Raw genomic sequence first — 72,089 nt, 5'->3', positions numbered from 1 at the left:
CAGTTACAGCCTCTTTGAGTTGGATTTGAGGAGCGAGACTCATCATGAGCAATGTGTCCCCTGTGCCACTGGTTTGTGGAGCAAAACCAAACATAGGCAGTTGGGGAATCTTCAGGTGGCTTTCTCTTTGGAGAGTTGTAAGCCTTTACCAGCAGCCAGGTTTAAAAGACTGAAGTTTTCTCTCCATCACCAACATTTTCCAAGGGGGTAAAAGGAAGGATCAACACTGCAATGGACGTGGCTGCCCTTCTCTAACTAAGACTTCGCCTCCTCTCCTGCCAGAATGGCTGGAGGAGGACCCCTGCTTGGTGAGCAGTCACCCCCCGTGCTGGCAAGTTGCTTCTTCCTGGCTGGGGAATGAGAGCTTGATGATTAACTGGAGGAGGACGTTCAGAGCCTTCTGATCTGGTTAGCCATGTAGAAATGAGCCTTGGCGTTCCCTCCCACTCCCACTGCAGGAGAAAGGTGGGATCATTTCCACAGTTCTTTTTCCTTCATCAGGAAGAAACTGAGAATCCAGCTTCCCAGATACTGACTCCATTTCCCCACAAAGCAATATGGTCCAGACTTAAGAACTCTAGAGTCAGACAGACCTGGGTTTGTTTCCTGGTGTTGCCACTTATTTGCTCTGTGATACCGGACAAGTGCCTTAAACTTTCTTGGCTACAATTTAGTGACTGATGCACGCAAATGATTTGAATAAAACCTACCCATTTGGAAAAACCACTTCAAAACTGGTTTCATCCTGGGAACAACTTGTGGGGTGTTTCTTGTATTGATCAAAAGGAAGCCACCCTAGTGTCATCTCAGGGAGCTGGGTCGCATCACCTGGACCAGACCACCCAAGACCTTTCCATGACATTGAGACAAGACTCTATCCTGTCTTGGAGGGAATGGAGATGGTGAGAGCATCATCAATGGCACAGGAGTTTGAGAAGACTCCTCTTCGTTCCTTTGGAAAAGACTTCTCTGCCTACCTGGTTTTTATGCTGCCCCTACACTTTGGGAGAAAATCATATTTTTTGCTGACCTCATCTGGTCACCTCTGTAGATAGGCCCCCATTATTTTGTGTCTGCTATGAACCAGATCCTCTGCTAGACCACCTACATGCATAATATCATTTGGTCCCCATTACCAAACCAACGGGGTGGGTATTGCTATCCCATTTTATAAAAGAGAAAACCAAGATTCAGAGAGATTGAGCCAAACGTCCAAACCAACAAGTTAGAGCGTTGTAATTCAAACCTAACCCTATATAATTTTCTAGCTTGTGTCCCCTCCCACTAGGAAAGTTCCTAGCCTTATGAAACAGAATTCTCCTGGGCTGGGTGGCTCATGCAATGAAACCACTCTTCTTCCCCCCCACTCAGCTTTTTTTTTCCCCCTAGGAAAAGCACGAACACAGTTTCCCACTACCACAAATTATGCAGCTGAGTTTCCCACATTTGAGGAAATCGCAAGGGTAAGCACACCTGGAGTGCAATGGATGAGCCTCGCCCTGGGAAAAACACCTTCCTGATCCTGGTATCCCCCTCAGCTTTGACTGTAGCAGGAGGGGGCACCATTGACTCTGACACAAATGCTGAAATGGAGAGTTCTGCAGTAATGTGGTCCAGAACAGAACTTTGAGCAGAAATTATCACACCCTCTATAAGGTGAAGCTGTTTCAAATGCTGCCTTTGAGCTATTATTATTATCATTTTGAGTCAGGGTCTCACGGGTCTCACTCTGTCATGCAGGCTGGAGTGCAGTGGCACGATCAGGGCTTACCGCAGTCACCATCTCCTGTGCTCAGACAATCCTTCCACACCAGCCTCCCAAGCAGCTGGGACTACAGGTGCACGCCACGATGCCCAGATTACTTTTTTATTCTTGTAGAGACAAACTCTCCCTACGCTGCCCAAGCTGGTCTCAAACTCCTGGGTTCAAATAAACCTCTTGCCTCAGCCTCCCAAAGTGCTGGGATTGCAAGCATGAGCCACTGCTCCTGGCCCAAACTATTATTTTAAATATCCTAAAGAAAAATGGAAGAGGCCCCTTAAAGAGCATGCTTGGAAAGAGGTTGGAGTTGCTAGGCTGTTCCACACATCAATAGATATTTATTGTGCCATTACTATATACAAAACACTGCACCAAGTAGTCTGTGGGTGGAATGGCGATTAAGGAACAGTCCCTGTTGACAAAATCTCACAATCCTATATGAAATTCTCTTTTATAAAGTAGATAAGAGATGCAAAAATTGAAGTACAAAAATAGAATTATAGAAATACCAGTAATGTGCTATTAACTCTAAGTAGTAGGTTGTTGCCAAAGTAGTTGCGGTTTTGGACTGTAAAATTTTAAATCATTATAACTGGGCTCAAACACATTTTTACTAATCAAAATAGAAACCATTACAATCAAAACTTTTGCCAATGAGAAATAAGTTAGTTTATTCCTGTAGCATAAAAATCTGTGCTTCAGGATTCAACAAACTCTTGGAAAGCATTTTCTATATCCTGCTGGTTGTGGAAGCGTTTTCCCTCGAAAAAGTCGTTGAGATGCTTGGAGAAGTGGTAGTCAGTTGGCGAGAGGTCAAGTGAATATGGTGGATGAGGCAAAACTTCATAGCCCAATTCTCTCAAGTTTTGAAGCATTCATCGTAGGATGTACGGTTTGGTGTTGTAGTGGAGAAGAATTGGGCCCTTTCTGTTGACCCATGCCAGCTGCAGGCGTTGCAGTTTATGGTGCATCTCATTGATTTGCTGAACATACTTCTCAGATGTCATAGTTTCACCTGGATTCAGAAAGCTGTGTTGCTCAGACCAGCAGCAGACCACCAAACAGTGACCATGACCTTTTTTTGATGCAAGTTTGGTTTGGAAGTGCTTTGGAGCTTCTTCTCTGTCCAACCACTGATATAGTTATCGCCAGTTGTCATATACAATCCACTTTTCATCATGTCACAACTCAATGGAGAAATGGTTCATTGTTGGGTAGAATAAGAGAAGACTATGAAACAATAATTTGTTTTAAATTGTCGGTCGGCTCATGAGGTACCCACTTATCGAGCTTTTTCACCTTTCCAATTTGCTTCAAATGTGGAACAACCATAGAATGGTCGACATTGAGTTCTTCAGCAACATCTTGTGTAGTTGTAAAAGGATCAGCTTCGATGACTGCTCTCAGCTGGTCATTGTCAACTTCCAATGGCCGAACATTACATTCCTCATCTTCAAGGTTCTTGACTCCCTTGAAAAATTTCTTGAACCACCACTGCACTCTATGTTCATTAGCAATTACTACGTTGATGTTGTAAGTTGTCTTCACTGTTTTATGACCCATTTTGAACTCAAATAAGAAAATCACTTGAATTTGCTTTTTGTCCAACATCATTTCCATAGTCTAAAATAAATATAAAATAAACAGCAAGTAATGTCATTAGCAAAAAAAATAAAGCGAGAAATGTGCATTAAAATAATGTATAACTTGACCATATTTATTTAAGAATGTATTCCAATATCAAGCAGCAAATATCAACAATGCAAAAACTGAAAATATTTTTGCACAAACCTAATAGAAGCACTTAAGAAGTGGTTGTTGGTCTTCTCGCGAATAAGTGTACACAGGTGGCTAAATGCTTTGGTTGACCTGCGTTAAGGACCTTCTTCTGTGGAGTGACTCAGACAGACTGTAAGTGTTAGACTGAAAATGTGATGTTCAGTAGATGAGGCATTTGAAGTATACCCAGGTATTTGGCTTTAAGGAAATTTTCCTGATTAAAAAAATCGTTTTCACCCGCTAACTGTGTTGACCTTGGGCAATTTACTTAATTACTCTATGCCTTGCTTCCTTTTCTGTGAAATGAGAGTAAGAAGAATGTGTACCTCGTTGGCTTGTTGTGAAATTAAATGAGATAATATGTGGGAAAAAGGTGTTTTTACAAATGATCAGTTCTTATAAGTTGGTCATTGTTATGAGTTACTTCATGAGTGGTTAAATATTTTTAAAAATAATAAAAAGTTATTTTATGCGGAAAAAAGGAGAGACTGAATTGTGAATTGGTTATCTCTGGTTCAGTTATTTCTACTCCTGATTTAAAAAAAAAAAAAAAACCACAGTCCAAGACTGTGTACACTTCTCACATCTTCATGAGCGCATGAATCACCTGGAATCTTGTTCAAGAGGAGATTGGGACTCGGTAGGGCTGGTGGGACCTGAGATCTTGCATTTCTTTTTCTACTGTTATTTTTATTGGATTTTAGATTCAGGTGTATACGTGCAGGCTTGTTACATGGGCGTATTGTGAAGCCATTCCCCTGATAGTGCACATTGCACCCAATAGGCAACTTCTGAACCCTAACCCTCTCCCTAGTGTCCTCAGTGTCTATTATTTCCATCTTTGTGACCATTTATCTCCCACACAAAAGTGAGAACATGTGGCATTAGGGTTTCTGTTTCTTAGTTCACTTAGGATGATGTTCTCCAGCTCCATGTTGCTGCAAAGGACACGAGTTGGTTTTTATGGCTGCATAAGTATTCTGTGGTGTGTGTGTGTGTATATCACATTTTCTTTATCTTGCATTTCTAACAAGCTCCCAGTCTGTTTACCTGGTGGCAGAAACACAAATTATTTTATTGGTATCCAGAAGTAAATAAGATGTTTTTATAGGGCTAGTCTAACAGACTCAAACATATAAAATGAAGGCAAGCATCATAATCTTTTTTGTGATGATTTATTGACCTGGGAGCTCATTCTAGGTTGAATGGCCTCACTCCGGGGCCTGATTCCTAAAAACTTTCTAAAATTTTGAAACTCTGGTTTTCTCTTTGGAGGCAGAACAATAAAGGGGCTAAGAAGAGAATGGGAACAAGGGTTCCTCCCAGGTTTGAATCCCTAGGCATGTATAATAGATTGTCCCAAGTCTCAGTTTTCTTGTAAATAAAATGGGCATATAAATAACATTGCCTTCTACAATTATTCAAGGAGCCAATGAAATTGTACATGAAGCAGTTAGCTTGGTGCTTGGTACATAGCAAGGGTACCATCAGCATTTACTATTTAACCACAAGGTTTCAATTCAATCCACCCATGGAGACCTCTTATCCCCTGCACTCATGTATCTCTGCATCATGATCACAACCCACCTTAATGAAAAGCCAAGGTTTTTACCCTTTGAAGTCTGATCATGGTATTTGCCTGCAATACTATTCAATGATAGAGCTGGGGAATTCGTTTTTGGTTTTGTTTGTTTTTGTTCATTTTTCAGGCAGTCTGAGTCAGAATCTGAAGGCTCAGGGATATTTTTAGTATTTCTCGCCACTAAGGATTCTTGTTGCCAGCAGGGGAATAGAGAAATGCAGAGGAGGGGAAGCCCTAGACATGCCTACTTGCCATCTAAAACCACTTCTCCCCTTCGGAAAGGGTCTGTGCAGCCAAAACAAGCAGCTGTAGACAATAACACTGGGATAAGAACAGGCACAGGCCATCCAGGAAAGAGACAAAGCAGCATCATTTACCAAAGCTGCCGGAACAGCAGACAGCCCACAGAATCAAAGAATGCATTGCAGGAGGGCTTGGTGAGGAGAGACAGTGCTCTCACCTCAGTATCTGCAGCACCGTCATGGGCCAGGAAGTCAAAATCTCACTGAGTACCATGTGGACAAACGTTCGAGACACGGTCCCTGGTCTCAGGGAGCCCACAATTGTGTTAAAGAAGCCAGATTGTCAGGGGGAAGGTCTATAATCAATGTATTAAAAGAAAGGAGAAAGCTTGGGAGGAAGACAAGAAAGAAGAGAAAAATCAAGGAGGCAGAAAAGATGGAAAGGTAGGAAGGGAGGGAGGGAGGAAGAGGAAGGAAGGAAAGAGAGAGGACCAAAGAAAGAAAGGGAAGTAGAGGAGAAAAATGCAGAAAGTAAGGTCTCTATTCCACAAATATGTCAGAAGTGCTGACTGAAAAGAGAGAGAGAAATCCATAAGGATGCTGAAGCAGGCACTGTGGGATGCCAGGAAAAGAAAACGACTCGCGTCAAAAGCCAGGAAGAAGAGATACACGCTCAGAGAGAAATCTGATGGGCTTGGACAGGTTTGTCAGCCTGGGAAGGGCAGAATTAGGTAATACTATGGTTTGAATGTGTCCCCTCCAAAATTCAGTTGCTACCATATGTGATATAGTCTTAAAGGTGGGGTCTTTAAGGGGTGATTAGGCCGGGAGAGCACCTCCCTCATTGAATGGCATTAGGTGCCCTTATAAAGGGGTGCGACAGAAGGAGCTGGCCTGCCCTTGTCCTTCCCCTTTCCACCATCAGGACACTCATTCCTCCTTTCTGGAAGGGGCGGTCTCAAGACACCACCTTGGAGAGAGCCCTCACCAGACGTCAGAACCTGCCAGTGCCGTGATCTTCTCAGTCTCCAGAACTGGGGGAAATTTCTGTTCTTTACAAATTACCCAGTCTCAAGCGGGGTTCGGTGGCTTCAGCCTGTAATCCCAGCACTTTGGGAGGCTGAGGTGAGTGGATGGCCTGAGCCCGCGGGTTCGAGACCTGCCTGGGCAACTTGGTGAGACCTCATCTCTACAATAAATAAAAAAAAAAAAAAATTAGCCAGGTGTGGTAGCGCACATCTGTAGTTTTCAGCTGCTTGGAAGGCTGAGGCGGAAGGATCGCCGGAGCCCAGCAGGTCGAGGTTGCGGTGGCTGGGAGCAGCCACTGCACTCCAGTCTGGGCGACTGAGTGAGACTCCAACTCAAAAAAAAAAACACAAATTACTCAGTCTCGGGTATTCTGTTAGAGCAGAACAAAAGCACTAAGGCAAGTTACCTTTTCTTAAAGAAAAACTTTGATAAATATCTTTTGGCCTCTCTTCCCTTGACCTATCGCCATTGAAGCCAGCAGGGGGAGGCCTGAAATTAAGAGATCAGCCAGCTCCAAAGCCCCAGTCAGAAATCTCCAAAACGGCCAATCAAAACATTGTGTCTCCAGCTCTGGGCCTGACTCAGGCAACCATTACCTGCCTCCCTCTCGCCAATCTCCTCTCCTCAGGTGGAGTGGGCATTGTAACTGTCCAGGTTTAGAGCTAGACAAGATAAAATTAAGATGAGTTCTGACTCACAACCTGATTGGCAGGAATCAGTTCTTCCTGGCCTAGTGCGGTTCACCCATGCAGCCTGTCTTCCTCTTCCTCCCTGGCACCTCCCAGCAGTTGGCATATACATGCTCCTGCCAGCAAGTGCAAGGCCACATGAAGAAAATGCTAAGGATATAGCTATAAAAACTACAACATCTCCTCCAACCTCTGTGAGTTTTCCCCTTATTTACTGAGTAAAATAAAAATCCTGTTTCATCCACAGGTCTGCCACCTCTAAGGGGTCATTCCACTTTCTGAAACCCAGAGGAGGGTCCTGAATTAACTACCTCCCATCCTCTCACCCAACTCTGCATTACGTTCATCTGATTGAGGCTTCAGGGCTGTAGGCTGATTGGCTGGGGGTTTTGGGGGTATTTTTGTTTGTTTTGAATCGGGGTCTCACTCTGTCTCCCAGGCTGGAGTGCAGGTGGCATGATCACTGCTCAGCATAGTCTCCACCTCCTGGGCTCAGGCGATCTTTCTACCTCAGTCTCCTGAGTAGCTGGGATTACTAGTGTGTGCCTCCACGCCCAGCTAGTTTTTGTTGTTGTTGTTGTTGTTGTTGTTTGTAGAAATGAAGTCTGGCTATGTTGTCCAGTCTGGTCACAAACTCCTAGCCTCAAGCGATCTTTTCACCTTGGCCTCCCAAAGTACTGAGATTACAGGCATGAGCCACTGCACCCAGCCTGGTTGGCCAGGTTTTTTTTTTAGAATAAAGTTGATTTCAGACTGAATTGATCAAAATCAAAACCTTGGGCCCTTTAGGCTGTTCTCTAGTGACTACCCATAAAGTCAGACCCACCCACTCAAGAAAGGTCTCCGTAAAAACACCTCAGTCTGTTTCAGATCTTTTTCTCACAATAGCTGTCCAGAGAATTTTTACATCCCCTTGAAACAGTCAATCTACCTCATCTGCTCCATGGCAACAGACCAACAATGCCTCATATAATTAACCAACTTCTAATAAAACATCAGGGTTTTAAACTGAGATTGTTCTCTGAGATACACTATGCAAATACCCAGCTGGTATCACCAGAGAACAGGAATTTAGTTGGGAAAAGCACAGTGATTGGGAAGTCAGAGGAAGGGCTCAAGATATCAGATTGGACAGCTGGTTCAGAGTTCCTTTGTGAGGGTAGGGAGGCAGGGGTGGCACTGAGTAAGGTTTTCAAGTGGGAGTTGATCCTATTAGACACCTTGTTCTTACTTTGGATCTCTTGGACAAGTGATCTTGGATAAGTCACTTAAGCAATCTGAGTTTGTTTGCTCATCATGATAATAATCATCATAATGCCAGTCTCACAAGGATGTCATCTAAGTCCAGAGAAAGAAAAAGTAAAGGAACACAACCCTCCTGTCAAGAGAAAGTGGCTGAGAGAAGTTAAGGACCTCGCCCACGTTCATACAGGTAGAAAGCTGTGGTTCAAATCCAAGTGTGTATGACACATGCTGTGTTTTCTTTCCACTAAGCCTTGGATATGATACACAAGAAACATGTAAGTTCGACAATTAACTTCAGAAGCTCATCCTAGAAAAAGCACTACACACCTCATTGCTGGATATCACTACCGTCACCTTTGAAGTACTCCCCTTAGGAAGCTATGCACCTAGTCTACCTGTCAAAACAATTTTGGAACTCTTTTTCTGGAATGGCCATCAGAGTTGTTGTCATATTAGCCTTGATGTCCTGAATGTCATCAAACGTCTCCTTTCAATGTTTCCTTTATCTTTGGGTAAAGAAAAAAGTCACTGGGAGCCAGATCAGGTGAGTAGGGAGGGTATTCCAATACAGTTATCTGTACAGTGCTGCCAGCGTAAGTGCACATGACAAGTTCGAGAACTTAGTTGTCAGACCTCAACAAATAACAAAGACAGCTCTGATGGCCATTCCAGAAAAAGAGTTCTAAAATTGCTTTGACGGGTGGGCTAGGCACTGGTGTCAGTGCATAGCTTTCCAAGGGGAATACTTCAAAGGTGACCACAGTGATATTCAGCAATGAGGTGTGTAGCACTTTTTCTAGGATGGTTCGCGGTCCTAATTGTTAGACCTCATACTTTTGCACATTGTTTGCTATAGTCTCACATCTGGGATGCAGTTCTCAGCTGGGTAGTACGTGACACAGTCCTTTCTGAGCAATCAGGTAAAGGAGAGTACAGAGTTTCCACAAGCCCACATTCAGCTCAGAATCCCTCTTGCAGCTCAGGATGGGAGGCTGGGGTTCCTCCAACCATAAGCAAATCAGACATCATAGCAGCTTTGTACCACATTCTTGCACTGCCCACCCCTCACTGCCCCTGCCCCCGCTGTCTGTGACCTATTCTAAAGCACAGAATGTCCAATATTCTAGAATCATCTTGGAAAATACCATTGAAAATAGTAATTGATGTTCTGGAGCATCCACTCAGGTAGATCAAGCTCTTTATGATATTAATAGGGTTTTTTTTTTTTTTTTACCATTCCCATTTTAGGGGAAAGGACAATGAGACCTAGCGAGATGAAGTGATCTACCCAAGGTCATACAACTAAGAAAGGTGGGGCAGGATTCAAATCCAGATCCTCTTGCACTAGAACCAGTACTTGTCTCTAGGAGGCCCTCAGTCCCGGTCCTGCTGGAGGGTAGCAGTCTGGGTAGCACGCCATCATGCCAGCCCCCTGTAGCCAGGCCAGACTCTCAAAAATGCAAAACTTGCCGGACAGGCAGCCATGCAAATGCACACATAGCCTGAAGTAGATCTGCCCTGACAGAGGTGACCCAGGTGGCCACTTGGCCATGGAATGTGCCCAGCACGATAAGAAGGCAAATGACTGGCACATGGTGGGGCCAGAGTGCATATTGGGTTTCACTGCTGGGCTGTGGCAGGGTAGAAGCCGTATGTGGTCTTCGCCTGTCAGGACTGGCTGGCGCTGATGCCCATAGACTGCCAGGCATAACAAGCCCAGAGGTCGGCCCCAAGGGGCCTTCCCTTGCCCCAAGCAGCAATCCTAATGTCTTCCCAGTGGGGCATAGCTCCACAGTCACATAAAGCAGCAAACCAATGAACAGAGCTCGCTTTTGACCCTTGTCTTTCCAAACCCTACCCTTCTTTCAGTGTCAACCTAAGACTGCCCTCCATTGCACAGCTTCAAATGCAAACTCCAGCCAGTTCTAGCCTTTTGGCCATGGATGACTTATTTCATGTTTCTGAGCCTTACTGCCATTTTGTGAATAAAGTGGGAGTAAAAACGTCCACCTCCATGGTACAGATTGAAGAGCCCAATCCTGCAAGGCCTGGCACATAGTAAACGCTCAGTTCTCTTCCCTGCCATTTCAAGTCCTCTTCTCAGCTGCCTCATTCAACTTAGCATTTTATTAAACATTGGCTTGCAAATGTTTAGCTCACTATTTTCTATTCATGTGCCAGTCTCGTCTCCCCAGTGCTCTTTAGAGCCAAGAGGCAAGGTTGGTCTTTTTCTTGTCTCCCCACGGATGACCTAGCACAGTTTGGGACCACAGTATGACTGATTACTGGTGGGTGGGAGCTGCTAAGTGTATTGATAATACAGGTTAAATATCTCTAAACTGAAAATCCAAAATCCAAAATGCTCTAAAATATGAAACTTTTTGAGTGCCAACATGATACTCAAAGGAGATGTTCATTGTAGCATTTCAGATTTCAGATTTTTGGATTCAGGATGCCCAAAAGGTAAGTATGCTGCAAATGTTCCAGAATCCAAAAATATCTGAAATCCAGAACACTTCTTGTCCCAAGCATTTTGGAGAAGCGATACTCAACCTGTGCTAAAACATTCTGGAAGAGAGTGTTAAGTGTTACGTACTGTTCTGTGAGATTGACATAATTACGCTCTTAATCCTAGCAAACTGAAGCAGGTGCTGTTTTTATATCCATCCTATAGGCAACCAAAGTTTCAGGATGATTAAATGAAGAGTTCACAGTCACAAGGACAGGAAGTGGAATTGAATCCACATTTGTTCTACTCTAAAGTTCACTCTTTCAACCATTATCTTAATCCCAGTTATTTAGACAGAGTCCATTCCCCTGTTGGAACAGAGTGTCCCACAAAAAAGCACATAAGAAGAGAGAGGGAAAAAGAAAAATAGACAAGGAAACACCAAAACAAGCCCTAGTAGGCCCATGGTTGACTGGCCTCTTCCTCTCTAATCTAAGACTGATGCAACTGTCACCCAAGCAACAGCCCCCAACTCATTCCTGCTAAACATACTGTAAGGTTTGTCTTGACATACACTCTATTCCCTCTAAATCTGGTTTTTTCCTGCCCCTTCCCCAGGGAGCAGCCTCTGACCAAGGCTAGGCTCTGAAGAATATGCATATTCCCAGTAATGAGTCATTGGGTGCAGGTGATCAAGCAACACTGAAAGCAATGTAGGCATCACTCTTAGTCAAAGTAATTGTAAGCACCATACAGCAATTCGAATAATTAACTTGCTTGATTATAAAACTGCGTGCTGTACTGTACTGTTTCTTCACCAACCAGCTGCCATCAGTGCCTCCCATAAGTTATAATCAACCAATGTCTCTCCCTCCTGGACCTCCAGGTAACTTTTCTGGGACAGGTATATATTATGCACATGCCCTCTCGGATTTGGGGTTGCTGAGTTACACATACACACAGAAAACAAAATGTCATATTCAAAAGCAGAAAAATAAAGTTTTTTTTCTTCTTAGAATCTTCTTAAACATTTTCCTCTTCAACACCACAGCCTAAAAGGACCACTGGATGAAAGAGACCCAAATGACATTCCTAGGAAAGCATAATCTTGCTTTTGAGTTACCTGCTTCCTAGCAGGAACTACCAAGAAAGTGCTGCCTTCAGAGTGTCAATTCCACTTGTCTGTTACACCTCAAATTAAAACCATTTGCATATTTGCTAGAGGGCTTTGAAATTCAGAAATCCATGTGCTATAACTTGAAAGCCAAAAAAATCAATCAAAGCAAGCCAGGACTCATTCCCGGGAGATATAACTGAAATTTACAAGACTCTACCCCAGTGGTTCTGGGTGCTTTCCCTGCTGGGACTGTTGCCGCTGTCTGGGTCTCAGCCCAGTCTGGCCCCTCCTCTGGAGGCTGCTTGGAAGGGGACCAGGTTAGACTTTGTTAGCCACTCTGGCTCCAACATGGGGCAGGTACCAGGGTGCTTTATGTCCTCCTTGATGCTTGCAGACTCAAGGAAGACAGAGCACGTGGTCAGACAAGGTGGCCTCAGGAGCAGTGTCTTAAAACAAGAAGTGATTCCAAAGAAAGGAAAACAAAGGAGCTGCCATTCTCTGCCAAGCCCTTACCACTCACAAACTCAGAGATCAGTATCAGTGTCCCCATTTTATAGATGAAGAAGCTGAGGCTTAGAGGGGGGTCAGGATTTGACCAGTGTCATAACATTAGTCAATGGAGTCAGGATTTGAGCCCAAGTCTGTTGACCCCAGAGTTCACTTCATTACATTTGACTTCTTCCCCTCGAAAGCCACCAGAGGCCAGTGATCACCACATTCCAGCGTGAGCAGGAACGTTACCTGCACATCTTCAACCTGGGATCTCAGTTGTTTCCTCCTGGATCTGAGCTCAGACGGGACAATAACTGGGGCAGAGAGTCAGGTCAGAGGGCCTCAGGGATCACCGTCTGACTGGTTCCAGTCCTTGCGATGGTGCTTGGTATCTGGCGGCAGAGACGAGCTGGGTACATGCCAAGGCCAAGGTCCAGAGCCAAGAGCACACTCACGAAGGCTCCTGAAGCCATCTGTCCCCTGGCTCCGTGCCGGCTGCAGGGACCTGAACTTTTCAGGCTAGCCCTGGGTCCTGTTATCTCTCTCCAGGCTCTTGGCCCTGTTTCAGACTTGGCCCCTGCATGGTCTGGAGGCAACACAGAGCAATGAAGGTGACCGACCCAGCTTCCCCACCACCACTGCCACCAGCCAACCATCCCTCATCACAGACACATACAGCACATGCTTCCTTTGCTAAAAATCCATTCCTCTGTGTTGCTAAGGGATCTGAGTTGTAATAGTAACCAGAACTTTCTGTGGCTACATGCCTCAGTTTAAATAATAGAAGGAAGCAGGGAATGGCCGAATATTGGCTGTCTGCTCCCAGGCACCATGCACATAACAAATCTCTGTATCCTTTTCAAGAACTCAGCAACGTGACAGGTATGGTAATAGTTGCCTTGTTTTACAAAGGCCACTTACTACAGTCATTAGGGGCATGGACTCTGAAGGAAAGATTACCTGGGTTCAAACTTTGGGTCCTCTTCTTTCTGCTTTGTGCCCTTGAGCAAGTTGCATCAGCCCCTGGGCCTCAGTTTCCATACTCATCAGTTCTTCCCTGGCCCCTCCTCCTGTCCTTTACCCACACGCCCCTCCCTCCCCCTCTCTTTCTATGACCCCATGCTTAGGCCTGCCTCCCTGGGCAAGTCTCCAAAGCTCTCTACCATTAAAACTTACCTCTTTTGGTATCTCATTCTCTTTCCCCCATTCTCAGAATTCCTATCTGACACCTTGCCAGAAAAGCAGATCTGATGAGCTCCAGGATGCCGAGAGATTTCTGGTCTGCCCCTCCTTGGTAACTTCTGCCTTGAGTTTCAGCAGGGTTTAGAGGTGGCAGAAAAGGGATTGGGCCTTGGGCAAGCCTTTGGCACCGTGGAGTAGGGCATGGGGAAGGATGGAGGAGGGAGATTGTTGTTTTAAGAAGCTGTAGTCATCGTGAAGGTTTCCAAGAAGCAGGTCTGGAAGGCGTATCCTTCCAGGTCTGGCAATCCTCTTAAGCCAAGGATTGCCAGCAATGGCCTCTTCTACCAGGTCCAGGAGAAAGTCACTCCTCGGGAGAGCTGGGCCCAACCCTGGCACTGGGGTCAGTTAATGCTCTCACGATTATATTTACCTAGTTTTCACAAAGTCCTTTGCCCTTCTGGCTTCCAGGTCACCTCAATCCTACATCCAGAATGGCACTTAGTGACAGGCATCTGCATAAGTCTATCTACTAACGGTTGCTTCCCATGATGGCCAAGGGAGGTGTCTCTCATGCTAGGGGCCCAAAGGCTATATAATCTTGTCCTCAACGGCAGACACACTGGGTCACTTGCCTAAAGCCATTGCTGCCAGTGGGTTTGAGCCCAGGTTTGCCTCCAGGAACTACCATGTACTTCTATTTATTGTGAGCATTAAATTAGATAATCACAAAATATCACATATAAAATGATTAATTAGTACAATGTCTGGCACATTTTAAGTGTTCCATAGGCACTAGCTTTTCTTATAGATATTATCCAACTTTTACAAAGAACTGATACTTAAAGAGCTTTCCCAATTTTCTCAAGTTTACTCATACCAAGCAAAGTCAGAGCCAAGATTACCATGCCATGCTGATAGCAGGAAAATAAAATTCACCAAATGGCATTGCCTTAATTGCCTAAAACTTGGATTTGCCACACAGAAAGTTGAAGGAGTCAGGGTTAAAATGTTAGAATATTTTACAAGCAAAAGCATAAAAAGTATTTCTTATGAATTTATAATTTTCATAAAAAGGTAATGGATATACATGCTGTGTGGTCTTCTACCTCTTCTGGGCTGGACTGGAGAGAACTCAAGGTCAAAGTCATGGCTTGTGGCTCACAGCTCCGCTCTGAAATAGTCTGGACATCAATGCCCTGTCGTCCAGCCCTCCCTCCAGGGATAGCACCTGGGTCCAGCCCAGATGTGTGCTTGCTGTCCTTACAGAATACTTAGGAAAGATTTTCACCTGTCCTCATTTACTTCCCACATAATAATGATAGTTGTTATCAAGTGCTTCATATGAACATGGCCATATGCTATGAGCTGTTCATGTATCATCCCAATTAGCCCTCACAACTGCTCTCTGAATTATCAGATTCTGATCTTCATTTTTCAGGTGTGAACACTAAAGCTCAGAAAGGTTGTCAGCTGCCCAACTAGAAGGTTGTAAAGCCACATCTCACGCCACTTGCTACCGGCTGCCCATGTGAGCATCCTCCTGCAATGTCAGCCACTTTCTCTTGTGCTGTCCTCCCTGGGGAGGTGGTGCTTTTCCCCAACATGTGTGTGACAATTATAAAAGAATGAAATCATGTCCTTTGCAGCCACATGGATGAAACTGGAGATCATCATCCTAAGTAAACTAACTCAGGAACAGAAAACCAAACGCTGCATGTTCTCACTCATATGTGGGAGCTAAATGGTCACAAATATGGAGATAACAGACACCAATAAGGGGAGAGGAGGACACCAATAAGGGAGGGGAGGATAAGGTTCAGAAACTACCTACGGGGCGCAATGTTCACTATCTGCGGAATGGGCCATCTTAGACCAAATCCCCACCGCTACACAGTGTGTCCATGTAACAAATACACATGTGCACCCCTGAATCTAAAATAAATATATAAATAATAAAATTTTTAAAAAGTTATTGATTGAGCAGGGCTCGGTGGTTCAGCCTGTAATCCCGCGCTTTGAGAGACTGAGGTGAGTGGATTGCCTGAGCCCACGGGTTTGAGATCCAACTGGGCAACTTGACGAGACCTCATCTCTACAATAAATCAAAAAATTATCCAGACGTGGTAGTGCGCCTGTAGTTCCAGCTACTTGGAAGGCTGAGGCGAAAGGATTGCCGGAGCCCAGCAGGTCGAGGCTGCGGTGGCCAGGAGCGGCCAAGGCACTCCAGTCTGGGTGACAGAGTGAGACTCCAACTTAAAAAAAATAAAAAATAAAAATAAAAAAGTTATTGATTGGCACGGCCACTTTGGAGGATCATTTGTCGGTGTCTATTGACATGTAAAATTGCGTACTCTATCACAATTCCACTTCCTCCACCTTGGAAAAACACTCACAGAAGTGTACAAGGAGCTACGATCTTCACTGAAACATTGTGAGAATGGACATTAGACAACAACTTAAATGTTCACAAATCAGGGAATGACTGGAAACAGGAAACAGAGAACTAGGGTGTATATACCCACCACATGAAGTTCTGGGCAGCAGGAGAAAGAAATTAGTGAATCTGCTTATGTGTATATGAAAAGAGGCATTCTGTGAGATGAACAAGGAAGCTTCAGAATGCTGTTTACAAATATGATTCCAGGGCAACCCCTTCAGTTCCCCTCCCACTGTGGGAATTTCTCTGTCCTCTCAATAAATCCTGCTTTTAAAAAAACCAGAAAACATATATGATTCCACATATTAAAGAGCAGCAAGAGACGCTGGCGAGATACACACACACACTCATATATTTATATATTTTATATATACATTTATACATGTGTGTCATATTACATATTTACATGCATACACATTCATATATTTTATATGTACATATCTACATGTGTATCACATTACACATTTACATACATGCATATATGTAAATATGTAGGGAAATGTCTGAAATAAATAACAATAATGACCCATTGGGTGGGGAACAGTGATAGGAAATAGAGAATGAGAATCGAGAAGATTCCAGCCTTCTCTGAGTAGTTTTATGTTTTCACAAGTACAGTGTATTCCTGTGTTACCCGTGTGATGACGATAAATTCAAAATAAAGTTGTCTTAATTCTTTACATCAGAAAAATGGCAGCATGTAGGGGCCAAGGATGCAGTGTGGACTCAGGTGAGTTTGGCTTCCACTCCAGCTTGACCCTTCGATTGCTAGGTGACCTTACATAAGTTGCCTAGCCTCTCTGTGTCTCTTTAGTCTCATTTATAAAATGAAGTTCATATGACACCTCAGAAGATGTAGTGAAGAATCAAATGAGACAATGGACAAAGCACTTAACCCTGGGCCTACAGCAGAATAAGTAATCAATAATTATTGGCAGCTTTTATTGCTCCCAAATCCCTGTGAGGAACTGTGATTTGGACCACAGCGCTGACAGAGATCTGTCAAGGAGTACTGAATATCCCATCACGACTCCAGGATTTCTATCAGGGGGAATATTGAGAGCTCATACCCACCTACCACCCTACATGCACACACACCCAGGGGAAGAAATGCAAGAGCAAGTGACACCCAGGAGGACAGCTAGGTGGGAAGCAAGGGTTGAGATCAGAAGCACCTGTGGAGCCAAGATTTGACCACAGTTCTGTCCCCAACAGGGCTGAACCCAGAAGCCCCCTCGGCTCTGCAGTAGGAGATCACCCCAGGGAGGCCAAAGACCTAAAAAGAGTCATTTGGAAATAGGGATAAATACACGGACTTTTTTCCTGTAAGCCACCTGCTGGGTTGAGCCTGCTGAGAAGTTAGACAGAGCAGCGGGGGCAAAAAAAAAAGCACCTGGGAAGTTCCAAAACAGGGAGTCTTCTCACAGAGAAGAAGAGCTGAAGGTCTAGGCTCTGTCCCTCCAAGCCCAGCACAGACACAGAGCCCCAGTGGTGCTTGTAAAAATTCAGGATCCCAAGGGTGCTATTCAGCACACCACACTCATCCAAATTCCTGTGACTGACTTTGGGACAAATAACTATGAAATCTCACCCTTAAAGCTCAGGCTGTGGACTAATACTTTCCCTGGCATTCTTCCAGAGTCTGCAAACACAGGCCCTGCGAGCTGCCTTTACAGAGCCGAATCCCGCGTATCTTGATTAAATATTGACCGTAGCTCTACCTGCCTTATCTTGATTCAGTGAAAACGCAGTCCCCCAGGAGCTGCATAGGGCAGAATTCACCTCCCACTGCACAACCACAGACGCTCTCATGAGCCAGCTCCACAAAGTTGCCGCTCTAAGACACAGACAATTCGAATCCATGTAGGTGTGAGCTGAGTTTTCTGCTCCACCTGGCAGAGAAGGGAATCAGATCAGAAGCACAAATGCATGGGACTATTTTCTGTTCAGATGGTATCCTAAGACTCTTCTGGTAGGATCTCTGGTTCAGTGTCATCTCTTACCCTTTCAACACCTCATCAGGCAGCAGATCTCCTGAGGGCATAGGGGTCCCCATGCATAGGGACCCCTAATAACACTCTGATGGAATTCCAGATCAGGAAGAGAGAAACACATCTCTCTAGAACCCGATATACAGTCTTCTGTTTGGGGGAGAACATGTTGGCATCGAATCCCACAGGCTTTAGAGAGAAATACCTAAGAGAGCAGTTTTCTTCTAAATCATTCTTGACATCTTCATCTTCTTCATGACATCCAAGATGTCATGTCCTAGGCTTTGCATACATTCCTCATCTAATCTTCAAGACAATTTTTTGAGAACCCATTTTGTAGGTGGAGAAACCAAGGCAGAGGGACACCAAGCTACTTGCCCTTGATCACATGACTACAAAGTGATAGAACCAGAATTTGAAACTAGATTGAGCTGACCTCATAGGTCACACTTGTAGCCAGTCACCGACTCCAGAGCTGGACTGCTGAGGAGGGACCACGTGAAGAAATGAGCTCATATGTGTTAAGTACTTCAACAGCACCTAGCACACAGTAAGCACTGTACAAGTATCTACTACATCATAAAAGGCCCTGTACATGTAAGCACTGTACAAGTATCCACTACACCATAAAAGGTATGGAACAACAGGAGATGATCTTGCACATTGTGTGACCAGGATGAATTCTATGACAAGGAGTAAAAGGGGGCAAGACTGAGGAGCCCTCAGCCCTCTGTGCCTCTTTTAAACTCGTGACCTTACTCCTCATCCTGTCTGGTGAGACAAAGGTGCAAATCACCTTCCACATAATTCTTACCCCAGACACAGGAAGTTCTATCTGGACTTTGGCTGTCCCTGAAGTCAGAGGAAGGAAGGGTGATCTTCAAGCATTCCTAGGAAGGGCCCAGGTAGCCCTCTTAGCCTCAGAGGTTAACACAGCTGGAGTTCGTTTGCATTGGGGTCACAGGGCACTGCAGCATCCAGGAGATAAGTCTGCATTATGCAAATTACTTGTGCCAGGATTCTCCAGAAATCACCAAGCCACAGGGGAATTGCCTAACTGCTTAACCCTTTCTATTCAGCTGTAGAGGAAAAGGAGACACCGTTAGTCAATGCAAAGAGTTTTCCCAGGGCATAGCAAACTGATGAGCAGAAAGTGACTGCTGAGGGCTGATGAGACAAAGCACCTCATCCAGCAGCTTTGTCCTTGCCTCACAGGATTTAAAGCCCAATTCCTGTCTATGTAGACCTTCCGAAAGGGAGTGTGTTTCCTCCTGAGGTTCCTTAGGGCTCACTAGATTGAGGATTTCTTCAGTGGTCCTTGGGAGCTCAAAGTCATTTACTCTGATCAGTTGGGGAAGGGGAGGAGTTCTCAGAGAAGGTGGTATTTGAACTGGACACTGGGCATGAATCAACAAAGAGAAAGGGCATGTGAAAAAAACAGACACAGGAAAGCCCACAGCTTATTTTAGGAGCAGCAAGTGACCAAAGTGAAGATTATAGAGTTGGGCTGGGTGGCAAATGAAGGCAAAGTGCATTTCTTTTTAGAAAAGTCACTGTAGCAAAGCTAGGAATGTCTAATAAAATTACAAGTTATAAAACTCACCACTCGAACAAAAAACAAACAAAACTACCGTTCAATTCCCTAGGCAGAATCCCTTCTGGTGGGCAATGGAGTTTTAAAAACAAGAGGTGAAGTTGGTACAAATACTATCTTGTAATTGGTATTTGCATAGCCGAGCTCCTGGGTCCAGCTGGAGCAGCCAGACCCGGGGTGACCCATAGACTGCCCACCTGCGACTTAGGCTGCCAGACGAGTAGCAAGGAAGGGCTCCTTCAGGAAAAGTCAGTTTTTCCAATTGGGCGGGAGCTCAAAACATCAGATTTCCTTATGTCTACCATAAGAAGGAGTCATGGAATCCTAGAGTAGGTAGTCAACCAGAGATCATCTTATCGTTCCATCTTTCTCTAGGCCACACTGTACCACATCCAGTATAATGAAGGTAAATCGCTGCTGTTCACCTTGTGTGTGTTGTGACAGTGATGCTCACAGCCCCAGCTCCTCCTCTGATACTCAAAGATCTTTCTGATTTCATTCACTCCAGCAACCCTGACATTGTCTTACTACTTTTATAACCAAAAGGTTTTCTTTACAGCCAACCTTGAGCCCTGGAGTAGAACTGTGAGCATTTTCTGTCTTTAGATGACAGAAAATGTACCACCTTCTCCATGTGCTTCCTACATCTGCCCTCACCTATCCTGTGACATGCCACACAGGATCACTACAATTCTCCTTCCATTTAACCTTTGAAGAATAGCATTGCATGATGGCCAAGAGCCTGGGTGTTGGAGTAAGACAAAAGCCAGTCTTTGGTGCTCACTAACTACTGTGATTTTGGGAAAATCACTTAACTCCTGTGGACTCAGTTTTATCTCTGTAAAGTAGAGATAACAGTATCATTCACCTGTAAGTTTTCTGGGAAGATCAAAGGAGAGCACAAAAGTCAGTCACTTCATAAATATGAACTGTGTAAATATAAAATATTACTCTATTATTTCTACCTACAAAGGTAATGCCAGTGCCACTGAGAAAACAGTATGCTTAAGGAAGCTAAGGTAATTCTAGTAATATAAAATAGACTTCAAAATGAGCAGTATGACCAGAGATAAAGAGGGATATTTTACAACAATAAAAGAATCTTCTCATAAGAAATGCATAACAACCATAAACATGTATATCACTAATAACAAGGATTCAAAATACATGACTCAAAAGTCAACAGAATTGAATAAAGAAATAAATTTACAATTATAGAGATTTTTAACAACCATTTATCAGCAGTTGATAGAGTATCTAGACAAAAATAATCAGTAAATACATAGACCTGAACAAGACTATCAATCAGTTTAACTGAATTAATGTTTATAGAACACCATTACAGAATTTGCCTTTTTTCCACAGAATTTACTTTATTTTTCAAGAGAGCATAGTATGTTCACCAAAGAAATACTAAATGCTGGTTCATAAAATAAGTCTCAATACATTTAAAGAGACTGAATGTTACATAGTATATCATCTCACAATAGAATAAAATTGCAAATAAGTAATATTGTGATACCTTTAAAAATGCCAAAATACTTGGAAATTAAAAAGCATCTATCTAAGTAACTTATGACTAAAGAAGAAAGCATAAAGAAAATTGAAAATATTTCTAATTGAATGACAATGAAAATGCGATATATCAAAAACTGTAAAATGCAGCTAAAGTAGTATTAAAGAAATTTCTAGATTTAAGGAAGTATATTAGAAGGGAAAAAGGGAAGTATATTAGAAGAGAAAAAATTAAATTAATGACCTTAGGAGATTTATTTAAAATATAGATTAGTAATTTTCAACCAGGAGTTATTTTGTTCCTCAAGGAGCATTCGGCAATGTCTAAAGACATTTTTGTTGTCACAGCTGAGAAAGGAAGAGTTATTGGCATCTAATGGGTACAGGCCAGGTTTGGTGATAAACATCCTACAATATATAGGACAGTTCCTCACAACAAAGAATTAGCCAGTTAAAACTGTCAATAGTGCCAAGGTTGGGAACCCTGATCTAGTTAAAGAAGAGTAAAGTGAAACTAAGTTAAGGAAGCAAATAACAAAGATAAGAGTAAAATCAATGAAATACAAAATTGAAAAGCAATAGACAGCACTTACAAAGACAATATTTACAATTCCCAAGTTGGTTCTTTGGAAAGATCAATAAAGATCTAGAAAATTAATAAACCCTAGCTAGATAAGTTGAGAAAGAAAAAAAGAGAAGCAACTCAAGTTACCAATATCAAGAAAGAGCAAAAAAGGAGATATTACTACAGACTTTACAGTCATTAAAAAAATAATAAAGACATATTATGTATAAGTTAATGTCAATAAATTTGACAACTTAGATGAAATGGACAGTCATTGAACAATAAAACTTGCCAAAACTGATACGATATTAAATTAAAATCTGAATATTCATTTATCTATTGAAGAAATTGAATTTGTCATCAAAACATTCCCACAAAGAAAACTCCAGGATCAAATAATTTCACTGGTGAATTATACCAAATATTTTAGGAGAAAAGTAACATCAATCTGACAAGAACTATTATACAAAATATAGAAAGAATAGTTTCCAGTTTATTTTATAAAGCTACCATAACCTGATACCAGATTCTGATAAAGATATTATAAGGAGAGAAAATGACAAATGACTAGCTCTCATGAACATAGATGAAAAATGTTAATCAGAAAAATAATACTTTGTGGCCAACTGAGATTTATCTCAGAAATACAAGGTTAATCTAACTTTCCAAAAAAAAAAATCCCTGTAATTCACCATATTAACAGAATGAGAGAGAAAAGCTGCACAATCATCTCAATGGATCAAAAAAGTCATATGAAAAATTCAACACCATTTATTATTTTTTTAGCAAATTGAAAATAAAAGCATACTTTCTCAAGCTAATGAAGAACAGCTATTAAAAAGCCTACAACAAATATTACATAATGGTGGAATATTGAATGTGTTCTTTCTAAAATTGGGAACAAACCAAGGATGTTGCCTCTCACCATTTCTATTCTACATTGTACTGGAGGTCCTACTCAACGTGATAAAATTTTACAGATAGAAAGATGATAGAAACAGATAGAAAGAAAGAAAGAAAAAAGTAAAACCTCTATTCATAGTTGACGTGTTTACATATAAAATCCTAGGGAATCCAGAAAAAAAAAAAAAAGAAGCTACTGGAACCAATAAGCAATTTTAGCAAAATTACAGCTTACAAAGTCAATCCACAAAAATTAGTTATATTTGTATATACTAGCAGCAATTAGAAAATATTTTTAAATCCCTTACAATAACATCAAAAACATAAAATACTTAAAAATAAATTTTTAAAACACGCAAAACTTATGCACTGGAAACTACAAAACCTTGCTGAGAAAAGTTTAAAAGATCTAAATATATGAAGAGACATACCATGTTTATGGATTGGAAGATACAGTGTTTTAAGATGTCCATTACCTACAAATTAATCTACAGATTTATTTCATTCCCAATCATAATCTCACTAGGTTTTTTTTTTTTTTAGGAATTGACAGACTAATTTTAAAGTTTATATGAAAATTCAAAGTACCTAAAATATTCAAAACAATGTTGAAAAAAGGAACAAAGTTGGGGGACTCACATATTTTATTTCAAAACTTACTATAAAGCTGCATTCATTAAGACAGTATGGTACTGGCATAGAATAAACAAATAGATCAATAGACTAGAGAACAGAGTTCAGAAATAGAATCACACATATAATTTAATTTTCAACAAAAGCATCAGAGCAATCGAACGGAGAGAGGAAAGACTTTTCAACAAAAAATGTGCTAGAAAACTGAATATCCATGGGGTAGGGGATGGAAAAAACCTTGATTCCCTACCTCACACCATACACAAAATATTGGCCCACATTTTAAAAGGTAAAACTACCAATCTTCTAGAAGGAAATCTTTACAACCTGAGAAGCAAAGATTGCTTAGATAAGGAAACAGAAATAAATATCTATTTAAAAATAATAAATTATATTGCATCAAATTTTAAAACTTCACAGAAAACACCGTTAGAAAAGTGAATAGGCAAGTTGTAGCCTGGGGAAAAAAATTCAGATTTTATTCAGAATTTATAAAGAACTCCTATAACTCATTAAGAAGAAGAAAAATTGCCCAGTTTAAAAATAAATAGCCAAAAGATTTAAATAGGCATTTTACAAAGGAAGATAAATAAATAGCAAATACATATACGACAAAATGTCCAACACCATTAATCATCAAAGAAATGCAAATCAAAACCAAAGTGAGATACGCCAAACGTTGTCAAGGGTGTGGAATAACCAGAACTATCATTAGTTATTGGTGGGAATGTGAAAAAATTCTAGCAGTTATCTTAAAAAACTAAACAAAGACCTACTATATGATCCAGTAATTTCATTCTTAAGTGTTTACCCAGTAGAAATAAAACATATGCCCCACCCACCCACCCACATACACAAAACTCAACTTGTACAAGAATGTTCTTAGCAGCTGTATTCATAATAGTCCAAACTGGAAATAGCCCAACGTCAATCAATAGGGATATAAATAAACAAAGTATGATAGACTCTTACAACGGAATACTACTCAGAAGTAAAAAGGAGCAAACTGCCTATACATGCAACAATATGGGTACATGTTTTTTAAATGCTGAGAGAAATAAGAGTTACACAAAAAAGCACACACTGTATGATTCCATTCACGCTAAACAACAGGCAACACTAATCTCTAGTGAAAAATATTGGTAGTTACTTCTAAAGAGGTGGAGGTGGAGACTGATTGATGAGGAGCAGAGGAAGTTTGGGGTTAATAGTATTGTTTTGTATGTTAATAAAGAGTTGGGTTACACAGGTATATACATTATCCCAAGTTCACTGAATGATGCTCTTAAGATTTGTATGTTTTTCTGCATGTAAATTTGACTCCACAATTTTTTTTTAAAAAGTAATGAATCTAAGCTAATATCAGTGTAAGATATGGAGTCCTAAAGTATTTAGGGGTGAGTACACTCATGTATCAACTTACTTTGAAATGCGTTTAAATATAAGATGTATTAACAGTGAAACAGAGAGTGGATGGATGGATAGATTTGTGATAAACCAGAGCTAAATGTTAATTGTAGAAACTAGGTGGTGCGTATATGGGTATTCTCTGTACAATTCTTTAAACTTTTCTGCTCACTGGAAAATTTTTATAATAAAATGATGGGTAGAAAAAAAAGTACCCTGCTGTAAAGTAGTGTCAAAAACTCTCAATGGAGCACCCTGAGAATTTCAGCCTCAGTACTTCTCCTGACTGCTTACCAGTCTGCCTGTGCCTGGAATGGTTTATCTAACACCCGGGCTTCCGATAAACCCTGGCTATTGCATTGAATTTTCCCAGCAGAAGAATACATGGGGTTTTCAGTAAGTCTGTGGGTATATTATAATTTTAATAACTGTAGTTACTAATATGATAAGGTTTATGACAATCATATAATTTAAGTATACAAAAAGTATTTTTATTTCTCTTTATTTAAAAGACAATCTCAAAGGTCAGGCATGGTAGCTCAAGCTTGTAATCCCGGCACTTTGGGAGGCCAAGGTGAGAGAATTGCCTGAGCCCACGGGTTCAAGAGCAACCTGGGCAACTTGGTGAGACCTCATCTCTACAATTAAAAAAGAGAAAAATGTCCAGGCGTGGTAGTGTGCACCTAAAGTTCCAGCTACTTGGAAGGCCGAAGCAGAAGGATCGCCTGAGCCCAGCAGGTCGACTCTGGGGTAGTCATGAGCAGGCCACTGCACTGCAGCCTGGGTGACAGAGTGAGACTCCAATTCAAAAAAAAAAAGGCAATCTCTCTTAGAAAAGAGAAATACCTATTTAGAATTATTTCTGTAAAAGCATCACATTGATCACAGCTTTCTTTCCTCTAAAAAAATCTTTAACCAAATCTATGGATTAGGACAGCGGTTCCCAACCATTTTTGGCATCAGGAACTGATTTCACAGAAGACAATTTTTCCACAGACTAGAGGTGAGGTGGGGGGAGAATGGTTTGGGAATGATTCGAGTGCATTGTATTTATTGTGCACTTCATTTCTATTATTATTACATTGTAGTATATGACGAAACAATTATACATCTCACCATAAAAAGCGGGGCACGGACAGAAGTGGTACATAAAATAATGGGTGGGCCATGCGCAGACTAAAATAAGTGTCAGATTCTCACAACCTGCCGCCAGATGCAGTTGTACAACTGAAATACATCAACTCACTTGCCACTCACTGATAGGGTTTTGATATGAATCTGCAAGCCACTGATTTATTATGGTCTCTGTGCAGTCAAACTTCACTGCTAATGGTAATCTGTATTTTCAGCCGTTCCCCAGTTCTAGCATCACCACCGCAGTTCCAGCTCAGATCATCAGCCACTATATTCTCATAAGGAGTTTGCAATCTAGATCCCTTGCAGTTCACAAAAGGATTCATGCTCCTAGAAGAAGCTAATGCCACCGCTGATCTGACAGAAGATGGAACTCGGACAGTAATGTGAGTGATGGGGTGTGGCTGTAAATACAAATGAAGCTTCACTCACTCACCTGCCACTTACCTCCTGCTGTGCAGCCCAGTTCCTAAAAGTCCATGGGCCCCTGGATTAGAAGACTCTGATGAATAATTTATGTCAGAACTGCAGTTTATGTTGAAATTGACTAAAGTATTTAATACATTTAATTTTAGTCTTTTAAATATTCAGACTTGCGTTAAGTATGTCAGGAAACAAAGAAGTAAGGCAAGAAAGTCTTGATTTGTCAATTGTCCAAGGCACTGGGCTGGACATAGTAGTTACTCACTAAGCAAGCATTTGTTGAATAAGTGAGTAAATAGCCAAAAAAAGGACCCCAAAAAGGAACATAATTAAAATAGAGCTACTACAATCATGCCATTATACTTTGTAAAACACCCAAAATCATGTGTATCAAGTACTTTTGCAGACATACTCTACTAATCCTCAAAATGCCTCACTCTAAGAAATGGGCAAATGATACTCCCTTTGGTTGATGGAGAAAAATAATCTGGGCCCACAGGTGGCGTGGCAGACTCAAAATCTTAATGGCAGCTTTCAGGATCAGAATACCTGAAAAACAGCACAGTCATGCTGTTACCTCTGCTGACCCATACATTGACTAAGTTAATTGGGGGGGGCAAAAATTAATATAGAGACCACAGAAGTACAGAAAGGTAAGAATTTCAGCTACAATCTGTGTACATCTCTTAAATACATTGATTTATGTAGCTCCATATTGTGTATGTATACCGAAAGCCCAAAATAATATGATTTCATTTGGTAGCAAAAACTATGGGAATTGGAAATTAATACATAGATGGTACTGTGAGATGAAATTTTAAGATACCATTAGGCCTCTAGAGTACCTATGTGACTTTTAAGAGAAGCATCACTGTGCATCTTGACTCTAGATCACAGAGTCACAGAACAACCAACATGCTGGCCAAAAAATGTCGCCCTTCTCTCTGCACATCTGCTCTGAAATCAGAGCTGGCTGGATGTCCCAGAGCCCGAGCATGAAATTTTCCCACTCCCTTCTCCCTCTCTGCTCCCTTTGGTATGGATTTTCTCAATGTATAGACCACTGAGTTACTACAATCTGAGGCACTCCAGGCGGAGACATTCCAGTTCCAGCCATTCAGCTTTCTTCATTCATAGCGTCTGCCACAGGGTAGCCATTCAATAAATGCCTGATGAATTGATGTGAGCTAAAGTTAAGCCTTGATAAAAATAAAAACACTAGTGATCCAGATGCTCTCCAGTAACGTTGGAGGTTGAGTGGCTATGGGATGAAAAGAATGGACACCGAATATGCTGGGTTTGAACACCAGCACTGCCATTTACTGACTGTCTGAATTTAAACAAGTGACTTAACCTCTTTAAGTCCATTTCTGCCCCCTATAAGTGAGAATTAAATGGTATGTTCCTTATTTGCTTTCTGTGGGGATCAAATGAGATAGTAGTAACATCTCCATTAGTAAACGTGAGAAATGTAAAGCACCTGTGCTTGCATTAACCACTCTACTTGTTCTGCTATGTTATAACCTTGCATTTGCCCCCACTGACTCTGACTTTATTGTGCTCAGGGCTATCCTGACTTTTATTTGGATTTCTCAGCAGGTTGCACTGTACCCAGCACATAAATTCTATTGCATGGGTAGATGAAACAAGGCTCTCCATTCTCATCTACCAGAAGTTGGTGACAGTCTTCCTCAGGCTCCTGAACCCCAAATCCTCCAGCTCTCTCAGTCGCTGCAGACACCAAAATCTTTCTCCCCTGAAATAGGTAGAATCTAAGACAGCAAATAAGGATATTAGTCGTGGCTTAGTTGAGCCCTATCATTAGGATAAGCACATTTCTTGGTCCTATACGATTCATTCTTTGAAGTTTGATTTGGCTTGAATGTCATAAAGCCCTCTGTCCAGGAAGGACTTGAGTTGACCACAAGCAAAAGCTTAATAAACATGAGATTTGGCTGGGCTCGGTGGCTCAGTCTGTAATCCTGCGCTTTGGGAGGCCGAGGTGAATGGATTGCCTGAGCCCGTGGGTTCGAGACCCGCCTGGGCAACTTGGCAAGCCCTCGTCTCTACAATAAATCAAAAAAATTAGCCAGGCGTGGTAGCGCGCACCTGTAGTTCCAGCTACTTGGAAGGCTGAGGTGGAAGGATCGCCAGAGCCCAGCAGGTCGAGGCTGCGGTGGCCGGGAGCGGCCACTGCACTCCAGTCTGGGCGACGGAGTGAGACTTCAACTCAAAAAATAAAAAAATAAACATGGGATTCTACCATAGCTGCTATCTCCATTCAGCTGGCCCAAGGTACTCCACATTTTAATATGTCAATCTATTGCTGAGGTTTAAAAGCACACAAGTGAGATGGGGGTTGGGCGGTGGCCCCAACATCCTGCTATGTCCTTTACGTTTCATCTTGCCTTGGTTTGTAGGTCTACACACATTAAAAGAAAATCCTCATGCTATCAGATAAAAGCCATTTTAAAGGACTTTAGCCTATATCTCTCAACTGAATCAATCTTCTCTAGAGGCATCCTACAGTGACTGCTAAGACCATTAGGCTTTCCCTCCATGATGAAGAGATTATGCAATGCTGTAACCCTGCCTGGTTTGGTAGGAAGCAACTCTAATTGAACGCAACAGCAACCGTGTTGCATGTCACACACAAGTTGCATCTGAGATCTTGTCTCAGCATTCAGACCCAACAACAGTCCCAACCCTCCTCCCTCTCTCCTCCCCCACTACCTCCCCACCTTCCCACTCCCCACCTCCGGAGGGAGGAGGTAAATGAGTGGCTCTCAGCTTTCGCTGCACATTGGAATCACCAGGAGAGCTTTTAAAACTCCTAATGCCTGCATCCTACTCCCAGCAAGTCCATTTTAATTGATCTAAGGCACCATCTGGACGCTGGGATTTTTTTTTTTTTAACTCCCAAGTGATTCTAATGTGCAATCAAGGTTTAGAATGTTTTAGTTTCCCAGCTAATTGATTTGGGTGGGGAGAAGCCAGCGCCTTGACCTTATGAAAAATGTGTTTGCTTCCTCTTAAGATTTTCCCATATGAGTTGACATTATCATATTAATCAAGGTGTCACTTTAGGACCAGGTCAGATAAAGAAAACTTTTCATGAGAACTGGATTTTAGTTTTAGGAGAGTGTACAATGACTGTGTATTCCATGTTACTGTCACCTCCTGACAAACACCAAGACCAGTCCCTGGTAGACTCACTAATGTTCCTAGATCTAGTGGTGTCTTAGAACACACCATGGCAGGGTTCTTCAGACCAGAGCCAGGTTCTCTCACATGTTACCCAGAGGAGATATTAGTGAGAAAATATTTATTTATATTTAATATGTGGACTGGGATGACCAAACATCTAGGATGCCGCAGACTGAAGGATTTCCTGGAAGGCAGAACTTTCCATGCCAAAGCCAGTGAAGTCCCAGGCAAACCAAGGTGAGTGAGTCACCATAATGCTGGGGCTCTCCTTCACTTGGCTATATGTGGCCCATGGTTCTAGGAGGATCCCTGAGAACAAGAGGAAGTTATGTGTGGAAATGAGGGAATGACGGTGGTAACCTCAGTTAATTCACTTCCAATATATAACAACATACTGAGGCCTAAGGATGATATCAGTGTGACTAATTTTATAGACACAACATCTCTGAATGGTACAATCTTTCTAATGATATGAGACTATACCATAAAAAGGATCACTGATTATCTCATGACTATAGACCACAAAGCACTGTCAAATTAAAAATGAATTGTATATATTTTTTAAAACAGAAGCAATACTAAATTTGCTGATCCTTTTTCGTTGATAAGTTGACTGTCAAAAATATGTTACCTAAAGATACTAGCTAAGTAATAGTTTACATTTAGTCCAGTCCATCAAGGTAAAGATGACATTTTAGTGATGCTTTTTGAAATTTGTGCAATGGTGAGACCATTTGAAAAGTGGAAGTTTAGTAGGTGCCTGGTTATGTCTCCATCATGTGATATTCTCGTTAACAACAATATAGGTGTGTCACCTATAAAAACTCTGGTCTTCAGTCTTTTTTTTACATGGATGTCTAATTTTTAGCTTGTTTACAGTCTTTCCAAATAAAGGTTTTGAGTGTTTTTAACTCAAGGAGCTAAAAATATAAAAAGGCAACACTTTCAAGTTTTGAGTTTGCAAGACCAGTTGATATCAACTAAAAGGGAAACTCACAAACCAAATTTTAAAATAACACCTTTGCATAATTGATGAATGGAAATTTTAAATAATTTTTAGTTTATTTAGCACAGCTAATAATACACTATTTTATGTTGACCTAAATATTTTTGTGTGGTATCTTTTCCAGCTATGGCATCCATTCAAAGTACTGAAATCAATTGAAGTTAAATCCAGATCTTCAAATCAGTCTATCACAAAGATTCTAAATATTACTTATAGTTAATGAGGTCAAATAGATTTTTGTACTGTTAATAAATGAAGTAATTTAAAATGTTATTTATTTTATATTTACCTCATCTTTTCAAATTCCTAATATTGTGAATGTTTTATAATGGATATTGTATTAATAGAATACTTCAAGGATACAATTTATAAGTAACTAAATATACATATATAAGAATAAATATTCACATTGAAAAGAGATCATTGAGCTAGAAAACTATTTCAAAGCAGACATCTGTAATAATCCACAATGCCTGCCGAACTCAGAGTTGGTACTCAATAAATATGTGTTGATGGCCAACAGATCTATTTTTTAAAAATGATAATCATTAGGGAAATGCAAATTCAACACTGATAATCATTAGGGAAATGCAATGAGATATCATCTCACATCTGTCAGAGTGGCTATTATCAAAAAGACAAAAGATAACAAGTATTGGCAAGGATGTGAAAAAAAGGGAACCCTTGCCAGACATGGTAGCTCACATCTATAATCCCAGTTCTTTGGGAGGCAGAGGTGAAAGGATTGCCTCTCACCTAGGGGGTTCGAGACCTACCTTGGCAACTTGACAAGACCTTATCTCTACAATAAATCAAAAACATATAGCCGGGCATAATGGTGCATGCCTGTAGTTCCAGCTACTTGGAGGGCTGAGGCGGAAGGATCATCTGAGCCCAGCAGGCCAAGGCTGTGATAGCCATATGCATACCACTGCACTGCAGCCTGGGCCACAGAGTTAGACTTTGACTCTCACAGAGTGAGACTTTGAAAACGGGGCGGGGGGGACCCTTTTATAAATTAAGTACAACCTTTATGGAAAATGGTCTGGAGTTTCATCAAAAAGCTAAAATAGAATTACCCTACGATCCAGCAATCCCATTTCTAGGTAATTACTCAAAGGATTTGAAATCAGTTTGTCTAAGATATGTCTGCACTCCGCTGTGAGTTGCATCATTGTTCACAATAGTGAAAGTAGACTCCATTATTATAACTAACTTATAAGCATCTATATCAATATTTAGAAGCAATGGATAGAGAATCTCTCAAATTAATTCAATTCAACAAGAAAGTACTGAGTGCCTCATATCTGACACTCAAATGAAGTTGATCAAAAGAAGTTATCGAAAGTTTCTGATTTCCAGAAAGTCATGTTTAGCTTTAGAATATGTCTCCAAACTTTCACTTAAAGATGGGTGCAGCCTGATGTTCAGAAAATTTAAGCCACTTGGTTGTGTGATTTTGTTATTTTCTAAAAGTCTGGCTTCTTCATCTTACCACACACCTGTCTCCTCCTCGTTCCCCCATTTCATGCTGGAAGTGGATTGCCTCATAGATTAGAATCTTCTAGCACAAATCTATACCCAGCTGATTGTTCATACATCTACCTCAAAAGAGAGTAGATAGGGCAAAAAGCATTTTTAACCATTTTTTTTTTTTAGTTGAGATTCACTAAGGTGGGAGAAAAAAACCTTAACTCTCTTTTCATTCATGCCTTTTCTCTAGGTTATGATCTACATGGAAGATGAGAGCCAAAATGATAATAGTGCTGGTACTCTAAAGTGAGCTAAATAACTGGGTGTGCTACTGTCCCCCAAAATCTGGAAATAAGAAACAGAGCTGAGTAATGTGGATAATTTAAAAACAATTACCCAACAAAGATTAACAATGAAGACAGTGAGCTCAGAGGCCTTTAGTAACTCAGAAAATAACCAAGAAGCCAGGCTCGGTGGCTCAGCCTGTAACCCCGTGCCTTTGGGAGGCTGAGGTGAGTGGATTGCCTGAGCCCAGGGGTTCAAGACCTGCCTGGGCAGCGAGACCTCATCTCTACAATAAATCAAAAATCAGCCGGGTGTGGTAGCGCGCGCCTGTAATTCCGGCTACTCAGAAGGCTGAGGTGGAAGGATCGCCAGACCCAGTGGGTCAAGGCTGCGATGGCCGGGAGCAGCCACTGCACTCCAGTCTGGGTGACGGAGTGAAACTCCAACTCAAAAAAAAAAAAAGAAAGAAAATAATCAAGAAAAGGAGACCCTCTCTAAACTGTTGCTCACATCAAGGAGTGGTCTTGGAGAGAACCAACCAGCTTTGTGAATGTTCATGTGATGTTTGACCCTATGAGATGGCTTCCTTTGGGCCTGGTCCCTACATGGTGTCACTTCTGGGTCCTGACTGGTGGATTTTCAGAGCCTGCTGTGGAAATACCAATGATTCAACTTATCCCTGGACACCCAGCATCATGAGAAGTTATTCACATAACATGAATAACAGGACAAGTAAATGAGTTTAAAAAATTTCCTTCCCCTCCTCAAATCACCAGTCTCCTGGAAAGCAAGCCCCACTGGCCATGTGCAGATACAGCTCAGGAGAACTAGACGGCAGCCACAGTGGGCCTGGTTTTATCTTCTCCTGCAACAGATCAGTTTGTAAAATCAACAAGACGCGTGTAAGCGCCTTCCTCCAGGGACAATGTCTAACATGCCTAAGGGATTAATTTTAAAGCTAAGGGGAATTAATTTGATAAGAAATGAAACACTTTGGCACAGAAAAGTCTCTATAGATCTTTGTTGAAAATGTTTCCAGCTTAGAAAAATAACCCAGGAAGAAACCTAGGCGGACTACTACAACCAAGACATGTGACCTCAAGATAAGAGGGGGAAAAAGAGACCATTTAGATCTTAGCAAATATGTAAAGCATTTTATTTCTTGGCTAGTTTTTGCAACTTTAACTTATTTGTGCAGGTTGCCTCTGCATCCTGTCAAATCCTCAAACAGTAAGCTGAAAAATCTTGCCTAAAACATAGTGTGCTTTATGAGAGGCCAGGGCTTTAAACAAGACTAAGAACCCCCCCTTTCCTACTCACTATCATATCAGCAAAGATGTAAATTTATCATCTCAAATGCTATCTTTTAAATCTAAAAAATGAATCTGAATAAAATAATCCAAGGTATGGGTACTAGGATTTTAGGCAAATATAAAAAGAAATATAGGCCAAAAATAAACCCTAAGACCAGCCCGGGCAACTTGGTGAGACCTCGTCTCTATAATAAATCAAAAAATTAGCAGGGCATGACAACATGCGCCTGTAGTTCCGGCTACTCGGAAGGCTGAGGCAGAAGAATCGCTGGAGCCCAGCAGGTCAACGCTGGGGTGGCCATGAGTGTGTCACTGCACTCCAGCCTGGACGATGGAGTAAGACTCCAACTCAAATAAAATAAAATAAAATAATAAACCCTAAGCAGGAAAAAAAATCCAAAGCAGGCAACTTCATCCAGAACTTTTTTTATTTTAAAAGGGGCAAAGAATATGTGTCAAAGAAGCCGTCATTTTCCAGAAAAGTCCGTTAGTCCTACATGGATACTACCAAGGAAAGTGTCTGCTTGATAGTGACGATGGTGTTATTAGCAGATGAATATGGCAGTTCCCAAGGCACACACCCCTTTCAGGAGCTAAGTACCCCTGGTAACAATGGCTCAGTCCTCTACAAATCTGATGTTTCTCCAGCAAAAAATAAAAATTGAAGTGAAACCAATTGGGACTTCTGGCTGAGGCTCTAGAAGTCCCCAGGAGGAATAGTGCTTGGATAGAAGAGACCTTGTCTCCACAGAATGATGGTTTATGGATACTTGAAAGACATTAAAGAAACCCACTAAGCAAAGACTCTGTCACTGTTAGGCTTCAAAGGGTCTTGGCCTCCACACGGTGTCTGCAGTTAGGACAGAATGGCCATACACATTGTTCATCCTTTTTACAACAGCTCCGCTTTCCTTGCAAGTATCCTCAAGGACAGCAGCAAAACTACCTATTAAAGCCATGCTTTTCTTAAGTTTATTGTTCACAATAATCAAGTAATCTGGTTCTTAATCATTCCCCAGTCATCCCCCTCTCCCCCATGAAGCCTGAGCTTTCCCCCATAACCTCCCCCTCCAACCACAGACACACCCTCCTCCATCCTTCTCCCCTGTCACTGACCTGCCCCTACTCACCCCATGTTCCTTTTCCTCCCCCACCCCACCCATCACTATTCTGAGCCCCAGGCCTTGAGATTTTGTTGCACTGACTGTAAATCAGGCCAACGTTGAGAATAGCAAACAAATGAGAATAGCAGCTCAAGGACTCTGGCATCGGGTCTGCTCTCAGCTGCCTTTCTCAGGAGGCGCTGTCAGGGCTGGTCTTCCCCTGGGCCACCCTACGCACCTCAAAATGGCAAAGGGTGTGACCGGCCCTAAGACCATTCAGGAGGCACTGGAGAGAAGGAGACTTCTCTGAAGAATGAAACATGACAGAAAGGAAAGTCCTTGGGCCACAGACTTGGCAACATTTGGCATAAAACTACATCTCTAAAATCCCCAATTCTGTGCCCAAAAGGAAAAGAATTTGGAAGAAGAAATAAGAAAGAGAGAGAGTGTGAGGAAGTGGGGAAGAAAGGGGGAGAAGGAAGGCAGGAGGAAGGAGGGAAGAGAGGGAAGGAAGGGAGGAAGGAAGAGAGCAAGGGGAGGGGAGAGAAGGGGGTCTACAATTCTAGCTTCAAACTGTAGTTATGAAGTGGCTACTCCAAACAGATATGAACCCAGAGCTCCATCCCAGGCCCATTTTTAAATCCCAGTTTTAGGGAATAGGATTCTCAGGTGAGAGCCAGCCCTAGAAGCCTTCCACAGACAGAGCGTGGTTGAGCGTGTAGGCGTCGCTATCCTCTTCCTCCAAAAGCAGCTTGTCGATGGTCAGGGAACTGACAGCTCTCCTGGGGTCTTCCATGTCCTGAAGGACTGGCTCGGGGATAGAGATGGGGAGCTGGACAAACTGGGGCCCAGGCAGGGCTGGAGCCGGAGGCTGGTACTGCAGGGTGGAGGTGGGCAGCGTGGAAAGGGGCTGAGGCCATGGGAAATAGGTGAGCGGTGCCTGGTGCTCCGGGCCCTCCAGCTGGGGCCCCACTGTGGGCGTGGCGGAGCTTCTTGTCTGTGATGGAGAAACATAGGACCAAGGGTTAGCACAGCCAGGATGCCCACCTGCCCGTCCTTGCCCTCAGAGGGGTCTCCATTTCCTCCTTCAACGTTGCCTTCCTGGCTTCTCACTTCAGGGAGCTCTGTCTTCTCTTGCTCAAAGTCTCCCCCAAGGGAGAATCTCCCAGACAAACGTCAACTGTACCCCTCTCTGTGTCACTTACTAGCTATCTGTCTTTGCTCATGTTGCTTCCCTCTTGGAAACCTCATCTTTCTCATCTACAAAATAGAATATGAATAGTAATGAAGTCAAAGGGCTAAGCGAACTAGAGGACTTTCCAGGGTTGTTTTTTTCTTTTTCTTTTTTTTTTTTTTGAGTTGGAGTCTCACTCTGTCAACCAGACTGGAGTGCAGTGGCACGCTCCTGGCCACCGCAGCCTCGCCCTGCTGGGCTCTGGCGATCCTTCCGCCTCAGCCTTCCAAGTAGCTGAAACTACAGACGGGTGCTACCACGCCCGGCTCATTTTTTTATTTATTGTAGAGATGAGGTCTCGCCAAGTTGCCCAGGCGGCTCTCGAACCCACGGGCTCAGGCAATCCACTTACCTCAGCCTCCCAAAGCGTGGGATTACAGGCTGAGCCACTGAGCCCGGCTTTTCCAGGTTTTGTCAAATACAAAATGCATTCCTCAAACTACTTCAACCTCTATGAAAAAGTGTGGCAATTCCTAAAAGAACTAGAAATTGATCTTCCATATGACCCAACCATCTCCCTTCTGGGAATATATCTGGAGGAACTCAAATCATTCTACAAAAAAGATACCTGCACATGCATGTTGATTGCAGCACTATTCACTATAGCAAAAACATGGAACCAACCGTGCTGCCCATCAAAACTGAACTGGATTTTTTAAAATGTGGTACATATACGTGATAGAATATTACACAACCACAAAGAAGGACAAACATAAGGACTTCTCAGCAACTTGGATGGATTTAGAGTCTATAATACTCAGTGATTTATCACAGAACAAAGAACTGAGTACCACATGTTTTTACTCATAAATGGACCCTGAATATTTACCATAATACTATAAGAAGGGGATTGGCAGTAGCTGGATATTGCCAGGGTGGGGTGGGGGGAAGACACAACATCCATAAGGGTACCTGATCTCAAACCAGGCAAAATGGGGGCCAATGGAAGGCCCAAACTTTACCTGTACAATGACCATTTGTATACCTAATCCACCCCACATCTTTAAAATTCTTTTAAAAATTTAAAAAGAAAATTTGGAGGGGGAAAAAAACATTCCTATTTCAGAGGTCTTAAAAAGTGCAAAAGATGTGCATCCTAAAATCTATGAAAATAAATACACAGTAAGTAATGGCTATATCTAGAAGGTTGTTGCCCTGCCCAGATACAAAGACAGTCCTGGCTTCACACAGCAGCTTCGTCTTCCTAAGGTCCCTGGGGGCCAACACAGCGCCACCCTCTCACCCCTCTGGTGGTGATGGTGACAGGGAGGCCGCACCATACTCAGACAGGGAAATCACTGCCTTCTTCCCTGCTGCTGCCTGGTGCCTTCCACATCCTCATCCTCCTCTGGCTCTGAGCTGTCCTTCCTCCATGGCTGCCCCACCCCATAGACCCCCCATGACCCTCCAAAGGTCAGGGCCATTCGCTCTCGTGCTCTACAAAGCACACCTCTCACTTGCTTAGCAACCACTCTCTCAAACCTCAGGTCACGCCTGCAAGTGAAGCAGGGGCTGCATGCTTACCATTCTTTCACAGTTGAGGAAAGCAGGTAGAAGAGGAATTCTCTGCAGGGTTGTTGTGAGAGAGGCCAGAATCTTCCCCTATCATCCCCACTCCTCTGTCTTATCTCTCTCTGTTGTCACTGTGTCCTGAGAGCAAACTGTTCGAGTCATTTGGGGCAGAGCTCTTTCTAACCTTCTAGGGATCTTGTTACAAAACAGATTCTGGTACAGCAGGTCTGAATTGGGGCCTGGGATTCTACGTGTCTAATCAGGTCTCAGGGGATACCAATGTGGCCACATTTGAGTGGCAAGGCATGAGGATGTTTCTCCACAGAATAATGGAGATGGAAGGAGTCTCAGAGGCCTTCCAGTCTTCAAACATCCCACCACAACACAACTACTTCCTCTCCTCTTCCTCTCCTTTGGCTTAAGCCAGTGGTCCCCAACCCAGTGTCCTGTAAGCCAGTGGTCCCCAACCCAGTATCCTGTAAGCCGGTGGTCCCCAACCCAGTGTCCTGTAAGTCAGTGGTCCCCAACCCAATGTCCTATAAGCCAGTGGTCCCCAACCCAGTGTCCTGTAAGCCGGTGGTCCCCAACCCAGTGTCCTGTAAGCCAGTGGTCCCCAATTCATTGTTCTGTAAGCCAGTGGTCCCCAACCCAGTGTCCTGTAAGCCAGTGGTCCCTAACCCAGTGTCCTGTAAGCCAGTGGTCCCCAACCCAGTGTCCTGTAAGCCAGTGGTCCCCAACCCAATGTCCTGTAAGCCAGTGGTCCCCAACCCAGTGTCCTGTAAGCCAGTGGTCCCCAACCCAGTGTCCTGTAAGCCGGTGGTCCCCAACCCAGTGTCCTGTAAGCCGGTGGTCCCCAACCCAGTATCCTATAAGTCAGTGGTCCCCAACCCAATGTCCTGTAAGCCAGTGGTCCCCAACCCTATGTCTTGAAGCTAGAAAGAATCTGGGAAAGCTTTTTTATTTCCAGTTGTTCAAAACTCGAAATGGAACTCCTACCTTTTCGAGTCATAAACCCACACAGGTCAACTGCAAACTGCAGATTTCTTTGCTCAGGTATAGAATTACATCAACCCAGCCCCACAACAGGTCTTATCTCTGCTGATCAGGAGTGCTGACTTATAGCTCTAGCCAGCTTTGATGAGTTAATTTACAAAATGGCAAAACAAATAAATTATTCCTTAATAAATACAGTTTGTTTGATACACAGAACCTTTCAAAGTAGAAGATGGGGATGATGAAAGGGGATAAATAACAAAAGAAATCCTTAGCAAGGAAATGGCTGGGAACCATGTTGTCCTCCACCTCCAAGCCCACTGGGCCCCTTGATACGGAAATGAGTTGCCTGGGAGAGGTGTTGAATTAACTCCTTTCTATCCACGCCATCCAGGCCCCACAGTTGGTTTGCTGGGTAACCAGGTGGGCCTGGGGTTCCTGCAAGCCTTGCCTAGAGGTTCCTGGAGGCAGGGGGCAGGTGCGTCACAAGGACCGTGGGCCCTGGAGGGAAACAGAAGAGACAAGGGGAGCCAAAGAAAGCTCCAACATGGAGGGTGGGCTCTGGGACTCCTGGAGGCCCAGCTCTACTTCCCATGATTTCTCTGGGTCTGAGTTGTATAAAACTGTAACCACAGGCCTTTTCACCCCTAGACAACCTGAGAGATTCCCATTCCTTTGGTCCATGGGCACCATTAACATAAAGCTATCTCTCTTCCTCCATTCCTGGGGGAAGAGTCCCTTCCTTTCCCATCTGGCCCTTGGTTCATGTTGTTGACTGACTTTGATATACTGATAATAACTAACACTTATGGAATGCTTTTGTATGCCAGAAACTGGACTAAGCCCTCCACAAGCATTATCTCATTTGATCCTGACAACAGTCCTTTTACTAGTATTCCCATTTTACAGTGAGGACACAGAGGCTCAGAGAGATTAAGTCACTAAGCCCAGGGTCACATAGCTAGTAAGTGAAAGGTTGGGGATTTGAACACAGGCATTCTTAACAGTGGAGATAGAATTTTTTTTTAAATCACCCTATAGACTCCACCAGAGATACAGTTCTCTGAAAAGTTGTTATCACCTGTTGCTCAGTCTAGAAATTGTGTTAAATTTCCATTATTAAGTGAACGATCGTCTTAAGTTATCGGAATAGAAAGGAAAGACTGGCTCGGGGGCAGGACCCCACACGGGCCTCACCTGATACCCCATTCACTGAAGTCTTCAACTTGAAGCCAAGACTCATTGCTTGCGGGATAGCTGGGGAGACTTAAGACAGAGGAACAGAAGACCATACAAGCACTCTAATGCCTCGCTACTCCCATGTGGTCACATGGGTGTCCCCTGAGACCCGAATAGACATGCAGAATCCCAGGCCCCATATCAGACCTCCCGTACCAGAATCTGTATTGTAACAAGATCCCCAGAAAGTCAGGAAGAGCTCTGCCCCTAATGACTCTAGCAGTTTGCTCTCAGGACACAGCCCCGAGGAGCATAAGATGTGACCAGAGAGGCTGTGAGACATCTTTGTGGAAAATATTTGAGGTCAACGGGAATAAAAGCAGGCCTCCCTGGAGGACGAGGTGGGCTTAGATAACCCGATGACCCAGGAATCAATAGCAAGGAGGATCAGTACTCCGTAAGTCAGCTTTGGGTCTAAAAGGGTGGGTTTAGCGTGGGCGGGTGCAGCTCTGACATTGTGTGACATACCGTGACATTGGTGATGAGTGGCGGGGAAGCATAGGTCAACACCGAGGAGGGCCCCACTACTGTGTAGCTGGGGCACACGGGCTGCACATACATGTCAGCTGAGTAGGGGCAGCTGACGGCTTCATGGGACACATACTCGGTGTAGGGCGTCCATGGGGCCAGGGGCTGGAGGGTGGCTGGGGGAGGCTGAGAGAGCCAGCCAGCACACAGGGCGCCCTCCTCCGTCACGGCAGAAGCAGAGACCTCCATGTCCAGGCAGGAAGGACCTGTGGGATGAAAGAAATGTCAGAACTGCAGGTGCCACCAGATGAGAGGCCAGCAGGAGACCAAGGCTGCAGGGCTCTTACCCACTGTGGTGTAGGTCGCCAGGGGCTGGTGAGGCAGCACCACCTAGAGGGGGGAGAAGACCAGGGTGGGTGTTTAGCTCTTTCCAACCAGCCCTATGCAGGGACGGCGCCCGAGGGGCCAGGGCAGGAGGGGCCAGGGCAGGAACCGCCCTTGTTAGAACAAATCACCCGCCCCTACCCCAACCATCATCACCTACACTTTTGAGGGATATGTGTTTCCATTTAGCAAGAAGGCTGTGCACCGGGGAGCTGGCATCTTCCTCTTCCCACGGGAGCCTCCAACTCACACCGGAGTACGTGAGTCATCTTCTTACTCAGGCCTTGGCAATGGCTTTGTTTGACGGGCCCAGCTAGTGAGCCCACACCCCTCATCCCAAGTCAAGGAACCAACGACTTGTTCCACTCTAGTTCTGTCTCTAGCAGCCATCGCCAGGCAACTTGTCCTTGTGCCCCCATTGGTACCCAAGGAGCAAGGAAGCACACTCCTTCCTGCCTGGCCCCTTTGGTCACCCCCACACACACACACTAACAATACACATACACACACACTCACACACACATTCGCACACATACACTCACACACACACTCACACATACACAACTCACACACTCACAAACATCCACTCACACATACACAACTCACACACATACACTCACACATACACAATTCACACACACACATATGCTCACTCACACACACATACACTCACACACATACATTCACACACTCTACCCAAATACGCTCACACATAAACACACTCGCACACATATACCCACACATACACAACTCACACACTCACACACATACACTCACTTAGACACACTCACACGCACATACACTCACACAAATACACTCACACACACTCATACACTCGCATACACACATACTCAAACACACTCACATACGTACTCACACACATACACTCACACACATTCACACAAACACTCATACACATACACATACACACACACACTCGCATACACACACATACACAACACACACACATAAACTCACACACACATACACATATACCCACACAAATATACTCACGTACACTCACACACTCACATACACCCACACACCCACACACAAACACACACACAGTCTAATATACTTACACATACACACACTCTCACACACATACACTCACACGCATTCGCATACATGCTCACACACACTCACACACATACACTCACATACACTCACACCCTCAAGCACACTCACATACATACACTCACACACACTCACACAAACACACACCTACACACACACACACACACACACACACACACACACACTCACACACACACTCACGCCCTGGCCGCAGCAGCCCCCTCACCGCAGTGGGTGCAGCCGCCACCCCGCTGCTGGCGTGGCCGCGCTTCCTCCTCAGCAGTTCCTTCACCGGTTCCTTCACACGGACTCCCTGGTACGGCCGGGCCGGGGCCTGTTCTGGAGCTGTGGCTGTGAAAAGCAATGGAGCCCGTGGTCCTTCCCAGACAAGCCCCTGCCCCAAGGTCCCTGTTTCCTCCCAGACCTGCCCGCTCTCCTTAGTTGTGCCTGATCACAGAGGAACACTTGAGACTCCCTAGAATCGTTCTCCCGGAATGGCCACCCTGCCCGCTCCAAGGTTTCTACAGTTCCCCTGCACTCAGACAATGAAGGCCCAGCTCCTTGGCCTGGAACTGAATGGCCTGTAGAATGAGAGCTGAACCCATTTTTCTAACCACTTTGCATGGCCCCCGTCACATAAACCCTGACTCCGACCAGCAGGCCTGTCTACTGGTCTACATGTTTCCTGCATGTCTCACCTCCTCACCTTTACTTGATGTTTTCCATGACTAGAATTCTCTCTCACCTCTTTCAACCTCTTCATTCTTTCTGACCCAAAACCCTTCTGTGGAATTACTACCTCCTACAGCCTCTCAAACACTTCCAGATCTGATCAATATCATCATAGGTGGCAGTAGAGGACAGCAGTCAGAGCCAGGACCCTGAGTCAGGTACCACAGGCCTCAAATCCTGCCCCTGCCACAACCTAGCTGTGTGATCCCTGGCAAGTTACTAAACCCCTCTGTGCCTCTGAATTTGCAGTGTATTTTTTTTTTTTTTAGTTGGAGTCTCACTGTGTCACCAGGCTGGAGTGCAGTGGCACACTCACGGCCACCATAGCCTCGACCTGCTGGGCTCTGGCAATCCTTCCGCCTCAGCCTTCCAAGTAGCTGGAACTACAGATGCACACCACCATGCCCGGCTAGTTTTTTTATTTGTTTGTTTGTTGGTTGGTTGGTTGGTTTTCTTATTATTATTATTTGTTGTAGAGACAAGTTCTCACCAAATTGCCCAAGCTGGTCTCAAATTCCTGAACTCAGGCAATCCTTTCGCCTCGGCCTCCCAAAATGCTGGAATTACAGACTTGAGCCATTGTGCCCAGGCTTGAAATGTCTTTATTAAAGAAATGTTGTGAGGCGTTACCTCATGTAATCAATGGAAAGTACAGTAAGTCCCCTAAATATGAATGAGCTCCATTCCGAGAGTATGTATTTAAATTCAACTTGTTTGTAAGTCCAACCAACTTAGCCTAGGTACCCAACTAACACAATCAGCCATACATACAGTACCAGCTACATCACTGATGCCTTTATATTTGCTTTCAGACATCCTGGGCTTGAAATAAAGATACTGTGTTATTGTGATCTATACAGTACTGTACAGGAAAGTACACAAAAGCACAACCACTTGTAGAGGATGCACGCATGTGACAATGTATGCCAGACACGTGAACTAACTTACATGATTGGGCATGTGAATGCTGCATATTTGAAAGTTCACAACTTGAAGGTTCGTATGTAGAGAACTTACTGCACAGTATATGCTTCATATAAAATCAGGGACATAGTAAGCATTCAATAAGTTTTTAGTCATCCATGTATGTAATAATTAGTTATCCTTTTTGGTGCAAATGTCTTATGCCCCAGATTATAAACCTCTCAAGGTGAGATATTGTACCATCTCTGTATCATTCCAGTGGCATGTCCATATTAAGCTCAGTAGTTACTTGTTGGTTAATTAATTGGGTGATTCTTTTGTTTCTTTTTTAAATTGGAAAATGTAGTTTATTCAGAAAGTAAATTAGAGAGAGAGAAGAGAGAGGAGATTCACTTCTCCAAGGTAGAGGAGAAGGCCAAAGCCAAGAAACACGGCAGCCATAGCTCAAAGAGCCAAGTGGACACACCAGAGCTTAACAAAGCAATGGCTAGAAAGTAAATTAGAGAGAAAGAGAGTGAGATAGAAGATTTACCTCCCCAAGGTAGGGAAGGGGGGCAGAGCTAGGAAACATGGCAGCCACAGCTCCAGGAACCATGTGACCAGACCATAGCTTAGCAAAGCAATTGCCTAATTGGTTGATTTTTTAAGATGTGCTATCATCTGTCTTTCCTTCACCTCTCCTAAACTTTTGGAATGGAGAAGAGTGGCTTCCAGGTTCTCTGTGACTCCCAGGACATGGGGCAAGTGCCTGATGGTGATCCGTGTGCCCTGGGGCCAGAGGGTATCCACCTTGCTGCTGAGATAAGGTTTTCTTTCCCTATTGTCATTAAAGCCAGGAAACCAAAGCACTGGCCCAAATATGAGCCAGAGCATGGGGCCCTTCCTGGCCTGAGACAGCAAGTCAAAAGCAGCCATGGCTGGGTAGTGACAATTTGTCCCCCCAGACAACCTGTGGTCTAGGGGCTCTGGACCCTTGGAGGACAGACCTGGGTCAGCCAAGAGTAGCAAGAAGCACTAGCCCTTAGGACTCACATAGAGAGCCCATTATCATCCACTGATAAGAGCCACGGAGACCTGGGCTCTGAATCAAAGGCCCGGAAGCCTGGGTATCTGCTAAACCCGGATCTGCAGCACTGCCTTGACTGAACTTTGCTCAGTAAATACCCGGCTGATAAGGTCCCAGGCCTGACTCGACATCAGACCGCCTTCCAGAATCCAGGGAGAAGCATGGCCTGGCCTCGAAGCCCAGCAGGTAGAAAGAAGCTTGGGCAAAGACAGCAGGAAGATGGAAGTAAGCTCCAGGGGCAGATGAAGTGGGGTCAGGAATCCTAGCATCTCAGGCTAGACTTCAGACCCATCCCCTGGGATTTCTCACATGGCCAGGTAGCAAAGAAACCAGGGAATGATGCAAAAGACATATGCCCAGGTCCTGCTCCCAGACTCTGATTCTAGGGGTCTGATGTGGGCCTATATGTATAAAGATAATTTGGGTAATTCTGAACTACCAGGATTAGAACCACTAACAATTCACTCCAGATTTAACACAAGAGCCTCCCTATAACATCCCAGTAGGAGACTTGTGATCATCATTTTAATTTTCCCTGTCAAAACAAGAGATCTGGTATTCATTCACTCTTTCAAATATTCTTAGGCACAAGGAATACAGCACTGAACAAGATAGGTACAGCCCCTGCCCACGTGGACCTAGCAGTCTAGTAGGGAAGACAAGCAGTGAAACAGTTCCCAGTGGGATGAGTGTCCCAGCCTGTGAAAGTCAGGCCATTATGGGAGTGTCTAGCAGGGGGAGCCAGCCTGGTGTCTGTGCCCCACGACCACCTGCATGCACTTTCACCTTTGTTCTGAACAGCAATGACAATGGACTTAGGAGCCACAAATACCCATATTCAAATCTGGGCTGTCACTTACTAGAAGAAAGTTCTGAAATGTCATTAACATCTCTGAGCTTCCATTTCATCAACTGTAAAATGGGAATCATCATTCCTCTCTCACACAGTTGTTGTGAGGATTAACTGAAATGCAACACAGGAAACTTTCAAGGCCATGTCCTGCATACTGTAGATACTCAATACATATTATTTTTCCTCCCTTCCCTCCAGCCATGTGTACCTTTCTCTGGAGAGTTATAATATGAGAAATCTCTTTCTCCTACTGAATATTATGTTTCATAGCAATAAGGACCTCATTTCCTTGCATTATCTTCTTTTTTTTTTTTTTTTTTTTTTTTTTTTTTTTTGGTGAGTCGAGATCGCACTCTGTCACCCTGGCTGGAATGCAGTGACATGATCACGACAATTATGACTCGAGGCAGCCTCAACCTTCTGGGCTCAGGTGAGCCTTCCACCTCAATATCCCAACTAGCTGAGACTACAAGTGTGCACCACCATGCCTGGCTAATTTTGTATCTTTTATTTTTTGTAGGCATGAGGTTTCACTATGTTTCCCAGGCTGGTCTCAAACTTCTGAGCTCAAGCAATCCTCTCGCCCTGGCCTCCCAAAGTGCTGGGATTACTGGCATGAGCCACCACACCTGGTCCATTGCATTATATTCTAATGAAATTCACAATCCACTTACAGCGTTCTCCTCCATAAAAATGAAGATCATATTCATATGTATGTTGTAGAGAAATTTGAGAATTGCATGGGAAGTGCTTAGACTAGAACTTGGCACGGAGCACTGAGTACACGGCAGCTAATATTATCATGAGCATTCGTAGTCATATTCCTTTCCAGTGTGTGGAGACAGCAGGTGTCACCGTGAACCAGAAGGAATTTCCCATTCCTTCAGCTATTTCTCAATGGCTTGCTTTCAGCCCCCCAAGCATCCTTCTGAGAGCATCACTCCTGCACAAGTCCCATTCACCACTTTCCCTTCTGCAGGGTGGTGCCTGATGCTGACCACAGCCCTTAGGTGTGGCCTGGCATGGCAGAGAGCACGGCACCAGCCCCTCCCACACTCTGCTCACTCCTTCTCAGCATCACTATGGCCACATCAGCTTTGTTTACAGCCACATAACTCAACCTACGCTTGTCCCCAGTTAGGTTTCCAGCTATCAGTTAGGTTACACAGCATGCAGCCGAAGGCATGGTACACTTGGGAGAAATTTGAGGGATGGGGTTACTTGGGGGTCCCAGCACTGCTGTCGCCCCCTTAATTCTACTGGGGGACAAGGAGGGCTCAATCCCATATGCACACATCTCAGACCAGTTCAAAAACAGGTATGCCATTCACGTCCCTCTCATTTGCATGAGCACCTCTCAGGAAGGGCCTAGAGGCCTCCCAGTCCCACTCCCTCCCAGGAAGTGGACACTCCACACACTTGGCATGAAAGGGATCAGCTGGGCACTTCCAGGATCTTGTAAGTGTGGGCTTCCTGCCTCCTGTTGTTTTAAAATCAATGAACAAAGAGGCCTTGGGGGAGGTGCTATGAGCGGAGACTGTCACCATCTATTGTCTGGACTTCCTTGAAACCCACAGTGCCAACAGGTGTGCCTACATGTGGAGCAATTTCTAAGTCCCTACCTCTTCCTTTTGCCGCTGCAGAATTCCCACAGCTCCCAAGGGTCTCCTGATGGCCCACCCACGTATCCACAGTCAGCTGCCTAGGAATACTGTAACTGACACCCACCTGGAAACTTGCAGTTGGTATCTTTCACACCCACCTATGCACAGCAACAATAAACATCTCTAATTCCACAGCAAACACTGTTCCCTACTGCCACCAGCATGAGAACAGAGCCCACAAATACAAATTTGGGAGAGAAAAAAAAATCGTCTGAATCATGATTGCCTCACCTCGGGGCTGCTGGATCCCTGGATTGAACTAACTTCAAAACAACTAAACTGGAACATTGAAAAGGATTGTTAACATTTTAAAAAATAGTTTCTAAAAAAATAATAATAAAAAAGAAAAACCAGGTCGTGCTCAATGGCTCAGCCTGTCATCCCAGCACTTTGGGAGGCTGAGGCGAGTAGATTGTCTGAGCCCGCGGGTTGGAGACCAGCCCAGGCAACTTGGCAAGACCTCATCTCTACAATAAATCAAAAATTAGCTGGGCGTGATAGTGTGTGCCTGTAGTTTTGGCTCCTTGAAAGGTTGAGGCAGAAGGATCGCCTGAGACCAGCAGGTTGACGCTGAGTTGGCTGTGAGTGGGCCACAGCACTCTAGCCTGGGTGACGGAGTGAGACTCCAAATCAAAAAGAAAAGAAAAACTAGCCAAAGAAAACAAAACAGGAGACCGGAATAATAATAATATACCAGCAGAGAAGATGAAAGTCCAATTTCCCAAAGTAGAGTTGACCAGAGATTTTAACAACTTCCTGAACACATTGCAGCTCCAGGGAGCATGACCCCAAAGTCTGAAGATTTCTCACCATGTATCCTGCAGTCTGAGGTCCCTTTAAGTCTCTTTTGGGCATCCAAGTGTCCGTCATTGAGAAAAAAAATCTTTCCACCTAAGTTTGAGCCTCTTGTCCCTCCCTGGAAATCTCCTTGTTTGGGCTGAGGAGTTCACCATATTGCCTTTCCATACTACTGGAAGTCAGTCAACAATGGGGCTTGAGAGAAATAAAAAAGCACATTTACAGAAAAACCCATGAATTTGTCCCCAGTGAAGGCTTCCCTTTTCCAAAATGAGTGAACAAAATCTGTAGGTATAAAAAGTCAGCTGAAGATATTTCAGTTCCCCCTGCCACACACCCGGACATGCTCCACATCACAAAAATAAGAGTCCTGCAGCTGCTGTTCCGCTGAGAATGCAGACCATGACAGCTTCGAGCCAACGGGTCACCTCAGCGGGTCACTGACAGCACTTTGGCTGCATGTGGCATTTGTGCCTGCTTTGCACCAAGCCAAAGGAACACATGGATTCTACTGATTTAAATAAGCACGGTGCTCCAGTTCCTTGATAAAGGTGCAATAAAATATCACCAAGGAAATACGCAAAACTATCAGCACTTATTTATTTAATGACACCTTGCAAACCACATTCACACCACAATGCAGAAGCCACTAGGCTAAGGAGGTAAGTCCCTCCTAATGGTTCCGAGTGGAGCTGACACCTAGGCACTGATAATTTCTCGGGGAGCAACTTTAAAGGAGCCGATGTCAGAAGGCATTCATTCCCTAGAATAGCCTCCAAGGCACTCTTGAGAGAAGACCCTTCGTCCCAGGTGCTGTGCTCTTGTGATTTCCCATGAGCCACTGGGCCAGGCAGCAGAGTGGACAACATTTAAGAGAGTCGCTGTAAGTGCTAGGTGGTATCCAGAACAAGCCTGCATTTCTATCACCGGTGATAGAACCGATGATCTGCCTCATCTCACCCACTGAGAGTTCTTTCCATTCACCACTGACTGGTTGAACCGTGAGGCTGCCACCAAACAAGGGTAGTTTTGAAAGATAAAAGCTTCCTAGCCAAGAAAGACATGTGACACAAAATCAATTGTGACACATTATTGATGACACCAGGTAACCACTGTAAATATTATCTTTTGCTGCTGAATCCTCAGTATTATTTTTTTTAAGAAATTAAAAAGGCCCACTGAGGAGAAAATTTTCTCATTACCTGCAGCAAAACCAAAAACAAATCATTGAACAATAGAAGCTCAAGCCTAGGGCTAACGTCGCCCTGGCCTCTAACTGAAAACAAAGTCACAAAAGTTTCTGACACATTTCACTTTAATGTAAAGAATCTTGTGTGTTTACATGGCCTAAGATAACTGAGGACGTCTAGAAAACGTTAGTTTGGGTTGGCTAAAGGATTATTCACATCCTTAATTGGAACATTAATGTGGGTACTCTTCTTATAGTAAAGATCTGAGTCAAAGTTTTCAAATTTGTTCTTTCCATTCATGGACAATGGCTGATTTTTTTCCAAACAGGAAGAAAGAACTTGGGCTTTGGCCAAAGGTTGGACTTGACACACTACAGAAAGGCTTTCCTGCCCAATTTACACTAGATTGTAGTTTACGTTTTGGTTTTTTTTTTAATGTAGGCCAACAAAGAAATCCTATAAGCTTGTACTGTGGGCTTTCCATTCACTAACGTTTGAAATGAGAAGTCCCTGCATCCGGAAAGTATAAACACGTCACTCATATATTCCAGCAATCTGGATAACATCCAGGGCAGAGGAGAAAAAGATAGCTGGGAAAAAAGAGGGGGCTTTAAAGAAGGTGTTGAGAGTATATGAAAGAAAGTGGAACCTCAACTGAATTAGGATTTATTGTTGGTTGCTTTTAAGGCTTCTGGTGTAGCCAAAAAGAAGTTTAAGTCATAATGTCTTGCTCGATAGGCTGGGATGTTGCTATTAGGAGATCACCAAGATGGTGGCTGACCCTATGTTCTCCAGTCTGAGCAGAGAAGAGAAGGGAAGAGTTGGTGGGATTTCCCCTCCCTGTGTGCCATTCTAAGAGATGTATTTATTCCCATCGGCCCCACAGAGCTCAGTCATCAACCACAGGCAGGTCCAGTGGGACAGGGTCAAGGAGAGCCACAGTCACTTAGAATTTCCCCAGACCTACGCAAGCTAACAGGACCTCAAGAGAACAACCCTGACAAAAGGCATCGGGCAAAGCTCCTAAAGCATGTTGGGGATAACTTGCAGAGGGTTGTTCAGTCTTAGAATCACAGAGTCTCAGACCAGAGAGGTCTAGTGCCAAGTGATCTCCGCTGAAAGAAAGCCGTAGCTGGCAGGGAATAGACACCCAGGGCGCTCACACAGGGACTCCTCTAGGTTATGCTAAGTTTACATAGAGAACCCACTTACCCACAGCCCACCCTTACCCACCTAGCTCACATCTGAAGGGTTCCTACTCTGAGCCCTTGGAATTACCTGGGTATCCCACCCCATGACCTCAGACAGGGTCAGCTAACGGCCTCAAGTGCAAGAGGCTTCCTGTGGCAGTGGTCCTCTGGCTCATCCTTCACAGTACAGCCATCCCAGCATCCTTCCTCAAATGCTCTCTGCACCTTCCACACCACACGTCCCTCCCTCCAAGCTTCCCACTGAACAGGCAGAGCACACAAGGCTGTGTGATCCCACACTCTACTCCCAGAAAAAGTTTCAATGTTATGCCTTTATGTAGACTCGGATATGTTGAATAAGTGAGTGACAAAGGTCCACGTGTTGTTTCCTGGTCACAGACTTAACTCTAAACTCTAAAATAGCCACACTCACATTTGCATGATGTCCTGTGGCTGGCAGAGACTGACCCAAATGATTTCATGAGAGGTCTCACCACAACCTCTGAAATAGGTAGGGAAGTATTCTCTCCTCCTCCCTTCTTTTACTGATGAGGAAACTGGTGCTCAGAGATGTTCACTGATTTGTCCAAGGACTACACTTGTAAGTAACAGTGATATCAAATAAACCCAGGACCTCTGATTCCAAGCGAAGCCCATTTCTGTCTCACTGCCTGCCTCCGCACCGCCTGGGCAAGTCCTGTTTATTCCTCTGGGTGACACTGGGGATCAGTTATCAAATGGTCCCTGGTGCAGTTCTAATCCTCCTTCTTCTGGCTGGAGTCTGGGCTCGGACCACCCTAATCCAGTCTCCCTCAATTGCCAACTCTCCCAAGAAATGGCATTTCCCAGTTGAGGGAGGAGAGATCAGTCCACGAGAAACTTGCCAGCAGTCTGCTCACATGAACAGTGACGAGAACTGAGAGACCCAAACAATTTCCCGCAAGGTTTTATTTTTGGTATTTTTCGACTGAAATGACAGCAGATAGGTCCACCTGAGAAACCAGCTGCATCTGCTTGCCTTTTGCAGAAACTGGGGTCACTAGAGCAGAAAGGGCTCCCATCTTAGATACACCATGTCCCAGGGCAGGGGACAAGACCAGGAGACCCCTGGCAGAGTATTCATTGAACAAGTACTTGCTGAGGAGAGTAGACAAGACTCCTGCCCTCATGGTGCTTACTGTTGAGTTCAGTGAGATGTACACACCTAATCAAATAACTGCACATGCAATCCAGAATTTCGAACGGTGACAGAGCTGCCTGTGCCTCAGAATTGAAGTGGTTCTGGCTTGTTTGGTTGGTTTCACCACCACTTGATTCAGTGAGACTTGAACAAGCAGCAAAATGGGGGACCCCAGTATATATGACTGTATAAGAAGGAGACAGTAGCAAGAGGCATGGCTGTTCTGTCTCCAATGCAGAGAGACTATTCTGGGGTCAGAGGCTCAGACCATGGGTGGACCCTTGTCCAACACGCTGTAAGAGGCATACCTTGTGTGAACCCCAAGGGTATTTCACTGGCTGGCCTTATCCTATCTTGGCTGGTTAGCCCACCAGGAGAAGAGGAGTCTCTGGGACTTAGATTCTGAGATGGAAACCCCTAACTTCAGAGGTTCTATACTGAGTCTCAAGCGTGACCCCCTGCAGTTTGCATTTGGGAAGGTTTTGGAGCCAGGCTAGAGCTACCCTCAAAGTCATCACCTGCCTCCATCTAAGGATGGTCCCATTTCAGTCGGGAGGAAAAGAAGGACCCAGTGCAACCCTAAAACCCGTGGCACTGAGAAGCAGAGTGGTATGGTTTGGGACTCTGCAGATCTAGTTTAGAAAACACGCTATGTTGCTTATCACCCACGTGACCCTTGTCAAATCCCTTAAGCTGTGTGTGCCTCAGTTTTCCCAGCTGCAAAATGAAAAGAATATCTACCTCAAAGGGTTCTCATGAGGATGGTATGAGAATGACACCCGGTACATAATAGGTTAAGTACCTGGTACATAAAAGGTGCCCAACAAATAGCTGTTTCTCCCGCAATCCCAGTCAACATGAATTAGATCCATGACCCATCTCTCATCAGAGAAATCGCCTTGGTACAATAACCCTAACTTGAATTCATCCTGCTACTGATGCTAAATATCTTCAACATACTAAGAGCCTTCTGCTGCCTGCCAGGCCTGCCATATCCTCCCTTCATCACGCTCCTAGAAGTCACCTCTCAGGTGCCTGGGCCTGATGTCCCCAAGCAGGACAGCCCTGGTTAGGAGACAATGATGCTGTAGTGGGACTGGTCAAAGACCTCACTTTCAGACAACAATCCTGGACAGGAGACATCAAAACCCTGGCACTGGCCCTTTTTACCATGAGCTGAGCAGAAGATTTCTTTCCTCAAAAGTCACCAGAGAATTAGGTTTGTGGCAGGCTTGAGTTGTTAAAGCATGGCTTTGATGAACACCTTGAATATCTTGGGATAGCAGCAATTAGGTCACAGACATTCCCTTGTCCTGATCTCAGATGCAGCCCCTTAAGGAATGTGTATGTATCTCTACAAAGACAGGGACACAGTCATGGTTGAGGCTGTGATGTAGATACTCCTTCAAGGGTGCTAGACACCTAGGAGGGCATATTACACATGGGATAGGAATGTGGCAATGTATGAGGGAGGGCTCTTCAATCTTCAGAGCAGGGAGTTTTATCACCTCTTAGAGCAAGAAAGATCCTTGAATGACACACAGCGAATTCCTCAGTTTTATTGAGAGCAGCAGACATTAAAGGGGACAGAAAGGCCCTAACCATACCTCAAGACCGAAAGTCCGTATCAGGGAGTGAATGAGAAGAGCCCACCCATCCCAGGTGCCCACCCAAATTCTATAGCAAGGCAGCACCACATTGAGGGATGGAGCAGAGGAAATGGGTATGTCTTTCATTATTAGATCAAGGCCTGAATCTAGAATTGCCCGTCGGATCTAAGATGGGAAAAACCTGTGATTAGGCAGCTGGAAATTCTGTTGTTTGTTCCTTGATTTAAACAATATCTAATTTTGGATTAACAAGACACAAAATGGACTTTTCCTGAGCCCCTCAGGTAAGGACCACTTCTTTGGAAGATAGACTCTTCAGACCCCAGCATCACTTCCATATTTGGGGTCAGACCCAATTGGCCAAGTCCCAAGGCTCATGGTGGCCTGGGGTACAGCCTGTGTGAGTGAAAGTAGTCCCAACAATGAATGTATGAGAGATATCAGTACCAGTCAAAATTAGCTTTCTGGATAATTCTTGGGTGCACTAATCAGTGGCCCTCAAGATGTGGGGGGATTCCCTCATGAAGAACCCTAAAAAAGGGGAGGGGTTGTTAGTATCAAGCCTGGGGAAAAAAGTCGTTTGGTTAATTTTTGAGGAATTTACCTCCTCCCTTATTCATGAGGCCCACAAAGACTGAAAACATGACCTTCACAGCTTCAAAGTTCATAAAGACCAATAAAACATGCTCCACTTCCACCCACTCTGTAAACCAAGAACCTGCAACCAGTTATCAGGGATCTTGCTGGAGGGAATGGAGATTGGTCCAGGTCAGGCTGGCCCAGCCATGGTCTGAAGAACCCTGGAATACAATCACGGTGCCTGCAACAGAGAGAGGAAGGCAAGGAAATCTGGGGGTGAATGAGCAATCAGAGCTCCAGACATCCTCCTAAAACTGCTCCATTTTTATTTTCATCTGTTCTACCACAGATTTGGTCTGAATGGTGGGTTTGGTGACAAAGATGTTGTAGACATCAGCCTAGATACCCTCAGATTTTCTTCCCAATGCTAATATATTTTATGTCCTAAGGTGTACCTGCATGCCCCAAAATCGAAGCAAGAAGCCTGATAATCATTTATTCTTCCAGATCCATATCCAGTGCTGTATGTTTCATGGCACTTTCTCTGATCCCATCTTCCTCTCCCCTTTGGTATTGATAATTGATTTCATTGGCTAATTTCTCCAGCTGGAAATAAGTCCATTATTGGATGGATGCAGGGGATGACGAACAGATGGTTGATTTTCCTTTTACGTCTCTCCTTTTTGGTATGCTTTCATCCAACATGAAGACTTACTCCTGTTTTCAACACTCTTGACTCTCTCGTTTCTTTCCTATCTCCTCAGTATTTCCTAGTCTTGGAAAGTTTTAATAACTTTTGAAGTCTTGCTCTCTTCTGATTAAACTTATGGCTCTTTCTAGTGGATTAGAAAGTAATTCAGCTTTTCTTAAGAGTGGCCAAATTCTTTTGAGTCCCAACACCTGGGCTAAGAATGATTCTGGTTTATAATTCTTTAGTGTCCTGCTCTTCCCAGAAAGTGGTACTCATGAAACCGTTACTAAGAAAAGGAGGCAGCACATTGTTGTTTCAGTTTTCAGTATCATTAGTGCTATTTCTTCATATTTCAAGTGTCGCTCTGCTCACAACTAGATTATAAACACTTCAGTCCAACTTTGCGAATTTAAAGAAGAAACACGGCCGGCCAGGGTGGCTCATGCCTATACTCCTGGTAGTTTGGGAGGCCAAGGCGGGAGGACTGCTAGAGCCCAGGAGTTTGTGAACAGCCTGGGCAACATAGCGAAACCTTGTCTTTACAAAAAATGGAAAAATTATCTGACCGTAGTGGCGCATGCCCATCAGCCACTCAGGAGGCTGAGGTAGAGGCTTGTCTGAGCCCAGGAGGTCAAGGCTGCAGTGAGCCATAAAATCATGCCACTGCACTTCAGTCTGGGCAACAGGTTGAGACCCCGAATGACTCAATAAATAAATAAACAAACACACAAGTTTGCCGGTCAGGACAAACCTTGCTGCCATCCTTTCTCATAAGTTTGGTAGGGAAATTATGGCCCCAGTTCCAAGGTTAGTCACAGAATGGCCAAATTAATTAGCAGTATTGACCCTGATCACCAACCTCACCACAAGTTGCAAGACTGGAAATAGGTCACCTGTCATTTCACAACAAATGCCAAAGTCAGAGGTCATACAAATTGTAGTCTAGAATTAGCATTCATAGTCTTTGTCCTCAGAGGTAGGGAATGGAAAAATAGTAATAGTAACTAATATTTATTGAGTGTTTACTTATTGCCAGGCACAGGAGTAAACCTCAACCACAACCTCTTGAAGTAGGAACCACACCCTTGGTGTGTGTATATAAGGCAACAGCAGCCAGAGACTAAAAGGCTCGCCAGCGACACACAACCAGTAAGGCACAAATTTAGGACTCTCACTTGGACCTGCCAGCCCCAGAAGGCCCCCAAAGGCAACAAACGAACAGAAATGTCCCTCACTAACTCAAAATAAAGCCCTCCTCTCTTGCTTTCTTCTCTCTCTCCCCCACTTCCCCATTCTCTCTCTCCCTCTCTCCCTCTCTCTCTCTCTCTCTCTCTCTCTCTCTCTCTCTCTGTCTCTCTAAGAGATGCAAAGTGATAGCCTGACTTTCCCAAAGCAAAGAATGTTCAGAATGAAGGAAGTGCCTAAGAGGCAGAAGCCTTGATTATCAGCAAAGGCTGCCACACAGGGCTCTCTGTTAAAGCAGCCCAGAAAACAGATGGGTTAGGTTATTTGGTGACAGAATCTAGCCTGCTCTGAGCCTTCCACTGTAGCTGAAATGTCTGCAAACGGCCCAGCAGAGGAAGGACGGCAGCAAGCAATGACCTTGTTTCTGTCTATGAGAAACTGAGGCATAAGCTAAACACACAAAATGAGTTCCCCAGGTATAGGCAACCATCTGCAGGCTTCATTTCTCCTTTGGTCCCTTATCTGACATGGAAGGCCTGTGCTTTTACCAAAAGTACCTCCTAAACCTTCTAAGTGATACAGGCACCGTGGCAGAAAGACAAGACAGTCCAGCAGGCCAATACTTGGGGTCTGCTTAGATTAACTTTGCTGTGTGGACCAGTTACTAACCTAATCTTTAAGCTTCAGTCTCTCCACATATGAAATGGACCTTACAACAGAATCTACCTCACAGAGCTTTTATTCGGATTAGATGAGATAATACATTTAAGGTGTGGCAAAGACCAGCTGTAGGCACACCCAATATCTGCTTTCCTCTTCCTTTCTAACAAGACCTGCATTCTGGAGGGTGGCGATGTGCCCCACTAAACAACTGTGCTATTTTCCAGTGTGGGTGAAAATACACCATGAAATACTATTCATCTATCGAGAAGAATTGAAATCATGTCTTTGGCAGCAACTTGAATGGAATTGGAACACGTCATCCTAAGGGAACTAACTCAGAACAGAAAACCAAACACCTCATGTTCTCACTTATAGGTGAGAGCTAAACTAAGAATCTGCAAAGACATGGAGAGTGGTAGAATGGACCCTGGAGACTCAGAAGGGGAAGAATGAGGAGGGGAGGAGAGACCAAAAACAAAAATCACCTATCTGATTCAGTGTGCACAGGAGGAGGTGGTGGGTACACTTAAAGCCCAGACCAAAAACTATTTGTACCCCCCACCAAAGTCACTGAAATATACATATATACATACATACATACATACATACATACATATTTTTAAAATTTTTTTAGACAAAATGGTCATTAACACCAGCAGAAGTTGTATTGTGGGGAAGAGGCCATGATAGAGAGGCATGACCTCTCGCCACTCCCTTTTCTTCTTCTTCTTTGTCTGAGGATGTGATAAAGATCACAGACACGATGTTTGGAGTTACAGTGATACCTTAAAAGAAGTGAGGACAAAAGTCACATGCCAAGGACAGCAGACCAGAAAGACAAAAGGAGTTTGGGATGTTATTGGTGCTGTGGAGACTCTGTACAATCCTGAACAGCCTAATAGGGACTTCTTTTATGAGAGAGAAGCCACTGTCTTATTTAAATGTATGTTATTTTAGGTCTCTTCACCAGCAACCAAATGTAATCCAAATGGTCCAACAAAACATTTGAGACACTGCATGGCACCAAACAAGTTCCCAGTACCCCACCCCATAGCTGTTATTTATGACAATGAAAAGGATTGATCATGTACCTTTATGACAGCCAAAGATACATTAGAAGTCATCAATTTCAACCTCCAGTTCAGTACTGTAGTCATCAACCTTACGGCACATTAGAATCACCTGAGAAGCATTTGAAATGTCCCCCCTGTGTCCAGGGAAACTTAATCAGAAGCTCTGGGTTGGGACCCAGGCATCAGTGTTTCTTAAATCTCCCCAGAGCATTCCAGTGTGTCGCCAAGGTTGAAAGACATTGCCCGAAGCACTGGTTTAAAACACGTATTTATTTTTTATAAGCACCCATGAAAACTCAGCAATCAGAGCTAGTAAAGAACCTCAGTCAAATGCAGCCTCCTTGTTCTTAGCCAGGAAAAGGCAAGTTTCCGTTTGATACCCAAAGCAGTCAGGCACTTCCCTAAGGCCTAACACCTAATTATCTGTAGATTGGAAAGTAGAATCCTTATTGCCCACCTGTAAAAACAATGCCTTGTCCATAGCATCACACAGCCAGGATGAGAGGGCTTCAGAGAAGGCCTCCCCATCCCAAGCATACCCACTCTTGTTAGGCAGTTGTTTTACAAAAATGAGAAAACTGGAGTGTTGCTAAACCTTTCATTAAGATGAAAATTATGTTAACGTTTATAATCAACTAGCCAACTTTTGTTTGGTTAGCTCAGAATGAGAAATAGGTGGACATCTCCATATAGTGGAAAAATAAACCACTTTAGAAAGATGTCAGGGGGAAAAAAACCTGATATACTTACTTTGTAATGGGAAAGTTAAAAAGCAAATATTTACAGGACTTCTTAGTGAATTAAATGTGCACACATTTCTTGAACAAGTGTAGGCGATCTTGATTTTCTGTTGTTGTTGTTGTCCCTCATAAGAGAACAGATTTGTGGGTGTGAATTGGCAGAGAGCTCTCAAAATTTCTGACTCAGTAACTTTTTGGGCATAGAGAGGAACAAATTTAACATTTTTATTTGGTAAATACAGGAATAAAGAAGTAAAGGGTCTACCAGGAAAATCATCTGCTTTTTAACCAGAAAATCATCTGCTTTTTAACCACACAATTATATCTGTGTTTTGTTGATGTGTGTCCCTTATTTCATCTTCAGAAGGTGGATGTGAAGTTGTGTCTCTTCTGGATTCTGCTTGTCCTAAACAGTAAGGTCCACTGAATCGATGGGTGAACTTGATAAGAAGTAGAGGTGCTTACTAGGTTTATTAATGAAACAGAGATTATAACACCGAATAGAAACATCAGAAGTTTTCCACAGATCTAAATTACTTCTTGGTATAAGTCCTGACTGAATTTATTCAGGAGGTAAGGTTCCAAAAATTATGTGCATATTACACATTCTCCCTTTCTTTAACTGCCCTAAAAAATGTTGGCTATTTAGTGGAACCCTAGAGTGAATCCTAAGAGCACAGTTCCATGTCAGTGAGAATCTTAAGGCCCTAATTTTTCTGCTTGCTAAACCTCTGCTCTGTCCAAGTTGTCTAAAAGCAAAGGCGCATCCATGACATAATAATTTCATGATAACTATTTCCCATTCTAAGGCGCCTCCCTGGGCACAATAGTAAAGACATGCCAAGACCAAGACAACTAGCCAATTTAAAGAAAATCAGTCAAGACTGCCTTTTCTTATCATATAGATATTTCCCTAATACAAAAAACAACAATAAAAAGCAGTTGTCCAATTTGTTCACTTTCTAACAAGCAGTGTTGAGTTAATTATACCCAGTTCCATTACTTTGAAGGAAGAAGTTCGATGAAATAAATGTGGGGCATTGCACAAATTATTTAATGAATCAGTTGCAAGCTTTATCTACCGTTGGTGTTGGCACTGTGCAACCCAGGGATACTGAGTAACCTAAGGAAATGAATGCCGAAAGAAGCAACCAAATCATTAGAGACCAGAATTTGGCAAACATTTTCTATCATGAGCCAGATAGAAAATATTTTAGGCTTTATGTGTGCCATACAGTTTCTGTCACAACTACACAATACTGCCACTGTAGCAAAAGCAGCCCTAGACAATAAGCAAATGAATGGACATGGCTATGTTCTAATAAAACTTTATTTATAAAACCTGCATACAGACCATGGGTTGTGGAGCTCTGTTTTAGACCGTTAGAGATTTGCAATATCCTATCACCCTAGAATATTGTGACCGTGGTTTTTTAACTATTCTATTCAAAGTGTGGGAAAGGATACATAGCAGGAAATTTGACATGACCCTGATCACCCAAGATGGGCCATGGGAGTTGTCCAAGAAGAAGAAGGAAGGTACTAACTCACCACTATTACTGTTTATCAGAAACATGATAGCACTTTACCTACATTCTCTTCTTTAGTTCTCTGAGGCAGGCATTAGAATCCCCATTTTCCAGATCTTTAAGAGCGTGAGGAGATGAAGTAACAAAGTTGCAGACCCTTCTTTCAAACCCAGACCTGTCTTACTCCAAGGCTCGTGCTGTTTCTCCCGTACTCTCCCTAGGGGGGATGGATGTTACCTGTTCATATCTACACAGGACCAGCAGGACCAAGTGCAGAAACCAGGGAGAGACTCTGCAGGTGAAGTGACATCTTCATCCAACTGGTCCATCAAGCAAATCTTGAATCCGTGGTTGGGCTTGAAGAGTTCCACCTTTCTGTGCCAACAGTTCTGAGTTCTGTCACGCTATCCTCTGATCTTACCAAAAGTTCGTGTTCACATTGAGTCCACAAACTAGGGTCACGGGCCAGGTAGGGAGGAGGCAACATTCACAAAGTGAATGTTTTCTTAACCCTTTCCAGAACCCTATAGTACAGTCATTTCAGCTCATGCCTCGAGGGTGTTTTCCGAAAAAAGAAAGTGCTTTTTCAGCACTCTTGGTGTCTGATTTCAAACCCTGCCCTTCCATCGGTGATTCTAAGTGGGCTGATGATGTTGCCCTGTTTTTACTAGTTTTCCCACAGGGTTTAGTCACCCAAGTGCCCTCAGTATCACATACTTAGGCCCAGGGTAAGGGAATGGGTCCAGTGCCCAAGGCTTCTCCCAATTTCCTTTAAGGTTCAAAGGACAATTAAAGAGAACTTTGATTTGTGTTGATCTGAACATCATGAAACATTCACCCCGGTTATTCCACTGATGAGCTTACAGTGTTGTCTCCCTACTGTTGGAGTCTTGCTGTACCTGACTGATCTCCAGGGTGTGAGCAGGAAGTATGCCCTCCAGAATCCCCTTAAAAAAAAAAAACTTTTGGCCGGGCTCGGTGGCTCAGCCTGTAATCCCAGCAACTTTGGGAGGCCGAGGCAAGCGGATTGCTTAAGCCCACAAGTTCAAGACCAGCCCAGGCAACTTGGCAAGACCTCGTCTCTACAATCAAATAAAGTAAAAAATTAGCCGGGCATGGTAGCACATGCCTGTAGTTCTGGAGCCTTGGAAGGCTGAGGCGGAAGGATCGCCAGAGTCCAGGAGGTCGATGCTGGGGTGGCCGTGAGTGTGCCACGGCACTCCAACCTGGGCGACAAGAGTGAGACTCCAACTCAAAAAAAAAAAAAAGCTTTTCTCTGAGTAGGCATTAAAGAAGAAAAGTGTAGTGCATAGCGAAGAAGGGAGAATATGGCAGCTTGTGAATGCAGGGAAGCAACTCATATCTCAGATGCTGATGCAGAACCCAAGCAATGAACACCATTTCGGTGGCACTCTGCTTACTAACGAACGAGCATTATTATTTCCCCATTTTACACGTGAGATTCTAAAAAAGGATTTACATTGGAGACTCAGAAGAGGGAGAGGGAGATGGGTAGAGGAACGAAAAATCACCTATCGGGTACAATGTGCACAGGTGGGGAAAGTGGGGACACTTAAAGCCCAGACTTCTTCGCCACTATATAATGTAACCACGTAACCAAGAACTATTTGTACCCCCTGAAGTTATTTAAATAGAAATAATAAAATAATTTTAAATGATTTTTTAAAATAAAAAAGATTGTAAAAAAAAAAAAAAAAGGCAAGTGACTTGTTCACAGAAGGCAGGCGTTATCGGAAAACTCCCTCCAGGGGTGTCACATAAAACGCAAATGATTCATCTCTAGTGGAAGGGCTCGGTGGCTCAGCCTATAATCCCAGCACTTTGGGAGGCCGAGGCGAGTGGATAGACGCTTAGGAGTCCCCAGCACGGAAATGAGCACTGACCTGCTTTCATCCACAGAGCACTCAAGATAGGGATGGCTGCCATTGTCCCGCAAAGGATAAGCTGCCATCACTCCATTCTCCTTCCAGCAGGAGCTGCATGCCACCCATACTAGAATATTCCTAATTATCTTGGAAGGAGTCCATAATTCTCAAAGTCAAATTAAATTTCACTTATTTTTATTTTTAAAAAATGCAAATTGCTGATATCAAACAATGATGTGACTTCACGATCTGAAAAAGGTTGCCGTCACTTCTCTGTATGATATGTTAACAGCTCAATGTCAGAGAATTTACATGAAATAGAAGAAAAAGGAAATGAGTGATAAAGTGAGAGAAAGTCACGTTTTAATCCATGAAGGTAGATTTTCAGAACTTTAAGGAACCAAATAGAATTATCTTTCCATAAAATAAAAACTCTCCCTGATTTATCTTTTTCTATAAATCTAGATTTTCTTAAGGTAGGGTGTACCTGAATTAATTAAAAGGCACTTTAAAGAACTAAGAACTTTTACAAGAAACATAGAGCAATTTTTTGGTAATGTTACTTGTTTGAGAAAGTATAGAACTGAGCCCCAATAAAGTTCAACTCTCTTGAGACCGACGAGCTGACTTTGTTTATCTCATGAAAGAACTGTTGTCAATAATCTCTGTATGATTTCAATTATTAGTAACAGGAGTCTGTTCCATCCGCAAAAAGGAAAATAAAGTTCACAGCTGTCCCACTCAACTCCGGGGATAAAATACCAAGGTCAAAGATAAACTGGCTGGCTCCCTTTACCCCTCCCTTCAGCAGTGGGACACACAAGCCGTGCCACAGGAAGGGAAAAAAAGTGGCAAGAGGTAAGACAGAGAAGCCAGTGAAGACATCCTCCACCAAACCAGGTCTCCATTTGGTCCCAGTGCATCACACAGATCAGGCTTTGCAGAAAGCTCAGACACTCAGCTAGAACCAGGCCCAGAGAAATAAGCAGCAAGCTGGAGAATCGCTGCTTATAAAAACAAAGTCCCCCATGTAAAGAACTGCGAACTGTCCCAGAACTGAGAACCGTCCCAGCCCCAAGCCCGTATCACATGTGGCTTTTGTCGTGTGAATCATAAACTGCCCTTTCTTCACCCACAGTGATTCATGCACCGATGCCAGATGCGATGAGCCGTCCCCGCTTGGAACACTAGCTCGTTCCCCTCCAGCCTGGAAAATCAGCATCACCTCTGACAGGTCGGTTTCTCCACCAGGCTCCGGCCCGCCCACCTCGCCCCTCGCGGCTCCCGGGGCTTGGAACCCGGGCCCGTGGCCCCGTGGCCCCGTGGTCCTGTGATCTCGGCCACCAGCTCCCCACTTGCAGTCCAGGCGACGATCCCCCGGCCCCCTCCCGCGCCTGCTGGGCTCCGACAGCCACAGCCAACCCACTTACGTTTCTGCCAGAGCATGGCCTGCGACAGGATGTTGCCTTTTCTCTTTGAAGCAGACAGTTTGGCTTCTTGAACGTGAGGCCTGGGTGTGCTTTCCTCCAGGGGAGCCACTGCTTGCGCGGAGGCTGCTTCCTCGGCTTTTTAAAGGCCCGAGTTCCCGCTGCGTGGAACGCGTCACCACATCCTCCCACCCCAGGCACCGGGCGCTCTGCTTCCAGCAAGAGCAAGGCCGCCCGTGGCCCCACTGTGCACCCCTGGGGTGGGGGGTGGGAGGGGCAGAGCCAGCCGACTGGGACCGAGCATCAGTGCAGCGCCACAGCCATGGCCTGCGCAGGCCTCGCAGTGACCCGCTGCACATGGGTGTGAAGGAGTGTGGGGGCGAGCTGTGTGGTCCCGTGCAAGCCCGCCCCCACCCCCATGCCAGCGATGAGCCCAAAGCCCCCCTTGGAAAATGCTGGGCTTTCCAGGGCGCCCCTTCAGGCTCTCACCCCACCACCAGGACCAGAACGGGACTTGGTCCGCCATGGGGCCCCCTCAGCGGGAAATGTGATTCCCAGGGGTCACTGGTTCTCAATGCGGAGGAAACACCTGCCATCTCTTCAAGCTTCACTACACAACCTCCTCATTCTTTTAATATTGCTTTTCTGTTTATTCCCTTTTGAAACACAACAGCCGCTCCCCTCGTCCCCAGCCACCCCCCAAACGGCAAGGCTTAATCATGCTGAAATAGGGGGGACGCTGGTTGATGGTCGATAGGCCCACGGAGAAAGAGGCCGACACACTCAGGAGAGAAAGAAGACGCCCGGGCTCTTTGACTGGAGCTGGTTTCTCAGGGTGACTTGTAGGCACAGAGTGAGCAGGGCCTCTCCCCCAGTGCCCACCCACTGATAACGGGAAGCTTCTCAAAGTAAAAGTCATGGGCCCATCACCTGGAAGTGTGTGGGGTGTTAGGCTACTTGGAAGCTTCTGCCACTGTGTATCTGAGGTCCACATGCGTAAGTCTTCTGGAACCCCATCAGTTCCGGGTCAAGATCACTTGGCTAGGGCCCCCTAGGGCTGGTCTGGGGCCTTGGTGCTCTGTGCCCTACATGGCCTCACAGCAGTCTTGCATCACCTGGCTCTTCTCTTCAGTCACAGAGAAGGAGGCCCATGAGGCCCTGCACACCCCAGCCCTGGCCTTCCTTCCCAGGCCTCATCTCCTACCACTGGTCTCCAGCACCCTCCAAGCACTCCTGAACATTCATGCAATCCCCTGCCTTTGACCTTGCTGTCCTCTCTCTCTGGGTTCCTCTTCCCACTTCCCCATCTGAAAATCACCTCCCCATGTTTCAAGATCCAGGTCAAATAATGCCTTTTTTGCTGAAAAATGCTCTGACCCACCAAACTTCCTAGCCCAGAAACTGTTCGTTTCTCTTTTCTCAGCTCATAGAGCACTTCGTTCACTATGTGATGGCAAATTGTTGCATGACTGTAGCTTCCTCAAGGAGATTTCCTCTCTGTCTCTCCAGTGCCTCACACAGGTCCCGGAGCAGTCTGACCCCCAATAAAAACTCATTTAATGAAGTTATGAATCACTGTCTCTAATGGGTTGCTGGTTTGAGGACAGGTCTTGAAGAGAAATGTTGTCCACATAAATGACAACACTATGTCTGGCTGGTTATGAGCCCTTAAAGCCTCTGAAGTTCTGGAGAGGGGAGGGCCTCATCCTGTGGTGTGGCTGGCAGCAACTTGGCCTGGCCTGTCAGGGAGGCCTTGGGTGGCACTGAGAAGTTTCCACTGGAAACGGTGTCACGTCCGTCAGGCCCCGCTCAGTCACAGGAGATGTGGACTCCCATCAAGGCTCTGATACTCACTTGCCATGTCCTCTTAAGCAAGTCATGTAACTCTTCTAGTCTCAGTTTCTTTGTTTATAAAGTGAAGAAACAGTTCTCTGAATGTCACACGGGTTCTTAGGAAGCTATGTGACCCCAGGAACCCTCTCCCACTCTATATTTTGGTTATCTGTCTTATTCTCACCAGTCTATGGAATTAAAAATTTTTTCCTTATTTATCTGTTTCTCCCCCACAAACTTAGTATAATAATTTCCATGAAGTAATAATAATAACCACTTACTATGCACCAGGCTCCATGTTAAGCCATCAATGAATTATCTCATCTAGGCACCATAACAAGACTATGAGAAAATTTGTATCTGTATCGTTCACAGAAGCAAGCACTTAGAGAATTCAATTTGCCTAGTGTTACCAGGCTACTAGGTGATAGACTGGGTATCAGACTCAAATTCATCTGACTAGGTCTAGAGCTCTAAATAATTATACTAATAGATATTCATCAAATCAAAATCAGTGAAAGCCAAATGTCAGTCATGTTTATTAGCAGTATAAGATCATTACTATCAAATTTGGAGCAGATCAGTAAAAGCATAAATCCCTGTCTTTTGGAAAGAGGAAAGGAAGAGAAGAAACCCAAAGGTGCTGTAACAAATCTGATCTTGTGCAGTGACAGAGAGGGAAAAAAACGTCAGTAGGAAAGCCCATCATTGTGGCCAGTGACAACCCAATCACCTCTGCTGGCTTCCAAGCTCATGCAGCAGATTCCAGCTCAATGCTTCCAGGAAAGAGCCTGGGTATCAATGACCACATATAGGCAGGTGTTTTAGAACCAAGACTTGATCAAAACAGCAAATATTTGCCAGGAAAACATTTTCTATGACTCAGAATCAAAAGTCAAACCACATAGAATAGTTCAAAAGAGGTGGCCATGTTTATGCAATATCTCAAGAAAGGGGAGAAAAGGAAAAAAATTCTGTTAATACGGTTCAGATGTCTACAAATATGGGTATGCTCACATTTTTAAAGCATTTAACATTCCAAAATCAAAACTCATAAATAATACACTAAGTGCACTGACTTAATATTGCAAAAGAAATTTTAATTTTGCAAAAAGGTTCACCACAGACTTTTTTTTTTTTTTTTAACGAATATTTACTGAGTATTCATTGTGTGCTGTTACCTCTGCCAGGTCTTTTTTTTTTTTTTTTTCATTTGGACTCTAATCACCTTCTTCATTCTTGGCATTATATCGTCATTGATCCATGAAAGGCCACTCACTTATTTACCTATTCACTCATTCATTTATATTTTTCAATTATTCGTGTATTCATCCATCCACTTTCCCCCTCATTTTCCATGCCTATTCTTTTTCCTGTCTCTTCTAGCCCCCAATACACACCCACCATTCCGATTAAGACAATTATTTTCACAGGTTGATATCAATCTTTTTATTTGTAGACTTTTATACCTGTGCTTACAAAACATGCTTTGCTTTGCATGTATAGATTTTTAATTCATGTAGGCAATATTGTATTATAGTTCTCAGAGTTTCTTGTTTTTTAATTCGGCTCAGTGTTGTAAGATCCATCTACGTGGCTATGTAGACATTCCACATGTTACTTCTAACATCTGCATACTACTCCGTGGTGTGCAAGACTGCATTTTACATAACCAGAGTATCTCCAACTTCCTCTTCCACAAACCATCAATGAACCTTCTTACGTGTCCTTTTACAGAAGCATGTGAAAATTCCCTTGAGGTTCTATGATCAGAGGTGAATTACTGGGTCCAAGAATATGCATATATTTAATTTGACTAAATACAACCAGATTGCTGCTGCAGACTTCCACCAGTAGTTCATAGGCTTCACATGTTTCCATTTAACCACCACGCTTGGCCTTATCCAGCTGTCTACTTTTTGCCAATGTAGTAGATGTAGTAATAGTTCATTAAGGTTTATTATATATTACTAATACTAATGAATTTAAGTATTTCTTCACATGCATGTTAACCTTGTGGAGTTTCTCTTCCTTAAGAATGCCTGTTCACAATAGCAAAAACATGGAACCAACCATGCTGCCCATCGAAACTGGACTGGATTTTAAAAAAAAATGTGGTAATATACACAATGAAATATTATGCAGTCATAAAGGACAAACATATAGACTTTGCTGCAACTTGGATGGATTTAGAGTCCATCATATTCAGTGATCTATCACAGAAACAGTAAACTGAGTACCACATGTTCTCACTCATAAGAGGACCTTGAATAATTATCGTAATACTATGAGAAAGGGATTGGCAATAGTGGGAAACTACCAGGGGAAGAGGGGTGGGATCAGCAGTAGTGGGAAACTGCCAGTGGGGAGGGGAGCACACCTTATCAACAAGGGTAACTGCATAATGAACATTTGTATACCTAGCCCTCAATTGTACCCCCACATCTTTAAAACAACAAAAAAAAAATTTTAAAACCTGTTCATTCTTTGCCAACATCTCTACTGGGGTTTTCTTTTTTTTAATTGATTCGCAGGAGTTATTTGTATATTCTAGATGTATAATTCTAGATATTATTCATTTACTCAACAAAACTTCTACTCTGTTATCTGCTAACTTTAATCATAGTTTCCTTTTTTTGAACATTGACACTTAATTTATATACATGAACCTTTTATTTTATTATTTTACTTTATTGTTCTCATTGTCTGTTCTTGTACCTTACAGTTTTTATTATTATTATTTATTATAGTACATTCTAAAAGTTCCAATGTTTACCAAGTTTCTCAAAAAAATGTAACTGAAATTTTTATTGGTTTTCATTTAATTTACAAATCACTTTAAAGATGATTGATATCAGTAATTTAGTCCAGTTAAGCATGGAATAACTCTCTATATCTTCAGATCATATTCTATGTTCTTTGATATTAGAGCTTTTAAATGTTCTCCATGGAAGTCTAGTACATTCTTACATAAGTTAATTCTCAATTATGTTATAGTTTCTGTAGATATTATGAATGATATCTTATTTTTTATAATATTTTCTAGTTAGTTATTGAGAAATTCTAATATTTGGGGGTTAGTTAATCTTATTTCTAGTAACCTTACTGAGCTCCTTTATTCATTCTAATAATTTGTTGATTATGATGGTCTTGCTAGGTAGATGTTGATTAATATGATCTTTTCCAAAAGTAATTGCAGTTTTATTTTTTTCCTCCCAATGGTTCCATCTCTTATTTATTTTCTTACAGTGTTGGCTAGTGCTATGAAAAACAGCAGTGATAAAAGTGGTTATTCTTGTCTTGTTCTTGTCACAAAGCTATGAAAAAGATAAATTCCTAAAATTAAAAACAAAAGATGAAAAAATATCTAGTTGAAAAGGTTCGTGGACAAACAATAGAGATACAATAAAACTAACACCTGGCTACATTACAAGGAAATTTTTAAATGACTAATACTAAAAAGAAATCCTAAAAACTTACTGAGAAAATGAATATATTAACAGCTAAAAAATGAGAAACAAATCAGCAGTATATTTCTCTACAGCAAAACTACTTGCAAACAGATGACAAAGAAATATTTTTAAATATTGAAGAAAAAGAACATTAGGCCTATAATTTTAAATTCAGCCAAATTGTCATTAAAATATTGTAGCATAACAAAAATATCTTTATACCTACGAGACTTCACATTAAAATTGCTCTTGGCAGAAGCACTCAAATGAAAAGGGCTACCAGGAAGATGTTGCAAGAACTATCAGAGTAAAAGGTGATCAAATACCTGGTAAACTTTATTATATTAATTTTTTTTAACTGGAAAAAAAAGAAAAAACTCATCCATAACAACCCAGAACAAAATGTCCAAGAAATATCCACTTGATTGCACCAGTCCAGAGAACACCATTCATATTATATTCTATTCAATTTTGTAATATGTGGCCCTGGAGGAGATCAAAGGGAAATTAAAATACACTAATGTTTTTGTTTTATAAAGGGGAAAATATATTTATCAATAAACGTCAGAAATCAATAGGGGAAAATAAGCAAAAGTATTGATCTGAAGTAAGAAGCAAGCAGCACATTTGTTCCTACTATAAAAATAGAAATAGGATGCTTAATTTTTAAACCACCTGAAGTAAACTTGATCTTTCTAAGGAAAACAGGAAGGGTGTATTAAAAAATATAATGTATGGAAAATAGAAATAAAATGACAGGATAAGTTTAAATAGTAGAGTAACTATAATGAGTATAAAAAGATTAAACTCGCCAATTAAAAGACACAGATTCCTGGATTGAATATAAATTTTTTAAAATATCCAACAATATGTTATTATAGTGGAAAAGAATCACAGAATGTTTACAAATAAAAGGCAGATGTAATCTTGATTCTAAAACTAGATAAAGTCAGTATAAGAAAAAAAGTATAGGTCATTAAATTTGTGAACACAGATTCAAAAATCTTAAATAAAATATTGGTTTGCTAAATTAAATAGTACATTAAGGAATAATACATCATGATATAATAATAATAATACATCATCATATGTAAAATTTACTCCAAGAATACAAGGAGGTGGTTTGCTTTTAGAAAATCTGTCAATATATTCACTACATTGATAAACTATAGGAAAAGAATTATGAAATTACTTCAATCTATATCTAAACATTTGATCAAGTTCAACATCTATTTGTAATTTAAGAACAATAACTCAGAAAATTAGGTCTGGAAGGAAATGTCTTTAGATTGATAAAGTTTACATGCCAAAAATCTACAGTAATGTTATATATAATGGAGAAATTGTAGACTAATTCCCTTTAAGAATACATTTCTTGTTGCATTTATGTGATCAATTTTCAAACATTTTTACACATAATTTTCAGAAGCACATATAGTAAACACAAACAATAAAATATATCAATTATATCATGTAATTGTGTCAAGTACTATTCTAGGCATTAAGGATATAGCAATGAACAAAACAGAAAATATTCGTATCATATAGCCAGATATTCGGTGTTGGGTAAACAGGAAATTCATATGACCTTTCAATAAATGATTTGTCACCAGCACAGATATGGACAGATGAGCGCCTAGAAAAACTGATGGCCAACAGGTTTAACAACCTCTGGACTATGAAGATTGTCTGTGATCCAGAAATTCGAAACAATTTGTAAAGTCAGATCTATAGAGAAGGATTTCTTTACCTTAGAGGTGAAAGTGGAGGGGAGGACCAGGGTGACTTTAAAGGGGACCTGTGAATTCTGTGAGTATATACATATTTTCCTTGGGAGACAGTTCACAGAGCTCATGGGAGTCCCAAGGTTAAAAACCACTGTTTATTATAGAGAAATACTATGATATCACATTTTTACATATATGAGAGATAAATTGCTTTAAGTTCAGCAGACAATAATGGGTGCCAAGATAAAATGGATAGCCCACAGGTAAAATATCAATGTCTATTACTGCTTACAGGCAGTTTCCCACACTTTCTATACATACTGGGTATTCTAAGCCCATTTTTCAGTCTTCTGTATAATTTGCCTCAGGGAGAAGCAGCAAGGTATAGTGAAGAGATTATTGAATTTAGAGTCTAAGAGCCTGGTTTAAAATCTGGCTGCAACAGAATACAGATTCTACTCATCACCGCATGGAACGTACCCTAACATCGACCACATACTTGGTCATAAATCAAGCATAAGCAAATTTAAAAGGACTGAAATTTTACCATGCACCTACTTGGACCACAGTGGAATAAAAATAATCATTAACACCAACAAGGTCCCCCCAAAACCCACAAAGACATGGACACTAAACAGCATGATGCTAAACAACTCCTGGTCAATGATGAAATCAAAACAGAAATCAAAAGATACCTGGAAACAAATGAAAATGAAGAAACATCTTACCAAAATCTCTGGGACGCCATGAAGGCTGTATTAAGAGGGGAATTTATATCCCTCCAAACACACTTGAAGAAAATGGAAGGATCACAAATTAGCAGCCTAACAAGCCACCTAAAGAAGCTGGAAAAGCAAGACCACAAAAACCCTAATTTCAGCAGAAGAATCCAGATCACCAAAATAAAAGCCCAAATCCAGGGCATAGAAGACAAAAGGATAATACAAAAAATCAGTGAAACAAAAAGCTGGTTCTTCGAAAGGATAAACAAGATTGATGGTTCCCTAGCTAGACTGACCAAGAAAAAAGAGAAAAAGCCCAAATAAACACAATCAAAAACACAAAAGATGAAGTCACATCTGATCCTGAAGAAATACAAAAGATCATTAGAGACTACTATGTACACTTGTATGGAAACAAACTTGAAAACCTTTTGGAAATGGAGGACTTTCTGTCATCACACAACCTGCCTAGGTTGAAACAAGAAGAAATTGAGACCCTAAATAGACCAATAACAATCAAGGGAAATTGACTACATGATAAGAAAACTACCTACAAAAAAAGCCCTGGACCAGATGACTTTCCAACAGAATTCTACAAGACATTTAAGGAGGAGCTTATACCAATCCTACTGAAGGTATTGAGAAAGATGGAACTCTCCCCAAATCATTTTACAAAGCTAACATCACATTGATACCCAAGCCAGGTAAAGACCCAACAAAGAAAGAGAACTACAGGCCAATATCTTTGATGAACATAGATGCTAAAATTCTCAACAAGATCCTGGCGAACCGGATTCAACAACACATCTCAAAAATCATCCATCATGACCAAGTAGGCTTCATCCCTGGGATTGCAATGCTGGTTCAACATTCATAAAACCATAAATGTAATTAAATACATCAACAGATGTCAAAACAAAAACCACATGATTATATCATTAGACGCAGATAAAGCTTTTGATAAAATCCAGCACCCCTTCTTGATAAAAACTCTCGAACAGCTAAGCATATGGGGAACATACCTCAAAATAGTAAAAGCCATCTACGAGAAACCCACAACCAGCAGACTCCTAAATGAACAAAAACTGGAACCATTTTCCCTGAAAACTGGAACAAGACAAGGATGCCCACTCTCACCCCTCCTGTTCAATATAGTATTAGAAGTCTTGGCTAGAGCAATCAGAGAAGAGAAGGCAATCAGGGGTATTCAAATAGGAAAAGAGGAAGTCAAGTTATCTCTCTTTGCAGATGATATGATCGTGTACCTTGAAAACCCAAGATAATCTGTCAAAAACCTTCTAACACTGATAAAGAACTTTGGCAAAGTCTCAGGATATAAAATAAATGTGCAAAAGACAATCACATTTCTTTACACCAATAATAAGCAAACAGAAACTCAAATAAAAAGCACAATTCCATTCACAATAGCCACAAAAAAAATGAAATACCTTGACATCTTCCTAACCAGAAATGTGAAAGACCTCTACAATGAAAACTACAAAACACTACTCAAAGAAATCAAAGATGACACAAACAAGTGGAAAAATATCCCATGCTCATGGATTGGAAGAATCAACATTGTGAAGATGTCCATCTTACCTAAGACAATCGACAGATTTAATGCAATACCCATCAAATGACCAGCAACACTCTTCTCAGACCTAGAAAAAGCAACACAGGAATTCATATGGAAACACAAACCACCAAGAATAGCCAGAACAATCCTCAGCAAAAAAAACAAAGCAGGTGGTATCACATTACCAGACTTCAGACTTTACTATAAAGCTACAATCATCAAAACAGCTTGGTATTGGTATAGGAACAGGCATATAGATCAATGGAATAGAATTGAGATTCCAAAAGCAAAACCTCAATTTCTCAACCAATTCATCTTCGACAAAGCCTCCACCA

General features: G+C 43.0%; 1 protein-coding gene across 2 annotated transcripts; it reads right to left on the bottom strand.

The window, feature by feature from the left end:
• Positions 1-35,066: 35,066 nt before the first annotated feature.
• Positions 35,067-62,682, bottom strand: POU2AF1 (POU class 2 associating factor 1). Of its 2 annotated transcripts, XM_021710436.1 has the most exons (6): positions 62,448-62,561; positions 61,036-61,115; positions 41,691-41,815; positions 40,351-40,393; positions 40,004-40,269; positions 35,156-35,554 (listed from the first exon to the last, which is right to left on the bottom strand). In XM_021710436.1, the coding sequence occupies exons 2-6, from the start codon at positions 61,076-61,078 to the stop codon at positions 35,240-35,242; spliced, it is 792 nt and encodes a 263-aa protein (XP_021566111.1). In that variant the 5' UTR covers positions 61,079-61,115; positions 62,448-62,561; the 3' UTR covers positions 35,156-35,239. The 2 variants fall into 2 exon arrangements, with proteins under 2 accessions (XP_008052221.1, XP_021566111.1); XM_008054030.2 differs by lacking the exon at positions 61,036-61,115 and having other exon boundaries at positions 35,067-35,554; positions 62,448-62,682.
• Between the last annotated feature and the right edge of the window lie 9,407 nt (positions 62,683-72,089).

Source organism: Carlito syrichta, unplaced genomic scaffold (assembly GCF_000164805.1).
Source record: "Carlito syrichta isolate Samal-C Ts95f unplaced genomic scaffold, Tarsius_syrichta-2.0.1 Scaffold288963, whole genome shotgun sequence".
Taxonomy (NCBI): domain Eukaryota; kingdom Metazoa; phylum Chordata; class Mammalia; order Primates; family Tarsiidae; genus Carlito; species Carlito syrichta.
Note: the sequence above shows the minus strand (reverse complement) of the source record. Positions and strands in the feature narration are given on the sequence as shown.

Coding starts and splice junctions, on each gene's coding strand:
- POU2AF1 (XM_021710436.1), bottom strand. CDS start 61,078: ATGGCAGCCATCCCTATCTTGAGTGCTCTGTGGATGAAAGCAG. Junction 40,394..41,690: donor TGGCGGCTGCACCCACTGCG/GTGAGGGGGCTG, acceptor TCCCCCCTCTAG/GTGGTGCTGCCTCACCAGCC. Junction 35,555..40,003: donor CACTCATCACCAATGTCACG/GTATGTCACACA, acceptor TCTCCATCACAG/ACAAGAAGCTCCGCCACGCC.